The 69,853-nt window shown below is 50.7% G+C and overlaps 3 protein-coding genes and 1 pseudogene across 6 annotated transcripts; 1 reads left to right on the top strand and 3 right to left on the bottom strand.

Annotated features, from left to right (window-relative positions):
* Positions 1–19,537: 19,537 nt before the first annotated feature.
* Exd3 (exonuclease 3'-5' domain containing 3) lies at positions 19,538–29,641 on the bottom strand. The gene is made up of 5 exons (XM_041674894.1): positions 29,627–29,641; positions 27,881–27,958; positions 23,110–23,172; positions 19,995–20,040; positions 19,538–19,677 (listed from the first exon to the last, which is right to left on the bottom strand). The coding sequence occupies exons 1-5, from the start codon at positions 29,639–29,641 to the stop codon at positions 19,538–19,540; spliced, it is 342 nt and encodes a 113-aa protein (XP_041530828.1).
* A 3,459-nt stretch (positions 29,642–33,100) lies between these two features.
* LOC121462915 lies at positions 33,101–33,530 on the bottom strand (annotated as a pseudogene).
* Positions 33,531–53,705: 20,175 nt separating this feature from the next.
* Positions 53,706–62,927, top strand: Noxa1 (NADPH oxidase activator 1). Of its 4 annotated transcripts, XM_041675086.1 has the most exons (13): positions 53,706–54,087; positions 56,363–56,445; positions 56,541–56,649; positions 57,796–57,930; positions 58,147–58,254; positions 59,334–59,387; positions 59,764–59,844; positions 61,459–61,504; positions 61,644–61,732; positions 61,896–62,050; positions 62,343–62,454; positions 62,554–62,668; positions 62,786–62,927. In XM_041675086.1, exons 1-13 carry the CDS (start codon positions 53,911–53,913, stop codon positions 62,914–62,916), a joined length of 1,395 nt encoding a protein of 464 aa, XP_041531020.1. In that variant the 5' UTR covers positions 53,706–53,910; the 3' UTR covers positions 62,917–62,927. The 4 variants fall into 4 exon arrangements, with proteins under 4 accessions (XP_041531020.1, XP_041531022.1, XP_041531021.1 ...); XM_041675088.1 differs by lacking the exon at positions 58,147–58,254; XM_041675087.1 differs by lacking the exon at positions 59,764–59,844.
* An 86-nt stretch (positions 62,928–63,013) lies between these two features.
* Entpd8 (ectonucleoside triphosphate diphosphohydrolase 8) lies at positions 63,014–68,510 on the bottom strand. Its single transcript, XM_041675085.1, has 10 exons — positions 68,231–68,510; positions 66,783–66,923; positions 66,578–66,695; positions 65,697–65,847; positions 65,411–65,570; positions 65,061–65,297; positions 64,709–64,969; positions 64,433–64,543; positions 63,881–64,015; positions 63,014–63,779 (listed from the first exon to the last, which is right to left on the bottom strand). The coding sequence occupies exons 2-10, from the start codon at positions 66,906–66,908 to the stop codon at positions 63,588–63,590; spliced, it is 1,491 nt and encodes a 496-aa protein (XP_041531019.1). The 5' UTR covers positions 66,909–66,923; positions 68,231–68,510; the 3' UTR covers positions 63,014–63,587.
* Positions 68,511–69,853: the final 1,343 nt, after the last annotated feature.

The raw sequence follows: 69,853 nt of genomic DNA, 5'->3' as shown, positions 1-69,853 counted from the left end.
GACTCCTGCCCAGGTCCCCTGTTGGTAAAAGTGGGCAGGCTCTCTTCACAGGACTTGGTGTACCTTCAACAAGCGGAGGCATCGGCAGCTGAGTGACCAGAGACAGCCTTGGTTGCAGTATATAGGGGGAGTCTTCATTAAGGTTGCTGTTGCTGTGATGAAGCATCATGACCAAATTTGGGGAGGAAAGGCTTTATTTGGTTTATACTTCCATATCACTGTTCACCATGAAGGAAGTCAGTACAGGAAGTCAATCAGGACAGGAACCTGGAGGCAGGAGCTGATGCAGAGGCCATGGAGGGGCACTGTTTCCTGACTTGCTCAGCCGGCTTATAGAACCCAGGACCTCCAGCCCTGGGATGCCCCCACCCACAATGGGTAGGGCCCTCCCCCATCAATCAATTATTAAGAAAATGCCTTACAGGCTTGCCTGCCTATAGCCCGTTATTTTTTTAAAGATTTATTTATTTATTATGTATACACTATTCTGCCTACATATATATATATATATATATATATATATGCCAGTAGAGGGCACCAGATCTCATTACAGATGGTTGTGAGCCACATGTGGTTGCTGGGAATTGAACTCAGGACCTCTGGTAGAGCAGTCAGTGCTCTTAACCTCTGGAGCCACTTCTCCAGCCCCCATATAGCCCGTTTTTTTAAATTTTTTAAAAATATTTATTTATTATTATGTATACAATATTCTGTCTGTGTATGTCTGCAGGCCAGAAGAGGGTACCAGACCTCATTACAGATGGTTGTGAGCCACCATGTGGTTGCTGGGAATTGAACTCAGGACCTTTGGAAGAGCAGGCAATGCTCTTAACCACTGAGCCATCTCTCCAGCCCCTATAGCCCGGTTTTATAGAGGTGCTTTTTCAATGGGGTTTCCTCCTCTCAGAGGACTCTAGCCTGTGCCAAGTTGACATAAAATCAGCCAGCGCAGAGGACGAGGAGGTAGGGGGGAAGGGGGTCACAGCTAACCATGCTCCGCCCCTCTGTGCACCTGTATAAACAAGCTGCTCCTCATACAGTGGTCATGAATCCCACTTGGAGAACTGCTGCAGAGAGCTTTGTCCAAGGGCTTGCCCGGTACCTGATGCTCAGGCCTCGTGGCTGCCCAGTCCCATTCACAGAGCTGGCCATCATGTCTCTCTCCCTACCCTGGATCTGTCAAAGCAACTCTGTTGGGGTGAGGTGCTGGCCCTGGGGGCTGACGGCTTGGCACACTATCCTGTGCCACGTCATTCCCGGGCCAGTAAAGCCCCATCCCCATCCCCTGCACTAACAGTCAACACAGAAGGTAATACAAAGGGCACTGAGGATGGCTGTGTGGAAGCCTGTAGTGATAGGAGCAGCGGGCTGCGGCCTGGCTCCCAGCTAGCTTTATCCGAAATAATTACACGGAAACTATTCATTTAAACACTGTCTGGCCCATTATATCTAGCCTCTTCTTGGCTAACTCTCATACCTTGATTAACCCATTTCTATTAATGTGTGTAGCACCACGAGGTGGTGGCTTACCGGGAAGATTCTAACCTGTATCCATCTCGGAGAGGAGAGCTATAGCGTTTGCCTCACTTCCCTTCTTTCCAGCATTCTGTTCTGTCTACTCCACTCACCTATGTTCTGATCTATCAGGCCAAGCAGTTTTTTTATTAATTAACCAATGAAAGTAACAGATAGATAGAAGACACTCCTACATCAGAAGCACAGGACCGCAGCCACTTGCCACCTAGACCCTTCAGGGAAAATACCTGGCCTGCCAGAATGTCTGCTCAGAGCACACTGCCAAGAGAATGCCTCCCATCAGAAGGGGTTGGGATGCTGTGCCAGCAGCGATGCCTCCCTTAAATTCTGTGGACTCTGCTGTCGGGAGTAGCATCTGGGGTCCTCGTGACCCATGGCCAACTTGATGGCAGTCCAGCCAAGGAAGAAGGGCCAAACAAATTAGTCCACAGAAGCCACAGCCAACCTGGTGCAAATCTCCTCTTGAGAAATGATGATTGGGAGGCTTGGCAGGAAGGAGAGGGCCTCAGGGATACTGGATGCTCTCTCACCTGGGCACCAGCAGAAGTTCTACACTGCCCCAATGTGCAGCTCCACACCAGCCAAGGAAGGGTAGACATTGCCCAGTCTCTTCAGGTTTCCCACCATCCCATAGCCTGTTGGGTAGGGGCTGTCTTCGTGAGAAAAGCAGACTGAGATGGATTTTGTACTTCTAACTCTAGAGTCTGCCCAATGTTTCCTAAGTGCATGTAGAGGGGAAGGGGCTGGCGCAGGGGTGTGGGTAGGTGTCTTGGGGACTGTGCTTGCTCACCTGTTTGGTAATAGAGTAATCTAGAGATGTTGGGCCACCATCCTGGAGAAGGCCTGTGCCTTGTTTTCCAAGTGGCTACAAGAGTAAAGCTAGGCAGTGGTGATGCACACCTCCAATCCCAGCACTTGGGAGGCAGAGGCAGGTGGATTTCTGTGACTTTCAAGATAACCAGGGTTAGTACACATAGAAATTCTGTCTTGAAAAATGAAGGAATGAACAAATGAACCAACCAACCAACAAACACACACACAAAAGAGTGAGGGCAGATCCAACAACACATGGCTTTCTCAGAAGGGATGCATGAGGCTGGCCCAGCACAGCAAATGAAGGTCTCTATGCCACATCCACACCCATCATCCTGCAGGGCTATTTGGACAGAGAAAGACAGTCATGATGGCCTGGAGTAGATTTGATCAGCAGGGACTATGAACCAAGAGAGTCAGGGCAGCCCAAGGGATCAAGGCTCTGGAGGATGCAGCCAGAAGGGAGGAGGTGGCTTTCCTGTCTGCAGAGGCATCTCAGGCCCCAGCAGTAGAGCGAGGAGACCTTGGGCACTGTGATGACTAAGACTGTCAGCTTCTCAGGATTAGCATTATTAGGAGACAAAAGCCTGGGTCTATCTGTGGGAGTTTCTAGGCTAGGTTAACTGCTCTGGGAAAGCCTCATCCTGAGCATCATTCCATGGACTGAGGAAGAGGAGAAAGTGAAGCTGAGCACTAGCTCTCATCTCCACCTCCTGACTGTGGCTGCAGTGACCCTTTGACACCCACTCTGGCTGTCATGTCTTCCCTGACCCACTGGACTGCGTCCTCCAACTGTGAGCTAAAGTGGATCTTTGTATTGCTCTTGTCAGATATTTGGTCACAGAAGTAAAAAGACTAGTCCAGGAACCTCGGGCAGGTTGGCGTGATTTGTGCACCAGTGCTTATGAAGTCTTGGTACCTTCTCAGCCTCAGTGGGTCCTTATTCTTGTCACAGACATAGGTGACTGATATGGGATTACCCTCTGTATGCTGTGAATACCATTGGTTAATAAAGAAACTGACTTGGCCTGATAGGGTAGAGTAGAGCTAGGTAGGGAAAACTAAACTGAACGCTGGAAGAAAGGAGGTGGAGTGAGGGAGAAGCCATGTAGCCCCACCAGAGACAGACACTGGAAACTTTACCTGCTAGGCCATAGCCTCGTGGCAATACACAGATTACTAGAAATGGGTTAAATTAAGATATAAGTGTTAGCCAATACGAAGCTAGAGCTAATGGGCCAAGCAGTGTTTTAAAATAATACAGTTTCTGGGGATGGAGAGATGGCTCAGTGGTTAAGAGCACTGGCTGCTCTTCCAGAGGTCCTGAGTTCAATTCCCAGCAACCACATGGTGGCTCACAACCATCTGTAATGAGATATGGAGCCCTCCTCTGGCATGCAGTCATATATGGAGGCAGAATGTTGTATACATAATAAATAAATAAATCTTTAAAAGAATAATATAGTTTCTGTGTGATTACTTTGGGACTGAGCGGCCAGAACAACCAGTTAAGTGGCCAGGAATGAACTAGTGGCATCCTTACTACAAATGGGCACCAACGTGGTATACTAAATCCACATACAACCTGAGAGGGCTTGAAAAGAAATTCTACACACTAAAAACAAAGTTTAGCAGCATTCTCCCACCCCCAATGGGCTTTGCTTTATGGTGGCAGCATGCTGTGGCTCCCTTAAGAGAGGTTTTCCTGATTCAGCGGTAGCAGAAATAAAGCTGTGGCTGTTTTGAAATGCTAGCTCTCTGGGCTATGCTGTCAGTGTGACCATGGTTCTTTCAGGAGACCAAGCACTTGAATGGGGTTTGTGAGCAATGTGCTATGGTTTGTTCTGTGGACCAGCTGTGTGCCTAGAGATGAGGCATTGTGCATGGCTCTGGGATGCAGTGAGCAGCTTCACCATGCCTTTAATCCCAGCACTCAGGAGGCAGAGGCAGGCGGATCTCTGTGAGTTTGAGACCAGCCTGGTCTACAAGAGCTAGTTCCAGGACAGGCACCAAAGCTACAGAGAAACCTTGTCTCAAACAAACAAACAAACAAACAAACAAAAAACATAAAACAAAGTCTTTAAAGAGACAGTACAGACAGTCATAGATTAAAGGAGTAAAGATTACAAAATAAATATTAAAAAGTAATAGAGTAAGAAAAGCCACATAAAGATGGAATATGCAAAGAGAGTCTGGATTATGTATATTATTTCATTTCCTTTGAATTTTTTGACTGTGAAGGAGTTAAGTACAGACAGACATTTCATTGTATGGGCTGATAAGCTAAACCAGCATGTATATTTTAAAGGTATCTTGATTTCAAAATGTGGATCTAAGGATATGTTGCTTTGAAAAAGAGGTTCTTCTTTTGTTTCCACAGAGGATGAGAACCTGTGGATTGTTTCCAGACTAATATGGTTTGATGGACCAAAACCCCCTGAAAGGTTCCTGTGAACACTCCCCAAAAATTACTTCACCCAACTGCTGACTGAGATGAACCAAGCTCATAGGATATATCATGAAAGGCTTGATTAACAGTACCTCTAATCAGCAGGAAATAGTCTAGAGAACTATGCCCATATTTCCAAATATTGTTTATAAATGTTTATTTACATTTAAAGGGGGATATGCTATAGAGATTTGCATTGGTATGGATCTTGGTTTATTGATACAAATTTAAGGTCAATTTTGTTATACTGTGTATATATATTTCTGCTTTTGATTAAAGTTTTGTGTTTGTACAGCTCATTTAAAAATGTAATGTATAATTAAGAAATGTAAGTTAATAGATAATCATCTATAATAGTCAAGCTTGTATTCATGTTAGTTAGATTTTCTAGATATACAGAGATGTATTTCAGGTAGATAGGTATTCTTCAAACCTTTCAAAGACTATAGAATATGGCATTTAAAATGTTTTAATAACTTAGGACTTTTCATGACAATGAGACATGTCTGCTCCTGGCAGCACCAATTACTTCAAGAGGAAGATGGGCATTGAAGAGACCCCTCATGGAGTTTGGTAGCCATTTGGACAAGCAACTGCTATGGCCTGGACTGCTTGATGCAATGCTGTGTGGACTGGACATGAGGACTCACAGAGAAATGACTGCTGAACTTGCCTAAAGGTGAGATGATCCTTCGGGGTTTCTGCTTCATGAAAGAGTCTGCCAGACATTCTACAGGACACAGAAGAAAGTGACTGACAAACTGCTAATATAGGTGGAACTGTATTTGAAATTTCTTGCTTTATGGAAAAGTCTGCTGGACACTATGGGCTTATAGACTGAAGATGGAATCCCCAACAGTATAGAAGAACTTTGGATGACTGTCCAGGCAGCGAGATTTCTCTGTCAATTCTAGAGTTTTGGAAGTTGCTTACAATGCACTTCCAGTTTACTTAAGTAATATTATATCTTTCTGGAGTCTTTGATGGAGTTGAAGAATTGATAGTTATAGTTTTCCTTAGATATGACAAAAGATAAAGTAGATATAAACATTGTAACTGTAATTCTTACTTGATACCTGTTTGTTATATGTAATTTTTCTATGTTGTTAAAGCCTTCCAGCTGGGCGGTGGTGGCATATGCCTTTAATCCCAGCACTCAGGAGGCAGAGGCAGGCGGATCTCCATGAGTTCGAGACCAGCCTGGACTACAAGAGCAGATTGTGCCATTTGTTGTCCTTGCCCGAGAAGAACCTCACCCTGAGGCAAGGTGCTCCCCTTGGAGCCTGAGCTGACTGCCATGGCTGGCAGCTGCTCCTCAGGCAGTTCAGCGGTGATGGGGTCACCGAGAGAGCCACCAGCTGGAGTAGATGCCACTGCAGCCAGGGCTCTGCTTCCCCAGGTCCTGTGGGGATTATCAACAAGGACTTCCACAGGCCCCAGGGGGCTCCGCTGATCTTAGCAGATCTGGCTGAGCCTTGCAGGTTCACACTGATCTCTCCTGCTCGAAGCCCTGAGAGACCAGGTTGCCATGAACACTGCAGCCACCTTTCCCCGAGCCCCTCCACATCTTTAAGTCCCCAACTCTACACCGCTATGTGGCCAGGGATGTCCTTCAGTCCTTACGTCTGAGGCCAGAACCCTTTCTTAGAACGTGGGCTTCCCTGCTTTTCCTCCCTCTACAGGCCTTTGCCCTGTAGACAATATGCCTGACCTTCTTCTCTTCGTCCTGTGACCAGGTGAGCTCTCGAGAGATGCTCAGGCAGCTTGTGGTTAAGACACATAGCAGGCATCAGCCCCAGGGCAGCAGTGACCTGGTCCCGACAGAGCTGAGTTCTCCCAATTTGTCTACTTAATCCAATACCTCGCACCCAGTGCAGGGGCAGAGATGGCTGTGGGCTTGCAGAGCCCCTCAGTATCTGGGAAATCCAGGATGAGGCCACAGTTGAGCATCATGGGTTTTATCAGGGGACACACACTGAACAAATCTTCAAGTCCATGAAGTCCAGGATGCATTGTATGGGGATCCCCAAGAGTTGCAGTCCCTTGCCCTCATGATCTCTGGCCTCCACGGCCTCAGTGTCCCTCAAGGAGATTACGCTGGCCCCTGCAGGGCTGCTGCCCAGATGGCTTCAGTGCCCCCGGCATCCTGAGGTTTCTGTTTCCCCCTGGCCACGGGTTCCCACGTGGACGACAATATGTGGAAACTCCTCCACATTCTTCAGGATGTCCGCTGCCCTTCCGGCCAGCTCGGCCTTGGCACCCAGGGGGGACTCGCCTTCCGGGCCTCACCCGAGGGCTGTGCATTCCACTCCGGTGACTCACTGTGTCCCTCCTCCCTAATGGCTTAGTGCTGACCTGTCTGGATGCCACCCTTTGCCAGGTTGGGGAGGAAGGGCAAGCTTCACTGGCCAGCCACACTCCTGTGCATACCACACCAGGATCTCAAGAATTCCTCCGTCCTCTCAGGATGCTGCATCTGGGGACCAAGCTCAGTTTTGCACCCACCAGACAACTCTGGATCTGGCCCCAGGACCTCAAGCACACCTAAGAATGGACTAAGTTACAACATGAACACATCCACCCAGGACATTGTGCTCTTTGGAGCGTGCATGCACTCATTCCTGTTGTCCCTCCTTTGTACCCTCCACAGCGGTTTCACCCCATCCCTGTAGCTACAGGGGCTCCGCTGGCCTGTGAACAGCTAAGCTCTCTTGCCCAACATGTGCCCCTCACCTTATGCTTATGGAAGCCACATAACATACATATGCATACTAACCAACTAACATACAGCACACATGTGCTAACATACTAACCAACTAACATACAGCACACATGTGCTAACATACTAACCAACTAACATACATCACATGTGTGCTAACATACCAACAAGCTAACATACAGCACACATGCTAACAAACAGGTTACCACCTCCCCCAGGATGACTCTTGGCCTCACAGGAACTGCTTTGAGTCTCTCACATGTGTAATATGTACACGCATGACATCCTGTGTCAGCTCACCTGCATGGGGTTAGCCCAGATCTCCCGAGACATGCTTTTCTGCAGGAGCAAAGAGAAGACTATTACCAGCAACAGCCTTAAAAGCTAGCTGTCGGAGGGACCAGAACAAAGCTGTCCTCGTCACAGGCCTGCGCTGTGGTCTCCTGCATAGAACCATGTCCCTGACACACACTCAGGCCCACCTTGGTAGGCAGCTGACATGTTGACCTTAGAGGTCATCCTGCCTGGTGTGATCCCTCTAGCCCAAAGTCAAAGTGGAGGTCAGGCTCAGCCCAGCAGATGGCAGGGGTGCCGAGGTCAAGCCTGTACCCAGGCCTGCTGTGAATGGTGGCTATGGTTTAGGTAAGGGGCAGCCTCTTCTCAGACAGGCAGCTCCAGCACCTGGTGTGGTTGTGGTGAGGTACCGGCTTTCGGTGGCACTCAGTGGTGGCAGGACTCGGCTGCCCGTGGAGGTCATCACTTAGAGATTACAGATTAGCCCGGTCACTTACACATGTACTTCTGCAAACCTAGGCAATGACACTGGGACACAGCGCAGAAAGAGAGGCAGGGTTCGATTATAACTGGGGACTTAGGGACACCCAGGACAGGGCCCTATGTTCCTGGGGGCAGCAAGGCTATACATTTTCCAGCTTCTACTCTGATCTCTCCCCAAGGTTTTCGCTGTGTCCTGGGCCAATCCCACCAATTCCAGGCCCAGAGTCCTCTGCCCTGACCCCACCTCCCCCAAGCCTACCCCAGCCTTTCCTTCAGTCAGGTCGCGTGTTATGTGTGCAGCTGGGCCCTTCCTCTAGATCATAAGCGGGGGATCTGGGAGCAGCAGCCCCTCTAAGGGCTTTCATGTCTCTTCAGGGCAGGGCCTTCCTGACATTGTGGCGTGACTTCTGCTTCCTGCCTTCTCCCACTAAAACTGGGATTCCTCAAGGCAGAGATTGAGTGCTTTCACTGTGTGTAGATTAGGCCTAGGAGCAAACACCAACCCTGCTGTTTACATAGTGACACTTGCTTCAGCCAGTCTCTGTCTTCAGGGAGAGCACCTGAGGCATTGAGCCACCACTCACCCATTTTACCCCTTGGGTGCGATGGCCCCTGTCCTGTCAGCGTGGTTGGTCTTCAGAGAACCCTCTTCAAGCGTCTGCCCTTGCTCCCAGCCTTGAACAAGAGCAGTCTGTCCTCCACCCCAGACTGCAGGAGGTCACCTGAAGGTGTGGTAGGGATCTCTGCTACTCAGAGAGGAGGCCAGAGGCAAGGCTGTCAGGGAGGGCTTGTGTAATTACCAGGATGGTAGCTCCCTGCAAGGATTTGCCTAGATTTCCTCAGAGAGGCCTCAGGAGTTGCTGTCTCCTCCTCCCCCCAACTCCTCAACTGTGCCAGCTTCCCAGAGTATTCCCAGTGTCTGGGGATGCAAAGACTTTTATTCCTTTGGGTCAGGTACAAACTCCTAGTTGGTGCTCAACAAAAGCTGGTGTCAGCTTCTGGAGGGAGGAAGACAAAGGAAGAAGAAACGCTCACAGGGAGTAGACATCTCTAGCTCTGACTCAGTCTGCTCTGTGGGTGGGGAGAGGCTGGCCTGGCTCAAGAAGCTCAGCCCCCCTGGAAGTGGACAGTGAGGTCTGGGCTTGGGAACAAAGGGCATACAGGACACTCCCTGGTGCCTGGACTCTCAGGGAGTCAGGTGTGGGGGTGTCCCTCCAAACATGGAAACACTGGGGGCCATGCGATATGGTTGCTGCTGCAGGACCTACTGGATGAAGACTTGGGGGTTTAGTCTTTGCAGTTTCCTGGAGGTCATCCTGGGGTACTGCCTGCAGGGAGAGAGCCTATCCATTGCTGATACCAAGTTTCTATGCTTTAAGGTTTTTATTTTCATCGAAGTCACGCCCATGATCAGGAGTTCACAGAGCTCTAGGAAAAATCTTGTGCACCCATCCCCAAGGCCCAGTCTCCCGAAGGTCGCCTTGGAGATAGCCCCACACCTGCATACTCCTAACACAATTACTTGTTCACTTTCGGGATGTTTGGATGGCCCAAAAGTACTAGCTCGAGCATCTCAAGGTAAAGTATTCTGCATCTCCAATGCTGTGCGCACGAAAATCTGACTCACAGCCCAGCCACGCGTTCCCACGGTCCTCAGCACCAATTCTTTCTGACCTGAAGCTTTCCCAGTCCATCAAGAATGGCTCTTCCTCTTACAGGTGAGGCTCCACCTTTCAGGTTATGATAAAACAAAGCTTCTAGAAGTGTCCTAGCTATGATGCCTAAGATGTAACGGGGAGGTGTCTGTCCAAACAGATGTAAATCCTTCTCAAATCAAATTCCAGAAGTGGGGTGGCTACTGATCCAGTAGTGGGGTGGCTACTGATCCAGAAGTGGGGTGGCTGCTGATCTAGAAGTGGGGTGGCTGCTGATCCAGAAATGGGGTGGCTCCTGATCCAGAAGTGGGGTGGCTGCTGATCCAGAAGTGGGGTGGCTCCTGACCAGAAGTGGGGTGGCTGCTGATCCAGAAGTGGGGTGGCCTCTGACCAGAAGTGGGGTGGCTGCTGATCCAGAAGTGGGGTGGCTGCTGACCAGAAGTGGGGTGGCTGCTGATCCAGAAGGTGGGGTGGCTCCTGGACACCGGCTCCAGGTGTGCATCAGGGAGTGAGCCATTCTTATTCGTGACCCCTCAGGTGTGCCCTGCTCTTTTGGAAGTTTGGAAGTCCTCCACATCATGTCAAGTCGGTTTGTGATATCACACCTATACTACCTGTTTGTCAGGCTACTGATCCTCTCCTCAGGGCCTATCTGATGACCCCCCCCCCCCGCCTTCTCCCATGGCCTTTCTCTACTCATTTTCCCCAAGGCTCTCATTATTGAGATATTTGGCTTTCTTGAAAAAAATTTCATAATTAGGAAATCTTTACTTTCTTTCTTTCTGCTGACCTTCTTTTGTACTACTTTTTAGAAGGTATGGTCAAGTTGATTTTTAAGTGTTTCATTGAGTCTTTTGTTTTGTTTTACACCAACAAGAAAGACAGCATCATTCAGAGATTTCCTGTATCTCTGTTTCCTTCTGCTTCTCCAGGCTCCAGTTCAGTGGTCTGTGTTAGCATGTCCAAGGCTGACCTATGACCTCCAGGCAGAGCAGCTGGAACTCTGCACGGCAGTGCATGCAGCAGCAGCAGCAGCAGCAGCAACAGCAGCAGCAACAGCCCCTGCCAGTTTCCTGCTGGTGTGGAAGACGGGGTGGGGGTGGGTTTGTCACCAAGAGTTTCTCAGGGTCAGCCTGGAGCCTGCTATGGTTTGGATAGTGAGTTTTGGCCTCAGGTGGGGCTTGGTCCCTAGGACTGTGTTAGCTGTGACGTGAGGCTACAATGTGTATGCGGCCTCTCTACACGTGGCCCCCTTTCTGCTTCTCTGCTGTGTGGTGGTGTGGACTACAGGGACCCTCAGAGAGGTCGGCTGCTGATGGAGCGTGCACCCTCAGCCTTCACAACGAACTTAACACTTTTTTTCCTTTAAATATTTATTTATTATGTATACAATGTTCTGTCTGTGTATATGCCTGCAGGGCAGAAGAGGGCACCAGATTACAGATGGTTGTGAGCCACCATGTAGTTGCCGGGAATTGAACTCAGAACCTTTGGAAGAGCAGGCAATGCTCTTAACCTCTGAGCCATCTCTCCAGCCCCTTAACACCTTTTTTCTAAGTTCCCAGCATCATCCTGTCCTTAGCTTTGCCAGCTCGCTCTGTCCCCGAGAAGGCTCCTGGGATCTTGCTTTCAGCTTGGCTGTTCAAAAGAACCTGGCTTCTGGCTCCCGAGTCATCCTGGGCTCCATGGCTGTCCTGGCATGTTCCTGCATTTGCAGTTCTTGCTGTTCTCCCGCTTTGGAGTCTCCAGCCCTCTAAAGTCAGTCACTGTCTCCACGTTAGAACAGAGAGGCAATAAATGCTGTTTTCCAACCAGTTATCTATTTATTTATTTAAGTTTTTCAAGACAGGGTTTCTTTGTGCAACAGTTCTGATTGTCCTGGAACTTGCTTTGTAGACCAGGCTGGCCTCAGACTCAGAGATCTGCCTGCCTCTGCCTCCTCCCAAATGCTGGGATTAAAGGTGTGTGCCGTCACCACCTAGTTATTTATTTGTCTTTTTGAGACAATGTTTCTGTAATACAAATTCTAATTGGTCTTAATAATAAAAGCCCAGCATCTGCTATCAGGGGGGTGAAAGCGGAAGGATCAGAGAAGCAGAGCGGCGGCCACTAGAGCTCTTACCTCCGCCATTGCTCAGACCAAAGGGACCATCCTGTCTTCAGACTGCATCCTCAGTCTGCTTCTGAACTCCTGTCTCCTCCTGCCGTATCACTCCTGTCTCCACCTCCCTAGTGCTGAAATCACCTTTGTGTGAGCTCTGTTTCTTTTAGATTGGATCAATTTTGTGTAGCCCAGGATGGCTTGAACTAAAAGAGATCTGTCTGCCTCTGTCTCTTGAGTCCTGGGATTAAAGGCTCTTGACTCAGAAATGGTCTCTTCAGTGGTGCTCTGCCCACAGACAATAATGTTTAAAGGAAGACAAGGAATGATAAACTTTTTCAAGTCACTTACACACAGGAACAAAGTTCAAGAATGTTTCTAACTGGACATGGTAGTGTAAGCCTTTAATCCCAGCACTTAGGAGGCAGCAGATCTCTGTGTGTTCCAGGCCAGCCAGGGCTACACAGTGAGACTCTGTCTTTAAAAACAGAGGGAGGGAGGGAGGAAAGAAAGGAGGGAAATAAAGGTAGTGTCTAGGGAAATAAAATTATCAAGCTGCAGCTGAAGGACTGGGGATCAATCACCTACACAGTGGATCACAGCCTTCTGCCTTCCGAGGACACTGAACACACATGTGTGCATATGTACATCCAGGCACATACACATACTATAAAGTTTAATAAATAAACACTTAAAAAATATCAAGTGCCATAAAGGCAAAATATATGGCGTCGACCGTCCAGTAGTGAAGAAAGGGGAAACTTAGTCCTTGGGAACTGGGCTAGAAATGGTACAATCAAAGCATCATAAGACCACACAGAAATACTATTCAGTCTGTTTCCATCTGAGGATGCTATAAGTCCGTAGGAACTGTATTTTTGTCCTTTTGTTCTTCAGTGTCAGATGTGAAAAGCCTCGTGCTGGCTGGAGGGTGGGAATGATGTGGAATGTCCCACTGTGTATGTGTTGCTTTTATTGATTGATGAATAAAGCTATTTGTGCCAATGGCTTAGCAGAATAAAGCCAGTCAGGATCAGAACAGAGATAGAATAAGTAGGTAGTGTCAGAGAGATGCCATGTAGCTGCCAAAGGAGACAGACGCCAGACGGAACCTTACCCATAGGCCACAGCCTCATGGCAATACACAGATGAATAGAAGGGGGTTAATTCAAGATGTAAGAGCTAGCAAGGAATACAGCTAAGCTGCTATTGGTCAAACAGTATTATAACTGATATTACAGTTGACTATTGAAAACTCAATCAAGTAGTGAGTGATTCCAATTGCAGCTGCTGTACCAGATGTGGTATCCTTAGTTGAGCAGATTAATTCATATATGGTACATGGTATGCAGCTGCTGACCCAGAACATGCTAAATGCCTACTTTTTCTCAGTACCCATCCATAAGGACCACTAGAAGCAATTTGCTTTCGGTTAGCAAGGCCAGCAGTATACCTTTACAGTTTTACCTCAAGGAAAAATTAATTTCCCAGCTTGTGTCATAACTTAGTTAGAAGGGATCTCAATCATCTATGTCTTCCACAAAATATTAAACTGGTGCACTGTATTGATAACAATATGCTGATTGGACCAAGTGAGTAGGAGGTAGCAACCATTTTGAACTCCTTGGTAACTCATGTGCATATCAAACAATGGGAAATAAATTCAACCAAAATTCAAAGGCCTTCTACCTCAGTGAAATTCTTAGGAGTCCAGTGGTGTGGGGCATGCTTGCGCCCAGCCCCATCCCACCACCCAGAAAGAAGCAGTGTTTTGTGGGCCCATTTGGATTCTGGAGACAGCACATTCCCCGCTTGGGTGTGTTACTCCGACCCATCTACCAAGTGACTGGGAAAGCTGCTAGCTTTGTGTGGGGCCTAGAACAGGAGAAGGCCCTTCAGCAGGTCCAAGCTGCTGTGCAGGCTGCTCTTCCCCCTGAACCATATGATCATAAAGAGCTGATGGTACCTGAGGTGCCAGTGGCAGATAGGGATGCTGTTTGGAGCCTATGGGTGAATCATAGTAGAGGTTTTTGGGATTTTGGAGCAAGGCTCTACCTTCATCGACAGACAACTATTCTCCCTTTGAAAGACAGCTCTTGGCCAGAGAACTATGACAGTGAGCCCACGATCGTGGAAGTCACTGCTGTGACCATGTTCCTCCGCATCCTGAAGCTGCTGACCAGATAGGAAGATGGAATGGCCCTTTGAAGAGACAGTGACAGCACCGCCAATTCGGTGACGAGGCCTGGAGGACTGGGGTGGGGATTTGAATCAGCGCCCAGTATATGGTGTGGTTTAGGATCTGTGGGGTGGAAAAGGGAACAGTTAGATCTACTTGTTACCACCCCCAGTGACCAATAGGAAAGGTTTTGCCACTTGTTCCCAAGACCTTGAAAATCTGTTGTCCTAGAAGTTTTGGCTCTAGAGCGGTTAGTGCTCCTGTTAGGAGCCACAACAAGTGTTCCATTGAACCAGAAGCTCAGAGTGCTCCCCAGACACTTCGGGCTTCTGACATCCTTCAACCCACGTGCTGAGGAAGGAATAATAGTTTTAGGAGGGGTGATTGAGCCAGGTTACCTTGAAGTGACTGGATTGCTTCTCCACAGAGGAGGTAAGAAAGTTCATGTGGTTCTCAGCCTGAGTCATGACCCCTTTAAAGGGGGGTCGAATGGCCCTTTCACAGGGGTCGCCTAAGACCTTCAGAAAACACAGATATTTACACTATGATTCATAACAGTAGCAAAATTACAACTATGAAGTAGCAATGAAAATAATTTTATGGTTGGGGTAGTCACTACAACATGAGGAATTATATTCAAGTGTTGCAGTATTAGGAAGGTTGATGACCACTGCTTTAGGGCATCTCTTGGTGCTACTATGCTCTGTGATGACAGTCAATGGGAAACTACAATAACCCAATCTGGGCTGGGTAACAGAGGGCACAGACCCCTGAGAGATGAAGGTGTGGGTCGCTCTTCCAGGAAAAGAGCCAAGACCTGCAGAGGGTGCAGGGAAAACAGAATGGGCAGCAGAGGAAGGTGGTTCTAAGTACCATTGAAGGCCACGTGACCATCGCAGAAACAATGGTTATAGCCGACCTGAGTGTGTCTGTCGTATTTTGTTAAGAATGTGTTTGTAGGGCTGGAGAGATGGCTCAGTGGTTGGGAGCATTGCCTGCTCTTCCAAAGGTCCTGAGTTCAATTCCCAGCATCCACATGGTGGCTCACAACCATCTGTAAGGAGGTCTGGCGCCCTCTTCTGGCCTTCAGGCATACAGACAGAATATTGTATACATAATAAATAAATAAATAAATATTAAAAAAAAGAATGTGTTTGTACTGATATTTGTGCTTGCTTTCTTCAGTTTCTGGTTTGTTTGTGTTTGTTTGTGAGACAGGGTTTCTCTGTGTAGTCTTCGTTAGTATTCAGGCATCTGTACTGGCCTGCCCTTGGGGGCCTGACGGGCTCTGTCCTCAGCTATAGCCACTAAGAACACCACCTGTATGCATTCACTACTTTCCCTTTTAAAAGGGCCCTGCCCACCTCCAATCTTTCTTTCTCTGTCTGTTTCTTTCTCTCTGCTTCTCTGCCTGTGTCTCTGTCTCTGTCTCTCACTGCCTCTCTCTTCTCTTCTGCTGCTCCTGTCCCCAGAGGCCCATCTCCCCACTCCCCTCCCCTCTTTTTACGTTCCGTTTCCCCTGATAAAAACCCCTCCAATGAGAACTCTGTCTCATAGTGTTTTTCTCTCACCAGCAGCTTTTTAAAAATTACAGCTGCCCTGAAACTTGCTCTGTGGACCAGGGTGGCCTCAAACTCAGATCCACCTGTCTCTGCCTCCCAAGTGCTGGGATTAAAGGCGTGCGCCACCATTCCCAGCTTTTGATTCTTTATCATGTGATGTAGCATCAATTAAGAGAATACCAATGGTTCTCACACTTAAGTTTGAGATATTAAAAGAATGCCTTTCAAGGGATGTTTTCACATATTCTAAATTTATAATGTGTTTGCAGCTGCACAAGGGATAGTTCTATCATGTTAGATGTGATTGTGACCGGTTTATTGTCTCCATTTGGAGAGTAGCCATGACATGATTGTGTAGCAAGTTGACAAAGGATGGACTTGTGATGGCTATTTTAGTCTAGTTTGACTAATCTGGCATTAACTAGTCCTCCCATGGATGGACACACCCGTGAGGGATTTTTGCTTAGTTTTAAGAGGGAAGATCCACGGATGATCCAGATGTTTTAGGTGGGAAGACACCTTTGCTGTTGTTTGTCTGTTTGTTTTCGAGACAGGGTTTCTCTGTGTAACAGCCCTGGCTGTTCTGGAACTCGCTCTGTAGACCAGACTGGTCTCGAATTCACGGAGATCTGCCTGCCTCTGCCTCCCGAGTGCTGGGATTAAAGTTGTGTGCCACCACAGTCTGGCCTGGAAGACCCACCTCTAATCTGGGCCACACCTCCTGCGGGAAGCTATATAAGGCTGTTGAGAAGGAAGCTTCAGTCTGCCTGCTTGCTCTCACCTTGCTACCCAGTCCATCTCTTCACTGACATTTCACTGAGATACTGGCCTGTACTGAAGACCAGCTGAGACATTCAAGCTCATGGACTGGACAATGCCTGATTCTTGGACCTTCCATTCATAGTCAGCCATTGTCGGATTAACTGGGCCACAGCCAACAGGTCATTCTAACAAATCCCCTTTCTGTATGTGGAGAGACTCATTCTGTAATCTTCATTATTTTAGGGAACCCTGACTATTTTACATACACTTAATACCTATGTCCTCTGTCGTCCAGTTGTGTGTGGTCGTGTCTTGTCGTAATCTGTAGTTCTGCAATGCTTGTTTCTGTTTTTCATCTTTGGTGAGGTAACTGTTCAAGTCTTTGGTCCAACTTTAAGTCAAGTTGCTTTCTTGTGTTGTAAAAGGTCTTTGTGTATTTTGAGCAATGGTTCTGTATCAACTGTCTTTGGCAAACATTTCAATGTGAATTTGTCTTCTTGTTCTTTGGGTGATTTCTTTAACATGTTAGTTGACCTGTTTACTTATTTTTTGTTCAGTTTTTTTTTCCCCCTAGCATCACTGTGGGTGGAACCTAGGGCCTCATGAAAGCTCGGCACGAGCTATCCCACCGACCTCCAGGTACAGCTCTTTTGTTTAGTATTTTTGCATCCATGTTCATAAAATCCACTGACTTTCTCTGAGTGTTGATGGCTGAGTTTAAGCTGGCTGAATAAAGCAACTTACAATTGTGTCCTTTCAACACTCTTAACATTTACATAAAATTGGTGTGATTTCTCTTTCCAAATATTAGAAAGAATTCTTGCCATCTTAGTCTAGAGTGTTCTTTATCTGTGACAAAATTTTAAAATACACACTCCATTTTTTAACAAATAGGACTGTCCAACAACTATCCCCCCCATAAACCGTCTTTTAAGTATTTGGTCTCTTATGTCTAAACTGTCAAATACATTTTAATAAAGCTGCAAAGGATGCCCACACCACCACTTCAACTCCTGTTGTTCCTTTTCTAACCCCGTGTTGGTAATTTTGGTTTTTATTTTTTTCTTTCTTAACGATCTGTACCTGAATCAATAACTTCTTTGGGAGTCACGGAGGGCAAGAGTGTCTGGTCATCCTTTTTCATTCATCTGGGACACACCAGAAAGAACTTTCCTTTTTTTTTTTTTTGAGCACCCCCATGGCTTCGTGTATTTTTTTTATTTATTTTAATTCATTTATTTCTTTTTATTTCATGTGTGTTAGTGTTTTGCCTGCATGTCTCTGTCAGGGTGTCAGATCCCCCTAGAACTGGAGTTATAGACAATTGTGAACTGCCATGTGGGTGCTGGAAATTGGACCCAGGTCCTCTGCGAGAACAGCCAGTACTTTCAACTGCTGAACCATCTCTCCTGTCCCAGATTCAGGTATTTTAAACATTCAAAGAACCATCACTTTGATATTTCATCTATTCCACAGAGCCTCTGTTTCTTTTACTAGTGAATAGCATTTAGAAACCCAGATCTGGTTGCTAGGCATGCTCATCACCATGGGATGTCCTTACATCTAGGCTTCCAGGGAACAAAGCTAAGAAAAAATGTTAAACTATTAACTTAAACCAATATGAGCAATTAAATCTAATCCCACAGTGTCTCTGCATGCACCCACTTTTCAGAGATGCATCCCCTCTCTCCAAGGAAGCTCTGGGTCCAGCTGATCTGCAGGCTCCTTCACTGGCTTTGTGCTTTCTGTTGGCTTGTTAAATATAGTAAGTTTGCAGGAGCAGCTAATTTTCTGCCCACCTCAGACTGGCTCCAAATGCTGTTTGCTTCACGCGGACCATAACCGCTCTGTCGGTTAGGTGTAGTGCCCCATTCTTAGGATACAGAAACTCAGTAATGACAGTGGCCACACACGAGTCCTAGGGAGGAAGCTCAGGAAGGGTGGTCTAGCTTCCTGCCTTTCAAGTGGGATGCTTCATCGGTGGAGGCAGGTGTCTCACCACTGCTGCCTGATGAAGGACAGCCATGACACTTCAGATCTACATGCTACTCAACCAGGCCAGCAATCAGAGCACAGTGGGTTATTCTCCAGATGCCACAACCCTCAGGGGGCACCTCAGCTCCCTCTCCCACACACACCCTCACACAGGTACTCCCCTGAATCACACAGACACACGTGCATACCAAGCATGTGCACATGTAGAGACATATATAGGCATACACATACACAAAGGAAAGTGCACACCACAAATGGCATGTGCATGTGCTCACATATGTGCACACACTCACACCACACTGACATATGTGCATACTAAACATGTGCCCATGTAGAGACATACACAAAGGAATGTGCACACCACAAATGGCATGTGTGTACGTGCACATAAGTGCACACACTCACACCACACTGACACATGTACATATTCACACATATGAACATATTTACACAGGTCCACAAGCCACAGAGACACAAATGCACACATTTACACTAGACACTCAAATATTACCACCACTAGCACACACAGAGGCATGCATGCTCTCATAACACACAGATACATGCTCACGCTCATATATGCACACATACACAAGATATTTCACATTCTCTCCAACACACACACACACACACACACACACACACACACACACACGACTCCAGGAAATCCACACCCTGTGGGGACCCTGTCAGTTTGTTGAACAACTAGACAGAATTCAAATACTGGGATTTTAATCAGAGGAATGAAGGAAGGAAGAAGCTGCTGGGTAGTGCTAGGGTTACCAGCAGGCCAGCTTCCTCTAGCAGTGCTCTCTGTGCAGTTGGGGGACTGTGTTCTGACTCACACGCATTCCTTGAGGAAGCTGTCTACATTATCTGTGGCGGCCCTGACAGAGATGAGGAACTCAAGATGAGAGCTTCCAGGTGTCTGCTGCCCTCATCTCGAGCTCCTAAGAGACCACTCAGCATCAGCTACTAAGACTTTATGGGATTTACTTGGCAATATACAAGATGTGGAAACCAGGCTGGCACCAGGAATCTATGAGGGCAAGCAGCTTCCTCTGGAGCTCTGGAAAGACAGCTACCTGGTGCTTAATAGTGTTCAGCTTCCTCTGGAGCAGCAGACTGGGTGCTCACCTGCAAGGAACCAAAGTCAAGAGCACAGCCAGTACCACATACCTGCCTCCCACCCTGAGCATAGAAACTGAAGGAGCCTGACCATGGCCGGCACAAGCAGCCCTCAAGCAGAAGCCAAGCAGCATCTTAGACAACGTACAGAGGTCGGTAGTCAACCCTTTCCAGCCCATACTCAGAGTCTGTGATCCTGCACGCGCACATCTGTACATGTGGCCTTGTCCCCAGGCAGGTGTTTCCAAAGCCTTGTCCCTGGTGGCCCCTAGGAGACTCCTCATTCCATAGCCAAGGTTAGAGACTTTGGGTGCCACCAACCGTGCTCCCCAAGCTGGGCAGAGGCAGGAACAAGGCAGCTGTTGTTCTGGCCGCAAAGAGACGTTGTCTTAAGGTCCGGAGAGCATGAACGGCACCTATAGGCTGCTGGAGAAGCCCTGAAGGAGCCTGGGGCTATAGCCTTGGAACACACCAGCCACTGCCCAAGAATGAGCCCTCAACAGACCCCTCCATGGGCTCTGCAGAAGAGTCCTGATTGCTCCCTCCAGCCCACAGACACGTTTGCTAGGCTACTCAGTTCAGATGGGACAGAACAGAGGACCAGTGCTCAGACTGAGCCCCAGCCTTTGGCCGTAGGTCCCACAGATTGGGTACATCCTGCTGGGGGCACTAAGCCCTCCCATAGCCCCACCATAGCCCTCCCATAGCCCTGCCATAGCCCTCCCATAGCCCTGCCATAGCCCTCCCATAGCCCTCCCATAGCCCCACCATAGCCCCACCATAGCCCTGCCATAGCCCTCCCATAGCCCTCCCATAGCCCTGCCATAGCCCTCCCATAGCCCTCCCATAGCCCCACCATAGCCCTCCCATAGCCCTCCATAGTCCTCCCATAGCCCTGCCATAGCCCTGTCATAGCCCTGCCATAGCCCTCCATAGCCCTCCATAGCCCTCCATAGCCCTGCCATAGCCCTCCCATAGCCCTCCATAGCCCTCCCATAGCCCTCCCATAGCCCTTCCATAGCCCTCCCATAGCCCTGCCATAGTCCTGCCATAGCCCTCCCATAGCCCTCCCATAGCCCTCCCATAGCCCTCCCATAGCCCTCCATAGCCTTGCCATAGCCCTCCCATAGCCCTGCCATAGCCCTCCCATAGCCCCGCCATAGCCCTGCCATAGCCCTGCCATAGCCCTCCATAGCCCTCCATAGCCCTGTCATAGCCCTGTCATAGCCCTGTCATAGCCCTGCCATAGCCCTGCCATAGCCCTCCATAGCCCTGTCATAGCCCTGTCATAGCCCTGTCATAGCCCTGTCATAGCCCTGCCATAGCCCTGTCATAGCCCTCCATAGCCCTGCCATAGCCCTGTCATAGCCCTCCATAGCCCTGCCATAGCCCTGTCATAGCCCTCCATAGCCCTCCCATAGCCCTCCATAGCCCTGCCATAGCCCTCCCATAGCCCTCCATAGCCCTCCCATAGCCCTGTCATAGCCCTCCATAGCCCTCCATAGCCCTGCCATAGCCCTGTCATAGCCCTCCATAGCCTTGCCATAGCCCTCCCATAGCCCTGCCATAGCCCTCCCATAGCCCCGCCATAGCCCTGCCATAGCCCTGCCATAGCCCTCCATAGCCCTCCATAGCCCTGTCATAGCCCTGTCATAGCCCTGTCATAGCCCTGCCATAGCCCTGCCATAGCCCTCCATAGCCCTGTCATAGCCCTGTCATAGCCCTGTCATAGCCCTGTCATAGCCCTGCCATAGCCCTGTCATAGCCCTCCATAGCCCTGCCATAGCCCTGTCATAGCCCTCCATAGCCCTGCCATAGCCCTGTCATAGCCCTCCATAGCCCTCCCATAGCCCTCCATAGCCCTGCCATAGCCCTCCCATAGCCCTCCATAGCCCTCCCATAGCCCTGTCATAGCCCTCCATAGCCCTCCATAGCCCTGTCATAGCCCTGTCATAGCCCTCCATAGCCCTGCCATAGCCCTCCCATAGCCCTCCATAGCCCTGCCATAGCCCTGTCATAGCCCTCCATAGCCCTCCCATAGCCCCGCCATAGCCCTGCCATAGCCCTCCCATAGCCCCGCCATAGCCCTCCCATAGCCCTGCCATAGCCCTGCCATAGCCCTGTCATAGCCCTCCATAGCCCTCCATAGCCCCACCATAGCCCTCCCATAGCCCTGCCATAGCCCTCCCATAGCCCTGTCATAGCCCTCCCATAGCCCTGTCATAGCCCTCCATAGCCCTCCATAGCCCCACCATAGCCCTCCCATAGCCCTGCCATAGCCCTCCCATAGCCCTGTCATAGCCCTCCATAGCCCTCCATAGCCCTGCCATAGCCCTCCCATAGCCCCGCCATAGCCCTCCCATAGCCCTGTCATAGCCCTGTCATAGCCCTGTCATAGCCCTGTCATAGCCCTGCCATAGCCCTCCCATAGCCCTCCATAGCCCTGCCATAGCCCTCCCATAGCCCTCCATAGCCCTGCCATAGCCCTCCATAGCCCTGCCATATCCCTCCCATAGCCCTCCCATAGCCCTCCCATAGCCCTCCATAGCCCTGCCATAGCCCTCCCATAGCCCTCCATAGCCCTGCCATAGCCCTCCCATAGCCCTCCCATAGCCCTGCCATAGCCCTCCCATAGCCCTCCATAGCCCTCCATAGCTTTGCCATAGCCCTCCATAGCCCTCCATAGCCCTGTCATAGCCCTGTCATAGCCCTGTCATAGCCCTCCCATAGCCCTCCATAGCCCTGTCATAGCCCTCCCATAGCCCTCCATAGCCCTCCATAGCCTTGCCATAGCCCTCCATAGCCCTCCATAGCCCTCCATAGCCCCGCCGTGTCCTCAGAGCTACTGTGGATTTGTGCTGGTGTGTACAATGTGTGTACAATGACTTTGAAGACTATGTCATTTGTCCCAAGGGCAGGAGTGGCCACAGCTCTGGACTGAGCAGCCCTCCGCCCAGCCCACCTTAGAGTTTCGGCAGCAACACCCCGTTTCCCCACAAGGTTCCTCTGTGTAGCCCTGACTGTCCTGAAACTGGAGCTGTAGACCAGGCTGACCTTGAACTCAGAGATCTGCCTGCCTCTGCCTCCCGAGTGCTGGGACTAAAGGGTTGAGCCACCACTGCCTGGCTAAGGTTCAGGCTCTAGGTGATGTGGAACAAAGCACTAGCTCTGCTGTGGCTGGTTGGGCTTTCCCTACAACAGGGAGGCAGCTCAGTGGCCTCTGCACATTATGCGAAAGCCTCCTGCTCACCCAGTGAGCAGGAACTCCATGACCTCCTCTTAGGCCCTGCCCTCAAGGCGCTCCTGTGCTGGGTCTTGAAGGAAGCCAGAGTTTGGTGCTGACAGAGTCTCCCCAGCCCCCACCAAGCCCCGTTTCTGGAGACCTGGGCTTTCTCCAAGTCTAAACCTAAATGATTTGCATGAGAAAGACGTTTACCTTTTCAGCATCCAGCTCAGGCTGCGGCTTCAACTTCTTGCCTAGCACAATTGCCTGGCAACACTGAGAGAGTGATTACAAGTGTCTGGAGGGGGGCGCAGTGCCTCAGAGGGGGTCTTACCCTATGTGCTGACACTGGCCACCACAGACATAGTCAAGGGTCTTCTTATGTCCAGCAGTTGCTGCTGGGCTGAGGCACTGGGAACCTTGTGTTTCAAAGCAGGAAGCTCACGACACCAACCCAGTCCCTTGGGGTGGAACAGACAACAGGGAGACCTCACCCATCTATCTGATTCCCCAGACTTCTACTTGGGGCTTGCAAAGGTCAGGCAGTTGGGGCAAGAGCCCCACAGTGACCTATGCACAGTTGCGTCATCTCTCCCAGGAGCACCCACAGGCCCAGAAGAGCAGCATAGGCAGTCCTGGGTACATGCCACAGAGGGGCCAGGGTGTACCACATTCCTTGGAGGTTCAGGGGTGTAGGTGCACATCAGCTTCTTGGGGTCTTAGTCCCTCTTAGTCTTAGTCTAAAGAGACTCAGTGTCCCCTACACACACACACACACACACACACACACACACACACACACACACCCCAAGACCAGTCCCTGTTGGGGAGTGAGAGAGTTTGTAAAACACAAAGGCTGTGGTCAGATCTGCCCCAGGCTGTCATGGGTACCTGGGATGACCAAACCAACTGCTTTGGAGATAATGGGCTGTCACAGCCTGGGAAGCATCTGGAGGGGAGTGGGTGTAGCTGTGAGGCGATTTCCCCAAACCTGCTGTGTTGCTGAGACCTTCCCACCACTGGCCAGAGCACACGTTGGCCCTGAGTACCAGCACGTACCGTAGCCTGGGATGCTATTAATAATTTCCATATATCGAGCTCCCATTATGAGCAAAAAATAACCAGCAAGAGCAGCGGCAAAGCTATCTGGCACCCCACCCCCAAGGCTCAGAGAGCCCAAAATAGCGTCCTGGGAAAGGCTTAGCGGCATGTAGCCCAAGGGGTTCGGGCTGGGCTTTCCCTGTGCTCTGACCCAGTGCCTCCATGGCTGGCTCTTGTCCAGGGGGCTTGGCCTCACCAGGCCCCAGGGGCCACAGGGCGTGGGATGGTCTCAGGGCAGGGGGAAGGTATGCATGGTTAAAGGAAGAATTCAGGACATGAGGATGATCTTCAGGACCTGGAGAGGCTAGGGGAGGAGTTAAGGGGTCACTACACCTACAGCTTCACGTGAGGGCCTCTGTATCATCTGGACCACAGATCCTCCAGAAACTGTAGGATCCCAAGGAAATCAGAGATGCCCCATCATGTTCCCATCATGACCTCTCAGAATCCCCTAAAACCCCTTCCCCTATCTCCATGAAGGACAGGGGGAGCCAAGGATTAGGCTGTTCTCTTCCGCTTGTGGGTTCAGGCTCTCTGCCAGTGACTTGGGGAGAGGGGGTTCTGGACGTGAAAGAGAGGGACAGTGGGTGAAGGGTCTGGGGGTGCCCACAACATCTACTGCACTGTTACTGTCCTAGCAACATTCAGGATGATCTGTCTTCTCCAGGCATGGCCCTTAATGGGACCCCAAACCCCTGACTGGGAGGTTGGCCCTAGGGTGGGCTCTGCATCTTAGGTGTGTAGGCTGAAGCCTCATTTGTCACATAGACTGGGACATGTTTGGCCAGCAGCACCCAGGGGGGTTGTTTGAGGTGCCCCGTTATTCTTTCTATATGGGGTCACTGAGAGCGGGAGGACAGCCAGGCTAAGATGGTTTTACGTATGCCAGGCGATATCTCTGCATGCACCTAGGCTGCCCTCTGGTGGCCAGGTGGCCCTGGTGTGTGGCCGGCATTCCTTAGGTCTCAGGCCTCCTTGTCCATCCATAGTGTATATCTGTGGTGGTAGTGAGGCATTTGGGAGGAGGGTTTTTAAAATTAATTTTTATTTTTTTGCAGAGACTAAGACAAGGGAGGAGCCTTTCCAGTCCTATCCAGCTACTGCCAGGTGCCCTTGCTGACTGGGAGTGGGTGGAGGCAGCAGAACCCAGAGCCACCTCCTCCAGGAAGCCCCCTGGCTTCGGCCTAACTTGAGTACCAGGGTTCTTTGTGGCCTATTATTGTGGCTAGACCAGGCTAGCATGGGCCTATGGCCATTTGTGCTGAATCCTCTCTCAAGTCATGCTAGAACAAATGGCTCTTGGTCAGGTGGGTGACTGGGCAGGCCCAGGCAGGCAGGAAGATCGCCTGCCTGTCCAGTGAGAAGGTACGGTAGAAACCGTCAAGGGCTTGATGCTAGTTCCACAGGAGGAAGAGGCTGGGACTAGGCTGGGGACAGATGGAGGTAACAGGACCCTTACCTCTGCTACCCAGAGGGACACTCAGTCAAGAAAACCCAGAGGGGCCAGGATGGTAGCTTCTGGAAGTATCCTGGCTCCCCTGCCCCCGCCCCCCACTCTGAACGGCAGGAGGGCTGGGCAGGTGCCCAGGCTGGCTGAGGCCCAGACTGCATGGCCTAGGACCCCAGTGCCAGCCTAGCCTCCCACCTCTATGCCGGCCCCAAGCCAAATGCTTTTTTTTTTTTTTTTTTTTTGCAAAGCTATCTTTTTACCTTGATAAGCTGTTTTAAAAATGTAAATAAAATAACTCAGCGGACAAAAGCAGGCATTGATTCTGCCCAGAGCCAGCCGCTGCCCTCGACATGAAATATCGCAGCACATTGAGTCGTGAGTCCCCGCTAATCCGGGCAGACAGGCCTGAATGGGGCCCCTTTGGACGGGCGCGGCGGTGGGCAGTGGAGCATGCACCGCCTGCTGGGCGGCCCTGCTCCTGGACAATGGCTTTTCTTCCCCGAAGGGGCCTGTGCGGGACAAGAGCCCCCTTTGTGTGGGATGCCTGTCTTGGAGAGCCAGAGGAGCACATTCAACAGCCCCAGACAGTCTTTGAAAAGCTGGAGTGTAACAGAAGACACCCGAAACACTAGCTTGCCTTCTGCCTCCCTGCACTCTCCCCAGGCACAGCCGCCATTCAGCCTCAAGAATGGCCTCAGGGGGCTCCCAACCCCACATTGTTCCTGGGTGTGTGGCCATCTTGGTTCCTCAGCGCCCTCCACTACTTGTGAGAGGCAGGTGTGACAGGAAATGAAGCCATTGTGGGCCGTGGTGCTGCTGACACACGGACTACCTCCCAGAGCCAACCAAGGTCTCCAAGGCCCAGGTGGCTCCTGGTGCCTAACATCTAAATCACAACTGTAGGAGTGGTGACCCCAGAGCGCGGTCCCTGAAGTGTGCCCATCTTTGAGTCTCCACAGCGACAGCTTGGAAGTGATGATGCCTGCAATGGTGGCCTCCTAAAATGATGACATCACTCAGAACAGCAGGCACACCTGGGCCAGACCCCGCTGGAGGCCCCTTGAGCCACCCCTAAGCTGGGATCTGTACCAGATGCTACCAGAGCCATAGCATCAACCAGAAGCCTCTCTCTGTTTCCATGAGCCTCATGAAACCTGGTCACAGCCTGGACCTCCTGGGCCTGGGCCTCTGAATGTGGAACTTTAGGACTGGTGTCCCTCTCAGAACCTCCTGGGCTCACACCAGAGACAGCAGCACTGACAAAGGTGACCCAGAACCCACAATGCCCACAGTCCACAAGTTCTCCCCCAGAAACTGCTGCCCCAGGGATGACAGGATGGAACACACTGGGTAGTCTCGGCCCTTCAAGTGTTTCTGTCTGGGCTGCCATGCTCGCTCAGGCTCTGCCTCGCACACACAAACAGATGGATTAATCAATTGACCAAAGGGCAAAGGAGAGGAGAGTGGCATGCCAGCTCAGGCAGATAGGTTTGTCCCGTGTCACACGTGCTCCTGATGGGACTGACTGGTAAGGCTGGACCGTCAGAGCGTGTGGGGGAGTGCTAGTAGGCAGCCTCAGAAGGCTCACCCCTGGGTCAGCAATGAGCAGGGGTCGGGTGGTAATCCCGGGAGGTGAGGGATCTACACCTTGATGCCTTCTCTCGGATGAAGTAGTATAAGAGGCTGCTGGGGCCCAGTCCCTGAAACCTCCATCAATGGAGGCCCATAACTCCATTCAGCGCTATAGCGGGGCTACAAACAGCCTCCATCTGGCTTCTGCCGCCTCGTGAACACGTGCCCCAAGAGGTAGAAGATAATCCCAGCCCGTTTCTCTGAAGGCCGCGGGAGGTAGAAGGGTCACTCACGTCTGCCATTCACCTCTTTGAATTTGCCCTCATGGTGGAGATGGTGGGATATGAGAAGGCGAGAGAGCCTGTCTGTGTCCTGCAGCCATGAGATACTGGCCAACGACTCCACCAGCCCGCGGGGAGGCGCGAGGTGGGGGGGGGAGCTCTGGCTGAAGACCTTGACTGCAATTGGGTCAGCGCTGAGCTGTGCGGGGATACCCAAAACCCACGGTCTGGAGGCCATCAGGACGCGGAACTTAGCTGGGGAAAGGCTTGGAGATTGGGGCAGGCCTTGGCTGAGAGATCAGAACCTCTGGCCTGAACCAATAGGGAGAAGGTGATGGGAAGGTGAGAGGTTTGAGACCTGTCTACACAGCTCCCAGGAGGCTGAGGTCAAGCTCCCATCCGCTCTGAGCAATCATGGTGGACTACAGAGGTCTGGTGGACTACATAGGTCTTTTGGTCTGGGCAAGGAGCCCAGAACACGGGGGGGAATGGTACGGGGCACTGACTCCCTTTCTTCCCTGTGCGGCTGTGGGTGTAGCTGTGTCTGCAGCCGGCGCTGCAGCTCATGGGCCACTCAGGCCTCCAGGGAGAGCATGTCCAGCGGCCTGGCTGGAGGGTCATCCAGGGCAGCTAACTCCTGCTGGGCTTCCTCCCGGAGCTGCAGAATCACAAAACCTCATTATCACGTCGTCCACTCCCCAGAGGCCCCTTGCAGCCTTCCCCGCTTGCACAGAGGTTTTAAAAATTAATCTATTCAGAAGGTAACTGTCGCTATTCAGCCACCATCCATGCCTCCCCGTGACTTTTCATGCCGCTGAGATTCCATTCTGCTCCGCTGAGTCCCAAGGCCGTGGGCCCTGGTCATTGTCCACACTAATTATCCCATAAAGGCAGGAGCTTGTTCTAGGCCAGACAAAGGACTGCACTTGTCTAAGGGACAGGGATGGTCACAGACTCATAAATCACCATGCGCCGGCTGGCCGTACCTGGATCAGGAGAGAGCAAAGGAAACATCAGAACCGGAGTTGACGCTGCCTGTCATTGACCTAAGGGCTTCACTGCCGATTCGGGAACAGACTCAGGAGCTGAAACAAGAGTGACTAGGTATCCCCAGGATCCCTGGCTTCCATTTGCATATAAGGACTAACAAGGGCTTAAAGCGGCTGCCAGTGTGGTCCTCTGCAGCAGGGTCTATGCAGCCAGCTGGCATTGTACAGACATCTTGGCTGTACCTTATCGCTGTGGACGTCCACTGCCAAGATTATTCTAAGCCATGACAGCTTCTGGTGGATCATTTCTCAGAACTGCAAGCTATGTGGATGTAGACATATTCACAGACACAGCGCTGTTCTATGCCCCACCAGAAACTCAAGGCAGCTCCACAGGATGTAAGCGGGGGTGTTTCTACAGTGCATGAGAATTTGCTTGTCAGGCCCAGGGAGGATGTCAATGCTTCCAAGATAGGAGCAGCGGTTGTTTGTTCCTCTTGGAGCAGCAGCAGAGGGCATACTGCAGGCCAGCTCTGAGGGCAACTGCAGGGACCTGCATGCTGCAGCCCAGCTCTGAGACCAGCAATATGGACCTGCATGCTGCAGCCTAGCTCTGAGACCAGCAGTATGGACCTGCATGCTGCAGCCTAGCTCTGAGACCAGCAGTATGGACCTGCATGCTGCAGCCCATCTCTGAGACCAGCAGCAGGGACCTGCATGCTGCAGCCCATCTCTGAGACCAGCAGCAGGGACCTGCATGCTATAGCCCAGCTCTGAGACCAGCAACAGGGACCTGCATGCTGCAGCTCATCTCTGAGACCAGCAGCAGGGACCTGCATGCTGCAGCCCAGCTCTCCAGAGCAGGTATGGCTCCACTTTCCAGGATATAGGAACGAGGTGGCAAGGTGAGCAACAACGGGCACCTTTTACTCATGGATAAGGAAAAGTCCAGGAAGGTTTTGTGCTGTGCTGGCCTGTCAGATTGTTCTTGCAACTATACATGCTTAATCCTCTCTGCACATCAACAAATTGGTGCTGAGTGTCCAAAGAACAAAGTCCATGCCTAGGCACTGGGAACATATCTGGTAAAATTTTCACGCCCCAGCTACACCTAGGGGATACTTCCCAGGAGACACAAGCTTTGTGGTCTTACCTATTATAGGTGTAAACTGTTCCTTCCGCTTACTTTAGGCATTTATTTATTTATTTATTTATTTACTCTTATACCACACACTAAAGAAGGAACTGAACCTCCCAGAAGATGGCGAGATAGTTCTGGGATCTAGCAGCACTCAGGGCCCTGTACTGCTGAGCTCTCGGGGTTTTTGTATCCCTACCGCAAGCCGAGCCATGTCCCTATTACAGAGAGCTAGTGGCCCATTGGTAAGTCACTCAGCACACAAAGGAGGGAACCAGCTGGAAGAAGGCCACTCTAGTCCTGGGACAGAAACAGCTTAGCACGGTTCCTGAGACCACAGTGGAGGGGACATGCCTCCTCCCAGCTCGGATGTCCCCTTACTCTGGTCTAATGAGGTACCACAGAGTCCCTGGTGGTTTCCCCAGAGTCCCACTGGCAGTCAAACCTAGGCCACAAACTTGCCCCTGAGCCAATGGTTGCAGGACGGGGCTCCAGGTTGGATGTGAATATCAAAGAGGCATCTTGACTGCTCAGACTCCCAGGCTTCAGGGCCACTCCTTGCCTCTCTCGTTTCTGATCTCTAGTTGCCTCTTAGGACTTGGCAAGGCCTGAAACTCTTGCCTGGGAATGAATTTCTTCATCTGGATTTCTGATGTCGCCTACCTTCACCAAAGACCTTCTCTAAGCATGCTTTGCATACAAGCAGGATCTGGCTGCTCAGGGGCAAGAAGACCTGCCCTACCCACGTCAGCTAGGCTGTCCCTGGCACAGATGTCACACATTCACTACTGGGAAGGTAGTCCCCAGGGCCCACAGTGGGGACAGTGCTTTCAAAGGACACTCCAAGAGCACCCATGAGGCTTTAAGGTTACTTTAAAACTACTGCAATCTTGACTGCAAAACAGACTTCAGGGACTACCCAACAGTGCTTAGCATAGCTGCCGCATGTCAGGAAAGGAACCTGGGCAAGACAACACGAGCGTGGACGATTCTCCAAGGCTGTCTGGAGGGGCTGACTCATGGGTAGTACACACGGAGGAGCACCTAGGACCCTTCAGAGGATACCCAGGAGGGCAGAAGGGAAGCTTGTCTGTCTATCTGTACTCCGGGAATCAAAGGAAACCACACTAAGCATGGATTCCACCGTGGGACATGAAATACCATTTGCACATGGGGTCTCGGAAATCATCTCTAATGATGTATCTGAGAATATTCTCTGTTCTTCTGGTCCCCCGGAATGGTTTCTCTCCACCCACTGGGTCTCACTCACTAGTTTCTGCAGCCACTTATGAAATAACCACTCTGAGATCTAATATAAGTTACTCTTTGGCTTCTTTTGCTCAGGCTTCTTATTAACTAACTCTTACATCTTAAATGAACCCATTTCTATTATTTTATATTTTACCATGAGGCTTGTGGTTTGTTACCTCTTGCTTCTTGGGAGGCTACATGGCATCTGCCTGGCTCCATAGTCTTTCCTCCTCTATCTCTGCTTGGATTTCCCCCCTTGCTCTATCCTGCCCTGTCATAGGCTTCTTTATTAACCAATGGTAATAAAACGTATTCACAGCATACAGAGGGGAACCCCACATCAGTTTTCTATAGCACAATAATAGGTATCTCTGCTGATGCAATAAGTCAGATCAAACCAAGTTGAAAAAGCAAGAGAACAGATATATTTGAACAAAGCAACTCCTAGGTGAATCTTCCAGTCCCAGATATCAGAGCTGGAGAAGTCACGTGACCGAACTAAAGCTGGGAGCTTATATATTCTGCAGGTGAGGGGTGGTGATGTGTCCTCCACAAGCTGGGTTTGTGCCCAAGTATGGTAAAAAGCTGACCACTTTAGGCAGAGTCTTGTATGGCTGGCAACTGCAAAGGAGGAGCTGCTCTAGCCACTAAGGATGCAGAACTGGGCTGCTTGGCACCTTTGTTGGAGATTCTCTGAGAGGGTGGGGTTTGGAGGGAGGAGTGGATCCAGCATGAGTGAGCAGGAGGCTCCAGCTGAACAGTCTCTAGTGCTAATTATTTGTAGAAGCAAAGCACAAAAACGTCCTTAAACCACTGACAAGGACACCCTGGCCTATGCCACCAGTGAAAATGTCAATTGAAAAACAGACCAAGAAGTGTTCAGAGAATATGGGACTACAGGATGTCAACGGAGAATGTGCATAGGAAACAAATGCCTAAAATCACTAAAGTAAAGCTGGGCAGTGGTGGTGCATATCTTTAATCCCAGCACTCGGGAGGCAGAGGCAGGAGGAACTCCTGAGTTTGAGGCCAGCCTGGTCTACAGAGCAAGTTCCAGGACAGCCAGGGCTGTTACACAGAGAAATCCTGTCTTGAAAAACAAAAAAACAAACAAAAAAAAAAACAAACCAAACAAAAAACAAATAAACAAACCAAAAACCCATCTGTAGGCAGAGACTGCTAGTTCATTCCCTGCCACCCAGACCCGAAATAATCACACAGAAACTGCATTAATTACGACACTGTCAATAGCTTAGGCTTATTCTTGGCTAACTCTTGTATCTTAAATTAATCCGTTTTTATTAATATGTGTATCGCCACGTGGTTGTGGCTTACTGGTAAGGTTCCATCCGGCATCTGTCTCCTATGACAGTTACATGGCTTCTCCCAGACTCTGCCTTCTTTTCTCCTCTATCTCTGCTTGGAATTCCCACCTTGCCCTATTCTGTGCTGCAGTAGGCCCAAAGCAGCTTCTTTATTAACCAATGGTATTCACAGCATACAGAGGGGAATCCCACATCACCACAGAGAAACCCTGTCTTGAAAAACCAAAAGCCAAAACCAAACCAAACAAAAAATAAACAAACCAAAATCCCCTCTGTCCCTTCTAATTGTTCTCTGTGTCAACACTCTAAATTAATCTCTATAGTGGCATTTAGCTAACATTTTTTTAAAAAAGATTTATTTACTTTATATACTTTGGGGTTTTGCTTGCATGTCTATCTGTCTAAGGGTGTCAAATCCCCTGGAACTGGAGTTACAGACAGTTGTGAGCTGCCTGTGGTCCTGGGAATTGAACCCTGGTCCTTTGGAAGAACAGCCAGTACCCTTAGCCGTTTGAGCCATCTCTCCAGCCCTAGTTGACATTTCTATGAACAGTGTATGATGGATTCTTCCTCCCTCATCCTAGTTGCTGTTTGTTACTGTTCATTTTACTGATGATAATATTAGGACTGGGGTGGGGTGACTCTCTATGCAGGCCAGGTTTGTATTTTCCAATGGCTAAGGACGTTGAATATTTTTCATGTATTTATTAGCCATTTTATCTCTTCTTTTGAGAACAGTTTTCAATAAATTTGGTCATTTATTGATTTTTTTTGTTTAATTTTTCACTCCTTCCCTATCAGGTGTTTAGTTGCCAAAGATTATTTTTCTATCCTTTACTCTTTATTTTTTCTTTTAGTTATGTGTCTATGTATGCATGTGTATGTGGTTTGAGTATGTGTGTAGGACCTGTGGAGACCAGAAAAGGATATTCAATTCTCTGGATCCAGAGTTAAAGGAGATTGTGGGCCACCTGCCTTGGGTGCTAGGACCTGAACCCTGGTCCTCTGCAAGAGCAGTACGCTTTCTTAACTGTTGAGGCATCTCTCCAGCCTCTTGTTTCCTCCTCTTCTTTTTTTGGTAGTGGTGGTTGAAAAAGTCAGTGGACCCTTATTGCTTCTGGGTGTGGGACCCAGGAGCTCTTGGTCAGACGAGTCCATTTCCTCTTCACCAACACAGGCTTCCGGCTTGGTAGGACAGCACTGCCCTTGCAGACAATGCCATGCACAGATCAGGGCGGTTCTGGTTCTTGCAGATCACGTGTCTGATCTTGCTGAGAGTGGCCCGTGCATTTTTGTTGATGGTGGGCCTCATATAAGAAGAGACTGGTTTTCGCTGACCTCATGACCACCGCATGCCCTTGGCTGTGGGCTCCTCTCCCACGGTCTTCCGGTGAATCAGTCCATTGTAGTGGAAGGAGTTGTGGCCCTTCAGGTAACTGGACTGGCGGTGCTGTAAGTCTGCTTATTCCTCTGGGTCAGGAAACTGGAGCTGTTCGGAATGACGGCCCATTGCAGACATGCCGACATGGCCGAGGCCCCTCTCCCTCAGACATGGCCTAGGTCTCTCCCTATGGCGCCTGGAGATGGAAAGAGGCTTTATTCTTCTTGTTTCCTCTGCTGTGAGGAAGCTTTTTAATCTCATGCAACCTGTTTGTCTATTCTTGGTATTATTTCCCGGGTAGTTTGAGTCCTTTGCAAATGTCCTTTCTTATGATGCTGCCTTGAATGCTTTCTTTTGGTAGTTACAGCTTTTAGTTTCTTACACTAAACTAACCTTGTTTTGAATAAACCTGTGTGATGTGCCTTATCTAGTCTGCCCTCAGGCTATCTCTCCCAGTCGTTCCCCCCCACCCCCTCCAGAGCTGGGCAGCAGGCCCCTTCCCAACTCTGGCTTCCACAGACCTTCCTGGTCTTTTTCCACCAGCATGCTGGTGCTGGCCTGGACCTCACACACTAGAGCCTGCACATTCTGGAGCAGTTCCGCTTCCGTCCTTGTCCTGACTGCCCTAGTGCCTTGCTAAAAGTGCTTTTGACCTCTGGCTTAGTGACCTTGCCCAACCAGCTATTCCTGCTCTCCTTGCTCCTAGACCGCTAGTGGTCATCCATCCTCAAATGTGCTTGCTCTTCAACAGTGACACCACGGATCCTGGACACCTCTCCCCAGGAAGCTGAACAGCTGGCCAGCTTTGTGCGGCCTAAATCTTTGTTCATATGCTGCTAAGAGGACCTGGACCCTGAGGTTGGCTGATGTCAGACACCCTAGGGATCTGTTAAAAACTAAGACCCTTGCAGGAAAGTGGTGGTATACTCCTTTAATCCCATCACTTGGGAGGCAGAGGCAGTCAGATCTCTGTGAGTTTGAGGCCAGCTTAGTCTACAAAGCGAGTTCCAGGACAGCCAGGCTGTTACACAGAGAAACTCTGTCTCAAACAACAACAACAACAAAACAACCAAACACCCCCCCCCCAAAAAAAAACCCACCAAAAAAAAAAAACCCCAAAAACCCAAACCAAACCAACCAACCAACGAAACAAAACAAGTAAAACCCTTCCTTTCCTGACGCCAGCAGCCAACATTCAGGGCTCGGATGTTCTTAGGCGAGGACACCACACCAGGAATCCTATAGTTGGGTGCATGAACTCAACAGCCAACACCACCGTGAATCCCAGTTTCTACTGCTGTCCCCAACCCTGAGGAACACAACACACCTAACCAGACCCCCATGTTTCCAAGTTTCACTGCTTTTGCCCAGCTTCTCCCCAAATTCCAGTTCCTCTTCCTCTTGACTTCCATCAGAATATCCTAACATGCCCTGACACTGTTCCTAAAGATGACCCTGACCATAACCCTGAACCAATCCCCCACTCATTGCCATCAGCATTCAAAACACCCTGACCTTCACCCCAGCGCCCTCCATCTCAGAGAGGAAAGCCAAGGGGTTCTCTGAGCCCAGGCTGTTCTTCTTTCCCTACATGGCAATGTCTCTTAGGAACTCTCCAAAGTCCAGCTTTCCATCTCTCTTATATTGGGGTCCTGGAACCCCATCTGCAGCAGGCTGAGTAAGGCCTCAGCTCTTAGGGTGCTCCTTCTCAAGGGTCTGAACCCACCCAGAGGCCTGGTCACTCTATGTTCATTTCCACTTTGTAAGTGCTCAAGGCACCACACCTCGCAAAACCCAATGCTTCATCAACTGCAAGAATCGTCTGTGTAGCACAGGGCCTGTTTCACCTGACTGGCATCTGCAAGGCAGTCCTGCTTCCTGTCAGGCACCTCTGTTGTTTGGCTTCTCCACGTGCCACCTTCAGTTAGTAGCATATGTTGCTCTATGGTCACTGAAGAGCCTGCTAGCACATATCACTGCTCCGGACAGTAGGCAGCTACTGTTCTACTTACCTGCAGGAAGCTATTACGTTGCATTAAACACGAGTAGTAGTTCTGTGCCAATGACAAGGAACTAAGTCCTTCCAGCACGTGGACAACTGACCACAGAACTGTTATCCACCTCTGAAGGCACACAATCTACTCTGTTGTTCGGTCCAGGTTGATGCTCTCAGGACTTGTGACTGGCTACCAGTAGGGATAGATGTTCTACTCCAACCAACCCAGCACAGACCACTGAGCTATGGCTTGCTTCGGGGCAGGGTGCTTCTGGGGAGGGTGCTTCTGGGGAGGGTGTTTCTGGGGAGGGTGCATCAAGGCAGGGTGCTTCAGGGCAGGGTGCTGCAGGTCAGGGTGCTTCTGGGCAGGGTGCTTCAGGGCAGGGTGCTGCAGGTCAGGGTGCTTCTGGGCAGGGTGCTTCTGGGCAGGGTGCTGCGGGGCGGGGCCCACCCTCCTGTAGCACAACACTCCCGCTCCCCTCTGCTCTCTCCCGTTCTAGACCTCACACAGGCACCAGTAAAGATACAATGCATGGGATCTGTGCCAGAAAGCCAGGCCAACTCAATGATGTGAAGTCCTCAGTGACTTTAGCCCACAATGCAGTAAAGGAGCAAAACCACGGGATGCTCATCAGATGCAGAAAAGCAATTCGTAAAATCCACTTCTGGTGCAGGCAAGATGGTAAAAGGCACTAGCTGCCCAACCTGAGAATTACGTTATAATAAGAGAACCAACTCCTAAAAGTGGTTCTTCTCTCTCTCTCTCTCTCTCTCTCTCTCTCTCTCTCTCTCACACACACACACACACACACACCCCATAACTTAATAAATAAAGTGTAATATAGTTTTAAAAATCCACTTCTGCAAGTTGGGTGGTTGTGGCGCACGCCTTTAATCCCAGCACTCGGGAGGCAGAGGCAGGCGGATCTCTGTGAGTTCAAGGCCAGCCTGGTCTACAAGAGCTAGTTCCAGGACAGCTAGGGCTGTTACACAGAGAAGCCCTGTCTCAAAAACCAAACCAACCAAACAAATGAAATCCACTTTCCCATGAGTTAGGAAATAACCAGAACAGGGCCCTGACCTAAGCTGGGCTGTAGAATGCAAAAATACACCCTACACATGGATTCCATGTAATGTACCTGGCTGGATGAAGTTATGGCCCCAAGCAAGATAAGTGGCAAGAGGAAAAAACAAAAGTCTTCAAACTTGGAAAACCAAAAGATATTCGAGTTACTGACAACAGATTAATTTTATGCAGAAAGCCACGAAGAATCTAAAGGTAAATTAGAACTAATAAGTTTGACACACATGTTTTACACAAGGCCACTATTGAAAACCAATTGCTACCTCACTTAATGGTATGAGAACATAAGATTCCCTGGTGGTGACCTGGTATAAGAAGTTTATGTACAAAATCATAAAACATTATTAAAATGTTAAGTGACCTAACCCAGCAAGAGGACTCAGCAGGTGAAGGCAGTTGCCACCCGGACTGACTACCCGAGTTTGATCCCTGGCACCCACACAGTAGAAGAGACCCGACTCCCCCAAGCTGTCCTCTGTCCTCCACATGTGTGCCATGGCATGCATGTCCACATATATGCACACACAAATGAATAAATAAATATTTAAAAATTGAAAAATTAGAAAGTAAAGGCCACACCATAGTATCTAAAAAAAAGTTCCTAATTTTGGAATTGACAGAGCATACACCATTTCCATGAAAACAACAAAACATATACTTGGTCTACATATACACATTTGAATGCATGCAGGTGTGAGCATCCATGTGTGCATGCGGACACGTGTATGTTCTTGTACTTATGTATGTTGTTAAGTGTGTCTTTTCCCTTTTTGGTTTTGTTTTGAGACAGGGTTTTACTATGTGGACCAGGCTCATCTTGAACTCACAGAGATCCACCTACCTCAGCCTCCCCAGTCCTGGGATTAAAGGTGGGTGCCACCACCACCCAGCTCCTTACCTTTCTAAGGGGTCTTGCCACTTCCCTTTGTACCCTGCCAACCATGGCCAGCCCAACATCTGCCGGAGGAGGCCTTGGCAAACGCTACAGAGACAAGACAGAACTGGCTGTGCCTGTTAACTCCCTAGAGGTCCTGGCATCAAAGCTAAAGCCCCTTACATCCTCTTAACTCCTTTCTGTCACAGACCCTCTGGACTCCTCCCATACGACCTCCCAGTCCATCAGAGCAGCTTCCTTCCCGTGGTCCACTATGCGCCTGGTGAGTGTGGTCCTTTCCGATGCTGAACCCCAGAGGCACTAACAGTCTTGTCTCTCTGGAGGATGTGGTCTGGTGTACTACTAAAGCCCTCACGGTAACCTCCCTCACGATCAGTCTCCCACGTACACACTCTGGGCAGTCACATGATGGTGGAGAGAGCCCCGCCACTCCAAGTGTCTCAGGCCAGGAGGGGGGTCATGCCTATGGGCAGGAACGGGTCTTTACGAGGTCGTGCACCACCAAGACACGGCCAGGGCGAGGGGCGTGCTGACGCACATTGCAAACAATTGCTGCTTCCTGTTCTTATGACATAAAAAAAAAAAAAAAAAACCAGGATGCAGAGAGGCGCTCATCTGAATGAATGAGATAAGCGAGTTCTGTGACATTCCGCAAAGCCACAGAGGGGAGGCTCCGGGGAGCAGCAATGGCAAGCACCCCGCCGTCCCTCCGTCCGCCCCAACCCCGCGGTGGACACCACTTACACACTCCTGGACTGAGAAGCCAGGTGAGCACAGCGCTGACTTCTGGGACCTTCTATCTCTACTGCGGCCTGCTCGCCTGCTCGGAGGGCCCGTGATGGTCTCCAGCCCCACCCCTCCCCATACCAGACCTGGGACAAGGCCATGCCCAAGTTCACAGCTGTTGCTATGAGGACATCCTGAGCCTGCCGGCAGAAGGTCTCACTGGCAAGTCAGGGACAGCAAGACAGATGGCCCCTGGCCAGAGCCTGACCCCTGACCCCAGGCCCTGCTTCACAGGAACACGTGGCGGGGGAGGGGAAGCTACAACCTCGGGAAGCAGACTTACCAAAGTTCCGAACAGACAAATCACAGATTCTTCAGAAATGCCATGTCTAGTGCAGGGACCGTCTAGCACAAGCGCCCAGGGACACTCTCTACATGTTTAGGAGGGGTCCTGGGAGCCATTCAAACCACTGATGTCTCCCAGCTGTCTTCATGTTTATACTAACAAGGCCCTAAGGGCTGCAGGAGAGGCTCTGAGATGGTCCACGGGGGGACAGGGGCGAGGCATGGGGACACTGGTGGCAGTACAGTGGTTGCTACTTTATCCATCAACCGCTGAGGTGACTCAGTCACCTACACTTTGAGGACTTCACAAACCCAGGTAGGGACTCCTGCTGCCAAGTCACCACCCAAAGTCAGCTCCAGTACCATCATACAGTCAGGGTAGGTGGTAGGGACCATGGAACCTGGTGTCTGGGAGGTTGGGCAGTGATTGTTCAGGCACCATCATGGCTGAAGACAGCTGAGCTATACTGGATACCTGACCGCCTCAAAGGCTCCCGTGACACATGGTCTCTCCAGAGCCACCCAGAGCTGGGCTCAGCTCACAGCAACCAGCACAGCAGTCTGAGCCCTCTGCCTCGCAGGGGAAGCTAAGGTGGTGCTCCATCAGGGCTGCTTAATGGGCAAGCAGCAGAAGGGCCCGAGAGGGCAGTGCCATTATCCCCCTGGAGGTCCACAACATCCCCTATGATGCCTGAAACTGCCATCCCTTCCGACAGCTACACTCTGGTGTCACCTTTGTCTCTGGTCCTTAGGTGCTCTGTAGCTTTTTCTTTTTCTTTCTTTTTTTTTAAAATATTTATTTATTCATTTATTATGTATACAGTGCAGGCCAGAAGAGGGCACCAGATCTCATTACAGATGGTTGTGAGCCACCATGTGGTTGCTGGGAATTGAACTCAGGACCTCTGGAAGAGCAGTCAGTGCTCTTAACCTCTGAGCCATCTCTCCAGCCCTAGAAGGGTTTTTTAAAAGTCTTTGGTGATCTTTAGTGAATATGAGACCAACTCAAGGACGCAGAGTGGAAATTACAAAATGCTTAGAAGGGAACACAGGGGCTATCGTCATCTGGCAGCTAGGCTTGGGCAGGAGCTGGGTTAGAGTACATTTGAGAGAGAGGGAGGGCAGCTCCAACACTGGCTTAGGGGCAGTTGGCACCAAAGGAACTCAGGTGTGGGAAGGAAACAAAATTGAGCTCAGCAAGAAGCAGGAGGAGCTACTGGTGAAAGCATGGAGGGAAAGGGGCTGGCCAGGCCCTGATACGTGTCTGCCGGAGGCCATCCTAGCCAGAGGCCTCTCAGCTGAACTAGACACACGGGTAGATCAGGCAGGTTAAGTTCATGTCCTGTACAAGCACATAGCCTGAGGTCCTTGTCTACCTGAAGATGACCTCAGGATAGGTGAGCAGAGAGGTCAGGGAGGCCCTGTGCCTGACATTCTCAGGCCCTGGCTAGAGTCCACAAGAGGGATGGAAGGGTGGCAGATGGACAGGTTAGGAGTCTGGGATGGTGATGTCTTGTCCCTCCGGAGACATTGTCTCACCTCTTCGCTGCTCAAGACCCTGGGACTCCTCTACTTGTTTTGACCTAGCCTCCTGGCCAGAGCCAACTCCCAAGAGACAGTGACCTAGTTTAGAGCCTGCCGTGAAGAAAATTAGGATCAGGTGGTCGCCAGGATGAACGAGGCATTCTGGGAATCCTATAGTCACTACGGCAGATGACAGCAGATAGTAGCTCCTGGCTTGATCATCTCCATGTCCAGACCAGAAGCACAGCCCCAGCACAGGCCTCTGGCCTTCCGGGACCTAGGCCACCCACCAGGGGAGAACAGGGCACAGAACCCTGCAGGAAGAGCCTTGGTGTCAAGGCAGAGTGGGAACAAGGAGACAAACCAGTTTTAGGTTCCCATACTCAGATCTTGGCCAGGCATGTCTTGTTTTTCAGGCATGTCTCCAAGTCCCTTCTCCTCATCCCTCTTGGCAGGATGGATAAAGCCTTTATGTCACGTCAGAGCCATTACAGATAAGGGCTCACGCGGAGAGCAGTACCAGGCGCAGGGAGGGTTCCCTGGCTCCCTCATCCTCAGTTCCTCTGGTCTTGCTCAGACTTTATCTTGCGCGGTCTGCAGGTGGGAAAGTGGGGGATACAGAGGAACTGACAAAGGTCTCTGCCTGGAGGACGGGACTCTCATGAACATGAAGCCAAGGTGCAAATGCCCTTCACGTCCCAGCCGCGACTGTCCTAGCCGTGGTGGTTCTCTTTCTAGAACTGAAGTGGTGACTCTTCAGGAGGCAGCAGGAGGCCCCAGGACAGCTGGTGCTGTGGAGATCCCGCCCCTCAGCTGCTGAGAGCTCCTGGCTCCCAAGGCTTTGCCCACAAGAGTATGCTAACTGTCTTTCTGTCATTTCAGCCTCCAAACTGTGAGGTGGCTGTTGTGGAATATTCCTTTATGCTGTGTGAGGATGTGTCACTGTGACTGATTGGTTTAATAAGAAGCTAAATGGCCAGTCGCTAAGCAGGAGGTCTAGCGGGGACTTCTGGACTGAGAGAGTTCTGGGAGGAAGAAAGGCTGAGTCGGTTGAGGAAGCTGGAGGGGGAATACGGAGTAAAGGTAACTGAGCCCTGTGAGAGAACAAGATTAAAAATATGGGTTAATTTAAGCTTTGAGAACTAGTTAGGAACAAGCCTAAGCTAAGACCGAGCTTTCATAATTAATAAGAAGTCTCTGTGTTGTTTTATGAGCTGGTGGCCTTCCAAAAAAGTCCGACTGCAGGTGATAGGTATGAATCTTAGCTTAGAGGGATTGAAAAGGATGGCCCTTTATCAAATGGCAGGGAACTTGAAAGAATACCATGGTAGACCAAAGAAACCAGTGAGTTCCTTGAATCTGCTGAAGGTGGGCATTGCCCCACCCCCAAGACAGGCACCAGTGCCTCCTTGGAATGCCCCGGGCAGTAGCACAGTGAGAGCTCACATCCCATCTAGAAGAAGCTGAAACTTGTTGCCAAAATTGTCCCTGAGTAGGCCTGTCTACATACAGTGTGTCTGAGGCCCAGGATGACCCCAATTATGAGTCCTGTGCCTCCTAGGTTCACAAGAGCCTAGGCTAACACCACTAAGGAGAGGTCCTCAGGGAGGAGCCTGCATGGTCCCAGGGAGACCTCTGTGTGCAGAAACAAGTCGTTACCATACTGACCCCCACATACCTTTCCTAAGCACACTCGACTGGACTCAGACATCTTAGTAGCATGTGCCTGCAGAGAGAACACCAAGGGGATATTAGCAGCAGAGTCTCCAGCAGCAATGAGCCTCTCAGGAGTGGGCTCTCGCGCAGTGAGGTCTTCAGAAGTGGTGTCTCTAGCAGTGGGGTCTCCTGGGCTCGCCTTGGCAGGGTTGAGGTTGGAGGCACTCAGCTGGAGAAAGGAGGAACTAGGAGAAAAAAGGGCAATAGCGTCCATTTTCTCCCAAGACAGCCTGGGAGTCTGTCTGGCAGCCCTGAGAGGAGGCAGAAGGGTTCTGGAACTTTACAGCACACAAATGCGCAGGGACCTAGCCATGAGCACAGGTGACCAGGGCGGTGACAGGAGAGACCAAGGGACTGCTCCTGCCACAGTGTCTCGAGCCCAGGGAGGGTCCAGGGGCTGAGAGAAGTGGTTACTGCAGCTGACCAGCAACCATTCTGACCTGCCTCCAGCAGCTGTAGCAATGCTGCTGCTCGGGAAGGAAGCCCCTCCGTTAGATGCTAAGCCACTACTGTCACAAGCTGTCACCCTGGACTGCTGACGTGGATTCCTTCAGCTAACTCAGATGGCACCTGACTTAAAAGCTGTGATAACCGCTGATTTGTGGACTTCCCCGTTTCACATGTTTTGGTCAAGGGGACCGCCAAGACTGCAGGAAGCAGAGCTGGACGTAAAAGGGTTCTGGATTTACACTCAGGCATCTAAATTAGCCAAACGCATGGTTATTTCTTGGGTTTCTAGCTTATGTGTTATCGACTGCTTCCTGTACACGGCGAGAATTCACTTGTCATTGTATTGGCTGACTGGAAGTCACAGCCTGGAAGGGCTCTATGAAGACCTGCTGCCGCTCAGCACTCTCTGTGACACAGCACATCCTGGAGCTTGAATCTCAGCTGGGCTGCCCATGCAGCAGGGTCTCTCCATATCTCTGCTCTGGTCAGGTGGTCTCCACACCTTACTGCTGAACACGGGGCTTCGGGCCACCAGTTTCTGGAGAAGAAGCAGTGCAGGACCATGTATCCTGACAGGCTACTCTCAGGGAGGTCATAGATACTGTCCATGCGTGAGGCACCTCCCACGCTGAGTCCCTGAGCAGAAGTCAAGGAGGTGCTCTGTAGGAAGAGCCCACAGGGAGCCCTCATGGGCGTATGACAAAACTTTCAACTCTCCCAGGAGAAGCTATGCATATAGGACAGCCTAGAGTCCGGCTCAGTCAAGGCCTACTTATGAAGCTGTCCAGTCCAAAATTAAGCTTCCCCCCCACCAAATTCTCAGAAGGCTGCTACAGGGCATGGTCCCCTCCAGAATGAAGGTAATGAAGAAAAATGTCAAGTCCTGAGAAGCCATGTCAAGGTGATTTGAAAGAAAATGGCCTCTAAAGGGAGTGGCACTATTTGGAGGTGTGGCCTTGTTGGAGGAAGTGTGTCACCATGGAGGTGGGTTTGGAGGTGTCATATTGGCTCAAGCCACACCCAGTGAGACAGACCATTTCCTGTTCCCTGCCTATTAAGATGTAGTATTCTCAGCTCCAGCACCATGTCTGCCTGCACACCACCATGTTGTACCATGATGATAGAGGACTAAATGAATGTTCAATATACCCCTAGACGAGTCTTCTAGAGTAAGTCAGTGCCTTCCACAGGATGACAGTAGAATTCAGCAGTCTATAAGGTTTAATTAAAGATGATCAATTCAGCCAGGTGTGGTGGTGCACGCCTTTAACCCCAACACTTGGGAGGTAGAGACAGGAGAATCTGTGAGTTTAATGCCAGCCAGATCTACAGAGTGAGTTCCAGGCCATCCAGGATTACACGGCGAGGGGAGGAGAGGTTTGCCGCAGTCTGGCATGGTGTCAAACACTTTTGACCCCAGAGTTCGAGGCCAGCCTAGTCTACAGAGGATAGTCAGGGCTACAAAAAAAACAAAAACAAAAACAAAAACAAAGAAAAACCCTGCCTTGAAAAAGAAAACAAACAAAAAAGGATCAGCTCAAAAAAAAAAAAAACAAAAAACAAACAAACAAACAAAAAAACCGGAGATCCAGAAAGAAGAAGGAAGATTTGTCTTATCACAGGCAGAGAGATCACAGAATGAAGCTCTGACATGAATTAGCAAAGATCTAAGCACAGCTGGACACATGTTTAAAGATGAACAGAAAGCACACTCGAGAAGTCAAAGGAAAATATGGTCTCAATGAGCAAAGAAATAGAAATTATATGGGAATCCCCCTCCCCCCCCAGAAAAAAGTCTTCCCAGGGCCTGGGGCGATGCCTCGGTGAGAACAAAGCCTGCTGTACAATCACGAGGACTCTGGTTTAGGTCCCCAGAAGTCATGTGTGATGTCGTGTTCCTGTAGCCTTAGGGCTGAAGGGGCCAACACAGGCAGAACCAGAACCAGCTAGCCAACAAGTCTGGCCAATCAGAGACTCCAGGTTCAGTGAAGACCCGATCTCAAAACATAAGCTGGAGGGTCATGAGCCAGCCCCGCTTGCCAATAAAGCTCTTGCCGACAAGGCCGTCAACCTGAGCTTGGTCTGTGGGACCCCCAGGGTGGACAAAGAGGAGCCTCAGCAGGGCACTGCCTCTTACTCAGAAACTAATGACCTAAAATACAAGGTCCGGTGTTGAGTGTGGGAGAGCCAGTCTGGCATTGGTAGTCATTCCCATGGCCAGAGCAGAGACATGGAGAAGCTTCCTGCACGTTAGCAGCTCAGCCACAAACCATGCTCCAGGTACGCAGGACAGCTAATACAAGGTGTGGTAGTCTGAGTGTAATTGGCCCCCATAAACTCATAGGGAGTGACCCTGTTAGGGGGTGTTGCTTTGTTGGAGTGGGTGTGGCCTTGCTGAAGGAAGTGTGTCACTGTGGGGGGAGGCTTTGAGGTTTGCTACGCTCAGAATATTGCCCAGTGTCTCAGTTGGCTTCCTATTGCCTACAAGATGTAGGACTTTCAGTTACTTCTCCAGCACAATGTCTGCCTGCCTGCTACCATGTTCCCTGACATGATAATAAACTGACCCTCTGAAACTGTAAGCGAGCCAACCCAATTAAATGCTTTCTTTATAAGAGTTGTTGTGGGGCTGGAGAGATGGCTCAGAGGTTAAGAGCACTGGTTGGTCTTCCAGAGGACCTGAGTTCAATTCCCAGCAACCACATGGTGGCTCACAACCATCTATAATGAGATCTGGTGTTGACATCTTGTGTGCAGGCAGAACACTATGTACATAAAAATAAATAAATTTATTTGTTGTTTGTTTGTATATCTTGTTTGGTTTTTCAAGGCAGGGTTTTTCTACACAGCAGTCCTGCCTGGCTCATACCTTGTGCCTTAGTTAGTGTCTCTATTGCTGTGAAGAGACACAATGACCACAGCAACTCTTTTTTTTTTTTTTAAGACTGACTAATTTATTTAAGCTGGATGGTGGTGGCATATGCCTTCAATCCCAGCACTGGCAGTCAGGAGCAGGTGGATCTCCACAAGTTTGAGGCTAGGCTGATCTACAAATCAAGTTCCAGGACATCTAGGACTGTTACACAGAGAAACCCTGTCTCGAAGGAAAAAAAAAAAGACACAAGATGTCCATTCTCTCTCTCTCTCTCTCTCTCTCTCTCTCTCTCTCTCTCTCTCTCTCTCACACACACACACACACACACACACACACACACACAATACAATAAATATAATAAAAACATTTTAAAAATAAGGTACAGAGAGCACTAGAGGAAAGACACCCAAGGCTGAACACTGGCCTGTAAAGGCATACATGAACACACGAACACATACATCCACATGCACCCATGTGTGTGCTCATGCACACACACACACACACACACACACACACACACACACACCTCCACCAACCATCCCACAAATTAAAAAAATGCATTATCACTGGACAGTGTTGACACATGCCTTGCACTCAGGAGGCAGAGGCAGGTGGATCTCTGTGAGTTCGAGGCCATTCTGGTCCAGAAAGCCAGTTCCAGGACAGCCAGGGCTATACAGAAAAACAAAAGATTCAAAACAAACAAACAAAAAGCAATATCAGTGAAAAGTTCCATAATAGCTCAACATTCAGTTGGAGATGGCAGGAGTTAGTAGATCTGAAGGCGGAGGGACAGACCTAAGGTCTAAGGGGAGAGTGGGAGGAAGATGGATGTCAGGTCCTGTCACCTGTCATCCTTGGTACCGTGATAGCATCACATCTCTCCTGACACAGCCATGCAGTTGCATGCCTCTTACCAACTTTTCCACAGGGTCTCAGGCTCTGCCTACTGAACTCTGGACAACTACTGCCTGGGTCTGCTATGCACATTAAAAATGCATACGCACCCACATACAAAAGATGAAAAAAACCAGCAGAGAACTACAGACTTTTCTTGCAATCAGGGGTGGGACTGGGGACCAGTGTGACTATGTACAGGAGAACCTAATCCAGTGTGGTGACACTTCCCGAGCATCCCAGAGCCAAGGCCATCCTCTGAACTTCCCCTGGGGTCCTCTCAAGGGATCATGTTGGGCAGAGGGGGAGTGGGACATAGCTCCTGGCCTCTTATGGTTTGGGGGACTCTAAAGCCACCCTATAAAACTCACTGCTAATAGTACAGCCCCATATGAATAGCACAGAGTCTTTCTATGCAAAGGCCACGGACAGCCATTAGAAGCTGGTCTCTGGGCCCCTCTGCTGGCCAAGCCCAGCGTCTCCTCCCGGTCTCTCTACAGCAGCAGGATCAGTCTGCTCCTAGTCTCCTAGTTACCGCTGCCTCAGAGCTCCTTCCTGTCTGCACGCCCAGGCAACTCTCTACACCAGGCAGTTCCTGTCCTCAGCTAGCTACGGTGCTAACGTACAACGGAGCACAGAACAACCACCTAGGGCCCAGTCCATCTATCCGTTCTAGCTGCAGCAGAATCTGGCTTCATGGGGTCCATGGTGAACAGTGCCCTGTCCAGTCCCTCTGTTCCTTCTCTATTCCACCCTCAGGGCGGGGCTGGCTCTGTTGGAAGCGGTATCAGGCTAGGAGGCATCACTGGCAGACAAGGTGAGTTCCTCCTGTCCTCCTGCTGGGTCTGGTGTGGAGCATGACCTGGGTCAGAGCCTCCAGCCCTGGCTTTGAGTGGGTTCCCAGGTCCCTCTGCATTCTGACTTGCAGCAGGTATGGACTGGTGGTCTCCGAGTAGGTCTCCAGGTCCCTCAGCCCCTAACACTAGGGTTGCATGTGACTCTGGACTTGCTACATAGCCTGGGAGGCCAGGGGAAGGAAGAGTGACTCAGAGCAAACCTCTCTCTCCTCTTCAGAGAGAAGGTAAAAGCACAGTCCCCAGGGCCCCAGGCTATGCTTTTCAGAGGAATGGGGTTTTAGGCAATGACCTCACACACCTGGCTCCAAACCCAGAAGACCTCATTCCTACCTGGGCAGAGAGACCAGTTTCTTCCCAGGGGACTTCTGGAATCATTAGACTATACAGGGTGACTTCTTGGTGCTCCTCTCTCAAGGTGGGGCAACACTGGGCAACACAGGGTGTCTCCGTATTCCTTACTGCCTCAAAAATAAAAAAAAAAAAAAAGGTGTGGTGGTATATACCTTTAATTCCAGCACTCAGGAGTTAGAGACAGACAAATCTCTATGAATTAGAGGTCAGCCTCGTCTACATAGCAAGTTCTAGGCCAGCCAAGGCTACACAGTAATACCTTGTCCCAAAACCCTGAACAACAACGAAAACAAATAAAACCAACTGGCCTCCAGCTTCTGAAGTTTTTCATTCAAGGTGACAAGGCCAGAGGGCACCCTTTGGCCACATAGCGCTGGTAGGTGTGGCAGGTAGGACTACAGGGGGCAGACGGGTGGGCTCCAGGGGCCCCTGCCGATTTCTGGGTTCAGTTGGGGTAAGAGCAGGGTGATAACCAAAAAGTGGGCCCAGTGAACAGTCCCTACCCCATTTTCCTGCTTACCTAGCCTCCTCTCAACTAGACCACAGAGGTTGGTGTGGGATAGGAGGCAGGGAGGTTGGGTAACACTGGTGTAAGCACCCCCAGGAAGCCCTGTCTCAGTAAGCCCCACAAGGCTCATTACGTTGCTTTCTCTGTACGAGGACAGGATAATAGAGCACACAGATGACATTCTTATGTCGTTCGCACGTAGAAATAATTTGGGTAATTTGGAGTTAAAACAGACTATTAAAATAAATTTTGGAGCTACAAAGATGATTTCTCAGTTAACTGCTTGTCCAGAAGAACTGAGTTTGGTTCCCAGAACCTACACCGAGTAGCTCACTACTGCCTGTAACTTCAACCATGGAATCTGGTGTCCCCTTGTGGCCTCTGTGAGTAACTGCACCTGTGTGTACATACACACATGTATATAAACAATTAAAAAGAAATTAACTCACTTCTCTCTCTCTCCTTTGGTGTATGTCTTAGGGTTTCTATTGCTGTGAGGTGACATTGTGACCATGGCAACTCTTACAAAACATTTAGTTGGGGTGGCTCGCTTATAGTTCAGAGGTTCAGTTCATTATCATCATTGTGGGACATGGGGGTGCAGGCAGAGATAGTGCAACAAGGCCACACCTCCTGTTAGTCCATTCCCTTTGGGGATTATTTTTTAAATTTCTTTTCTTTTCTTTCTTTTTTTTTTCGAGACAGGGTTTCTCTGTAGCTTTGGAGCCTGTGCCTGGAACTAGCTCTTGTAGACTAGGTTGGCCTCAAACTCACAGAGATCTGCCTGCCTCTGCCGCCCGAGTGCTGGGATTAAAGGCGTGTGCCACCACCGCCTGGCTGGTCATTTTATTTCAAATCACCACAGTGTACTATTAGAAAATCCAGAATCACACATGTAGTTCAACTGTTCCTAGTAGATGTGCTAGGTTTGTCCGAGAAATATGGTGTTGAAATTGGCTGTCTCCTACTTAAAGATCTGGTGTTTTTTCTTTATGATCAAATGCATGTGGCCACCAACCCTTTCAATAATACAGAGAAAACTTACAAATTCACTGTATCTTCCAGTTCCAGGGGGACAGAGCTGATACGCAGAGCCTACTAGTAACAGAACCCACCATCCCTCAGATCCCAGAGGCACCAGGGCAGCCAGGAAAAGGTAAATATTGAGACCACCGGCTGGCATAGCTGAGCCTCTGCAGCCAGACTGGCTCAGACCTCCTCTAAGAACAGCACTACTCAAAGCTCTCCCCATTTCTGCATGCATCTCAGAAACTTCCTATAGCTTACTTGTAAACTGAGACTGCGCCTTTATTTCCCACCTGCCCAGACCTGAATAATCACACAGAAACTGTATTAATTACAACACTGCTTGGCTTATTAGCTCAGGCTTCTTATTAACTAACTCTTACATCTTAAATTAACCCATTTCTATTAATCTATATATTAGACTATGGCATGCTGGTAAGGTTCCAGCATCTGTCTCTTTCAGTAGCTACCTGATGTCTCCTTGACTCCGCCTACTCTCTCTCCATATATATCTCTTCCAGCCTGGCTATGTTCTGCCCTGCCATAGGCCAAAGCAGCTTCTTTATTAACCAATGATAATAAAACATATTCATAACATATAGAGGGTAATCCCACATTACTTATTAACATAATTCACAGTAAAGCTTACCTTCTGAAAGTACTTGCTCAGTATACAATTCAATGAAAGAACTTCTCATTGCCTGCTAGGGACCACCCCACACCCATCAATTATTGCCTGAGATTATTGTCCTGCCTGGTCCTGCAGCCATTCCGTCCCAAAGAAACACACAAAGGCCTACATTAATCATAAACTGGCTGGCCTGTTAGCTCAGGCTTCTTATTAACTCTTACATCCTACATTAACCCATAATTCTTGTCTGTGTAGCCATATGGCTTGGTACCCTTCACCAGCAGGGCATTCTCATCTTGCTTCCTCTGCGTCTGGGTGATGACTGCAGACTGAGTCTTTCCCTTTCCCAGAATTCTCCTGTTCTCGTTGACCTGCCCCTACTTTCTGCCTGGTCACCCTGCCTGTACTTCCTGCCTGGCTACTGGCCAACCAGCATTTTATTAAAACAATACAAGTAACAGGGTACAAGACCATTGTCCCACAACACTCATGTACAGAGTGTTTACTAGTTCTATGTGGATACATTTCTATTTACCTGAGGAATCATGAGATTATTTTTCATTCTGGTATTGGTATCATTTTAGGCTTCTACTTGCAGTATACTTTACCACAGCCTCACCCACACTTGTTAATGTCTTTCTGCAGCACACTGCACCCCCATCTGAGCTAAGTGCATTACAATACAGTTTGTGAGCTTCGGAGTTACTAAAAGCTGTGCCTTCCCTAGAGAATCAGAGGATGGGATTTTCACCTGTTGGCCATTGACTGCTGGGTATTTAAGCCTCCATGGTGCCATTAAAGGAGGGCTTTGTACCAGTGATTGGAGGTCCGTGTGTCTGCCTCTGTGTGTGCTTCCTCAATGTGTCTCATGTACACAGAGGAGACACTAGAGGAACCTTTCCACTGCTTGTTTCCATCTCATCTCTAGACCCTACAAGACCAGAGGAGTGGCTAAATGACCTCACCTCCTTGAGCATTCTGTCCTAAAGACAAACTGAGGCTTGGTCTCAGATATGGACTTTTAAAAATAATTTATTTATTTGCATTTCATGCACGTTGGTGTTTTGCCTACATTTATGTCTGTGTGAGGGTGTTGAATCCCCTGGAACAGGAGTTGTATTATAGACAACTATGAGCTGCCATATGGGTGCTGGGAATTGAACCTTGGTCCTCTGGAAGAGCTGCCAGTGCTCTTAACTGCTGAGCCATCTCTCCAGTCCCCAGATATGGCCTTTGGAGGCTGCTTTAGCTGGTCCCTTGGACTCTTCAGCAAAACTCAGTCCCCAGCATAGAGACAAGGGTCTACCTTCCACCTGACTTCTGCAATTCTCACTCCTTCTTCAAGATTCATGAGTGGATTTGAAATCATTCCCAGAGGACCCCTGATGCTCAAATGGCAGCCACACAAGGACTATGGACCCACACAGAGTCAAAGGCCACGTGTCTGTCCAACTGGCATGTCTCTGGACAGGACGTCATCACTACAGCTACTCCACAGGGTCCCTGCCCACTTAAACACAAGCTACCTGGCCTTCATAATCCATGTGAACTGTATGAGGAACTCATCATGCATGCTCAGGAGGAAGTCACTGTGGCTGACCTTTGGGGTTCAGGAGGAAATCCTTGTAGAACTCGGGACAACCATGCAACATAAGAGAGCGGACTGTGTTGGTTATTTTCTAGTGCTGTGCAGACATCATGACAAGGCAAATTATAGGAGAAAGGATTTACTTGGGGCTCACAGTTCTGAGGGTGAGTCCATGACCACCAGGGCAGGAGGACGGTGGCAGGTAGGCAGACATGGCACTAGAGCAGTAGCTGAGCGCTTGAACCGCAAGGGTGAGGCAGAGAGTGAGCGCACTAACTGGGAATGCTGCAGGCTTTTGAAACCTCAGCCCAACCCCCGGTGACACACCTCCTCCAATGAGGCTACACCTCCTGGTCCTTCCCAAACAGTTCCACCAACTGGAGACCAAGCCCTCAAACATTTGGACTATGGGGGTCATTCTCATTCAAACCACCACATTGGCTATGGCCACTCTAGGAAGAATTGTGACCCATGGGAAAGAATATGGGCAGGTGGGAGGGCAGGGATGGAGGTTAAGGTGACCTTCTGAGAAGGGGCACTGAGTAACAAAAGGGAATGGAACCCACATGGGAGTGTGGCAGCCTGCTTAGGGACAATGCAGGACCTGGGGATTGGGCAGAATGGCTGTACCAGAACCTAAAGAAGGCGGGTCAGACCAGGTGGTGTGGTACACACCTTCAATTCCAGCACTCAAGAGGCAGAAACAGACCGATCTCTGTTAATCTGAGGCCAGCCTGATCTACAGAGTGAGTTCCAGGACAGTCAGGGCTACACAGAAACCCTGTCTTGAAAAACAAAACAAAAAAAAAACAAACAAAAAGAAGGAAGAGGAGGAGGAGGAGAAGGGGGAGAAGGAGGAGAGGGAGGAGGAGGAGGGGGAGGAGGCAAGTTATTCCAGACTGCAAGTTTAGGGACGCTCACCCATAGAGGAAGGCCAAGGTACACAAAACCCCAGGAGCTCAGGTTTACAAACTCTGCTAAGAGCCAAGAGTTGGCTGAGACCATCCGCGTGATCTCATTCTGTTCTCATAAAGGCCTTGCCAGGACAGAATTGATCGCTGCTATTGCTACACATAAGGATGAAGGGTATGAAAAGCTCAGTATCTGTCGGGGTCACACAGGAAGAAGAACCAGCTGTATAACTCCGAGCACAGGAGACCAAGAACTAGGCCAGGAAGGTGAATGGGCCCAAGTACAGTGGATCCTAGCTGCTTGGGCTGGGTGCTGTGGTGCTTACTCGTGAGCCAACCTGGGTAAGTCATGGCACCTCAACACCTGGTCACGGAGAAAATCTCAGCAGCTTTGGGTAAGGTGTAGTACCCATGCTGTGGGTGGGCCTCATCCAAGCAGAATGTTTGAAGGTAGACATCAACCTCCATGTGTCCTGCACAGTCCATATTGGGCCGCCCCACCTGTCTATACAAGGGCACAAGCCCTGTCCAACTAGTAGTTTTTTGGATAGCTTTGATCACACAGGGTAAAAGGCACGTGGAAGAAGACCCAGTTCCGGTGGCCATATTCGCAAGGGGGAGGAGCAGCCAGGTCAGCTCCCACTACCTGAGAAAGGTATGCAGGCTGCACTACCAATAGGCCTATGCCAGACTCAGAGGCCCCAACCAGGGGAGTCACATTGCAGCTAGTCCCGCACAGCTTGTAGCTCCTGGAGCCGTCAAGCCCATCTGGTCACTTCTGAAGAACACGTACTGGGCGAGGCCAACGGCGGAGCTCTGTCAAATCCTTGGGCTGCTTATCCTTCAAGCCGCCCACCTGGCCTGAAGTTGTTGATAGGCAGCTCTGCCATGCACCGTCCACACTTGTCCCAAGAGTCTTGGCCCGATCGCTGCAGCGCTTCCGGACGACTTTCTCCTAAACACTCTGCTGACCGGCGTAAAAGATGTAGAGTGCCCAGGGCCCATTGAAGTTCTTTTTTTTTTTTAAATTTATTTATTTATTAAGGATTTCTGCCTCCTCCCCGCAACCGCTTCCCATTTCCCTCCCCCTTCCCCAATCAAGTCCCCCTCCCTCGTCAGCCCAAAGAGCAATCAGGGTTCCCTGACCTGTGGGAAGCCCAAGGACCGCCCACCTCCTTCCAGGTCTAGTTAGGTGAGCATCCAAACTGCCTAGGCTCCCCCAAAGCCAGTACGTGCAGTAGGATCAAAAATCCACTGCGATTGTTCTTGAGTTCTCAGTATTCCTCATTGTCCGCTATGTTCAGCTAGTCCGGATCCATAAATAAAGGACATTGAGCTTATAATTCATGTTCCTAGAGAAGCTAAATAAGAAGGTGAATCCAAAGACAAACACATAGGCATCCTCATGAATATTAACCTTCATCAGGCGATGAAAGGAGACAGAGACAGAGACCCACATGGGAGCACCAGACAGAAATCTCAAGGTCCAAATCAGGAGCAGAAGGAGACGGAGCACGAGCAAGGAACTCAGGACCACGAGGGGTGCACCCACACACTGAGACAATGGGGATGTTCTATCGGGAACTCACCAAGGCCAGCTGGCCTAGGTCTGAAAAAGCATGGGATAAACCCATTGAAGTTCTGAGCTTGGAGTAAGAAAGATGCGGTGCGCCAGGCTTGAGTAATGGGCGCGGTCACATCAGGCGGGAGGCAAGAACTGGGAGGCGGGGTATGTGAGGGGGAGTGTCCATATGGAAATGGGCGTGGTCTTTTGGCGCTGAGTTGGGCCAGGGCGTGGACAGAAAGGCTTGGAGGATGAAGGGGCGTGGCTATGTGGTCGGAGGGAGACCCGGTCCTCAGTGCGATGGATTGAGGTTAGGTGGTTCAAGGCGGGGCCTCGGGGAGGGGCCTGGGGCGGGGGCGGGGCTTCGGGCAGTCGGTCTCAACCACCTCGTGTCTCAACTCCAGGTGTCTTTGTGTGCACTTTATTCGGGTCTCATCAGGTGCTTTTCTCTGCTGTCCTGGCCCCGAGCCCTTGTCCCTGGCCCACGGCCCCCCAACTCCTGTGGGACACCCTCCTCCTGCCCCGCACTCTCCAACTAGAATCACTGACTTCTTTCGCGGCAGAGCAGGTGTCCCCAGCTCCATGAGCTCTCTAGGGGATCAGGTACGGGACTGGCATCAGGGCGTGCTGGCCGTGGCAAGCAAAGACTGGGATCGCGCCCTGTGCCTCTTCTCAGATGTCCAGGAGCCGCGGGCCAAGATGTACTTCAACATGGGCTGCGTGCGACTGATGGCGGGGGATCCCGAGGCTGCGTTGCGGGTAAGTAAGCTTCCTGGGACTGGTGATAGAAACCTATGGGGCATATCCCTGGTGGAGGCCTTTAGGGGAATGCAAATGAAGACATAACTGCGGGCATGAATCCTTATCTCGGAATGGATGCCCTGGAAAAGGACGCCCTTCTCCACCTCACAGACTCCTGGAAGTGGGAGAATTCCTGCCCCTTCACCTTGTCCTTTACCTAGAGATCGTTCCACTAATGCTTCCTCTTAGTGACTGCCTGAAGCAGGCAGGAGGTTTGTGGTTGGGAGAGCCCTCTCTTAGTTGAGGCCAGAATGGAGCACAGGGCACATAGCCACATGTGCCAAATGCATCAGTCCTGTACCAGGCCAGGTCTTCAGGACTGAGTTGGGGGGCGGGGGTGCACCCTAAAGGCAGGCTGGAAGCTGGGCCAGAGTCAGCAGGCTGGGCTCTGTCTGTCCTGTGAAGGCACACGTGTGGGGAAAGTGATTTAGCCGTTGCCTGTGGGGATGGAGGCACACACAGTTGTCTTCCCAGTCCTGAGCACTCCCATGTCTCCCCAAATGCTTCTCAAAGCAAAACTCAGGAATGTACACTGTAAGAGGAGGCAGTCAGGGCATCCGTGTGCTCCTCAAAGTGACAGCTATTCGTGGGTGTGTGATGTAAACCCTCAGCATCCTGCCACTAACCTAGACGTTGTCATTCATACGGCAGTGATTGACCTGGACACCACACAGATGAGAAGCAAAGACACCCAGGCCCCAAGAGTGAGGGTTGGAAGCTTGGGCTGTGCAGAGATGGTCTTTCCTCTTGTTTCTTTCTTGAAATGATTATTGTTTATTTATTTACAAATGTGTGTAAGTTAGGAGTCCACTTGTGAGAGTCAGTTCTCTCCTTCCACCCCGTGGGACCCAGGGATCAAACTCAGGTCTTTAGGCATGGTGGCAAGTGTCTTTACCCGCTGAGCCATCTCGCTAGCCCTCTTCTGTTACTTCTTATATATGCATCTGCCCCTCCGATTACTTCAGAATTGCTTCTTCATTAAAAAGTTATTGCTCAAGCCAGTCATGGTGGCGCCTGCCTCTAATCCCAGCACTCGGGAGGCAGGGGCAGGCAGATCCCTTGAGTTTGAGGCCAGCCTGGTCTATAAAGCAAGATTCAGGACAGGCTCCAAAGCTACACAGGGAAACCCAGGCTCAAGAAACAAAAACAACGGTAACAACAGCAACAAAAACGAACAGCAACAACAAAAATAGAACAAAGAAAAGGTGATTGTTCAGGAGAGGGAATGTAACGATCTGCTACCAGGTGTTCAACAGTGAGTCATGTGTTAGCCTTCCAGTGCTCACCTCCTCACACTGTAGCTAAGGAGGGCTTTGGAATGCTCTGCCCTAGAAGAATGGGCACTGCCTTAAGTCAACAGAACTAATGTGTATAAGCCTAGGCATATCGGTTAGACCCGGAAACTCTAAGAAGCAGGTGGTGCAGCAGCAATAAGGAAAACTAAGGGTGCAGCTCTGATGTGACTGCACTTCACCCTGTCAGTGTGTGACACTTGCAATGGTGGATGCAGCTCCAAGCAGCCACCCCGTTTCCAGGTTGATTGTGGCGCGGGAAAACTTCAAGTCAGATGGAATTCAACAGTCAGTCCACCTGACCAGTTTTGGTATCAGGTAGCTACACCACGTTTAGCTGATGGCTGCTTTCCCTGCTGGGGACAGACATTTACGTGTCTGGTTTAAGGATCTGTGCTGCCTGTATACAGAAGACTTTGCGATTCTGATTCTAATCTATATCTAGTGTAACATTTTGTGTGAACTACCAAAAGAGATGTTCAAAGATTTATTTATTTTATGGATGTGAGTGCTCTGTCTGCATGCACCGGAAGAGGGCATCGGCTTACAGATGATTGTGAGCCACCATGTGATTGCTGGGAATTGAACTCAAGACCTCTGGAAGAGCAGCCCTCTCCAGCCCCTGAAAAGAGATTTTAAAATGCCAAAAGTCTTACACAGTTCTGTCTCCCAGAGACAACTGTTACTGACATTTTGGAGCGTGTTCTTTTAGCTCTGCGCTCACTGTAGACAGAATGGGTTTCTGTACCATAGAGATACATGATCTTCTGAGGTGCTTGGTGAAGCCGAGAAGTCTATGCAACGACACATTTGTGCGGGCTCCAGCTTGGCAGGCACCTACTGCAAGCAGCTCTTGTCCGTTAATACATTTCCACGTGCATTTGTGGGAATGGGTTCTTGGGTCACTGAACGTGCTGTTCCACAAGCATTTTTGTCCCCAGGCATTTGACCAAGCAGTGACCAAGGACCCCTGCATGGCTGTTGGTTTCTTCCAGCGGGGAGTGGCCAATTTCCAGCTGGAGAGGTGAGTGCATGCAGCAGGGTCCCCTGTTCCTCATTGGCTGATTCACAGGCTCAGCTCCTCCCTTGTAGTTACTGAGAGGCCCCTGCTGCTCACAGGTTCCAGGAGGCTGTGTCTGACTTCCAGATGGCCCTGGCACAGCTGAGAGGCAATGCTGCCATTGACTACACTCAACTGGGTCTGTACTTCAAACTGCATGCCTGGGAGGTGAGTGGGCATTCCATGTGTGCAGGGTTGGACACCAAGTAGTGTTGCCGGGCCTTGGAGGTGCTCTGTGGCCCTGGGGTTCTGTGGGGGGGGGGAGTCTAGGGTTCATGGGAGTTCTAAGGTTCTGCCATGGTCCTGGGTTGCACTAGGCATCCTATCTTGTAGTCTGAAGTCCTGGCTGGAGTCCTAGGGTAAAATCTAGAGCATTGCCAGGGGCTGTCACCTTTATGTTGGTGCTACTGTCATCGTCAGCCATGTGGAATGAGGTGCCCTGTCCAGCCAAAGACTTTTGGAGCCCTAAAATCCCCCAGCTCCTTGATTGCCCACGGAGGCCGGAGTGGTCTACTCACGCACTTGGGAGCCAGCCAGAATGGGCTCATGTGGGGAAAAGTGGGACAGAATTGAAGATCATGACAAGGTGACAGACCAGTTTGGGGGAAGGAGAACAGCTCAGCAGCACCTGCAGCTGCACCAGAGGGAAGAGTAGGAACAGAGGACCTAGGGAGAGTGGGTGGGTTTCTCTCCTCATAGCAAAGCTGGTGAAGGGAGGATGGGCTCTCAGCATCGTGAGTCCACGTGTCACTGGGTCTGCAGAATAGCCTTAACTCAGTTTATCCTGCCCATGAGAGTGTTCTGAATGTGGGATTCTGAATGTCCCTGGACAGTCAATGGGAACCCTTAGACACACTCTAGGTTTCGGGGCACAGAGAGCAGTTAATGGGGGGTGGCAGAGTATAGAATTAGAAGGGTGTTAGCCAAGGGAATACTTTGTGAGCCACCATGTGAGAGCTGGGAGTCTAACCTAACTCCTCTGGAAGAGCAGTGAGTACCCTCACCCCTGAGCAATCTCTCCAGCTACCACCCCTCCCCAGCACAGGGGGACACTTTAAAAGAGAGAGCTACTTCTGCTGTTTCAAGCAGAAAAGCTCAAAGCAAAACATGGCCCTCCGAGGACTCAACAGATACCGGGAATGAGCACTTGCATCTTACAACCGAGTCAGCCAGGCAGCAGGTGGCCTGGTCCCTACCCATAGCGCCTATGGCAGCTGAACTCACAGAAGAACCTTCAGCTCCTATGACTGGGGAGTTCAGATGAAGACCATCTGGGGAGCCTGGCCCCTGCTATCACGGCTGCCCTGTTCCTAGGTCCTGTACAACACGGCATCAACACAGTGCCAGGCAGGGCTCTGGACCAAGGCTGCCGATACTCTAGAGGAGGCAATCTCCAAATGGCCAGAGGGCGCCCAAGATATCCTGGACACTGCCCTGGACCAAGTACGGGTAAGAAGGGCAGGTGACAGTCACACTGGTTTGGAGCCAGGTTCTATAGCTTATGCCCTAAAGACAGACTATAGGAGACAGACTATATGGAGAGAGGGAGCTGGGATGCCCCATACTTCTTGTAGTGAGTCACATGATGATAGCCCAAGCATCCCCTCTGCTTTGAGGCTCAGTTATTGCAGCCGTGGCCACCCAGGTTTGCATGCTCCATCCCAGAAACAGGTACCCCTGCAGCTTCGGCAAGTCCCCAAGGGTGAGGTCTTCCAGCCTCCCAGGCAATACCTACAGCATCTGGAGCCCATGGATTTCCTCGGCAAGGCTAAGGTAAAGCACTAGGGTGATTTCCAGCTTGGTACCCAGCTGCCAAAATGGCAGTTGTAGCCCATGTCAAACTCACAGTGTGGTGGTTCCCACAATGTGTTTATGGGGTGTAGGTCAGGCCCCTTGAAAGTCAAACAGGTAAGAGAGTGGGCACACGGCTCCTAGGTTGGGGTTGGGTGTTCATACATAAGGCTGTAGCCCGGGAGGCAGAACTTACCAGAAGTAAGTCAGTTTAAAGGAGAGGGTTCAGGCCTTTTGATGGAAATCCCTATTGGTGCCCCTCCCCACCCCGTACTCTTCTCCCAGATGCTCCCAGCGTCTGTCTGTGCATCTTCATGTATTTCTGTTTCTGCATCTCTGGTACACATATCTGCAAGGGATGTGGTGGCCCGTCTGGACCATATCAGGCCCCCTAAACCACAGACTATGGGGGAATATCCCACCTTCAAATATAAGAGAGGAACTCAAAAGACTAGTCACTTGGATGTCACAAAGAGAGGCCAACTTGGTATTGCATGGATGACCCCTGAGCTGGCCTATGGTTATTTGCAGCAGCCCTTGTGCTGGGCCAACACGGTGTGACCATGTGCAGCTGCCTGAGGTGTACACTGCCTGTGCCTGTCGCCTGAGGTGGACTGAGTACAGGTGGAAAGGACACTACCTGTGCATCCACCAGAGTTCACTTAGATGACTGTTACAAGAAACAAGAATATTTAAAAAGTTGTACTAAAATTAAGTTGCTATTATTAGTACAGGTTTCTCTTGGTCATCTTTTTTTTTTTTTTTTGGTTTTGTTTTGTTTTGTTTTTCAAGACAGGGTTTCTCTGTAGCTTTAGAGCCTGTCCTGGAACTGGCTGTTGTAGACCAGGCTGGCCTCGAACTCCTGAGTGTTGGGGTTAAAGGCGTGCGCCATCACCACTGCCAGGCTTTTTTTTTTTTAAGCTGTAGTGGTCCAGCAGTCTTGAGCTAGGTGTAGGCATCCCACACCCTGCAGATTACAGCTACAGAGGGACCAGGAATTGGGGATCTGGAGGAGCAGCCTCAATGGGGCCCTAACCCAGTTGTATTCCTGCCCCCACCAGGTGGTGACTTCTGTTATTCCTGACAACCGCACCTCAGACGGCTGGCCTCAGAAGGTAGGTGGGTAGGCGTTGAGCAGATCTCTGCCTGGTTTGTAGAACTGTGGGCTGATAAGGAACAAAGCTTAGGCAGGCTGGGTCCAGGGCATGAGTCACTGCTGGGAAAGCCTTGAGAATGAGGGCCCCCTCCTTCTATGGCCTTCAAAGAGCTGGCATCCACCACATTCCCACTCTTCCTGCTCTGACCTGGCAGGGATGGCTGGTCACTTCGGTTCATTCTTCTGTCATGAGCCAGAGCAAGCATAAGCTTCTGGGAGGGCAGGCAGCTCCTTGACAGCCAGGCTAGGGATATGCTCAGTCAGCCATCGTGGCCTGACACCAGGGGATGAGCTAGCAGGGCCAATTCATTGGTACATACTCAAACCCACCACAGGGACCTGACGGGGATTGTCAACAGAAGGATGGAGCCTCTGTTGGACATACAGTGATCACAAGACAGCCTGGGGCAAGACAGGTCAGAAGGCCCAAACAATGCCAACCTCCTTCCTGGCCATTGTAAGTCGTCAGAGCCCCTTGTGCCTGGGTAAGGAGTGGTTAGGCAGAAACCCCTGCTGCCCTAGTGCAGCCCTAAGAGCCTGGTGAGTGGTTTAGTCACCTCCACCTCTTTTCTCTCCAGTATTCAGTTCATCCCAGTCCAGCAGTTCAATGTCCTTTACAGCTGTGCTCAAAATCCTCAGGTCCTTAAACCTGCATCTCCGAGCTCCTGCCCTGGGCTGTAAACCTCACAAGGGCCAAACGTTACTTTTCCATAGTCTCCTTTTAAACCTAGTTCACAGGCCACGTCAATGAGTGCCCAACAGAGGCTAGAGGTTTCCACCTCTGCGCCAACTCGGGATACCCGAGGCTGGGCACCTCCTTAGAGTCTGTCCTGGGTTTCTCAAGGTCCATGGAGAAGCCACCAAACTGGAGTCGGGAATCAGTAGAAGGCCTGGGGAGCAGGCTGAGTCCCCCCCCCCCATTGGCAACCTGTTTGTGGACTCTAGACCTATGGAGACCCAACCCTGTCCCCAGATGTGCCTAGAGTTTGGGACCACCATGCATTTACTTCTAAACTTCCTGCCAACTGCTGGCCAAGCTCCCAGACCACATCTTTAACCGCTGGCGGTGCCAGGATAAAGCCCAAGGAGTTTCTCCCTTGAGTCTAGACCCATCACCTCAAGAACCTCTGTACTTTAGGTCCCAAACCCAGGACCACACTCTTCTGGGGGGGGGGGGGTGCGAGTGTTTATAGTATCCAACAGAGGTAAAGCCACGTCAGGGGAAGTCTAGGAAAAGCCACCACAAAGTGGCTCTTATGGGTGCAGAGCTGATAACTAGAAAGTAGCCAGGTTACCAGCATCAGCGAGAACTGAACACTTCAAAGGGAAGGGGGGAAAGAGGCTGTGGATATATTTATTCTCCTTGACTCATGGCAGAATTAGATCTATGTAAATAAAAAACAAGAACCCATGCTTGGAGCAAAACCCTCCTGAGGACTGATGTGTGAATTGTAGAACTTTGAGGAAAAGGTGACCTCTCTACTGAAACTTGGCAAAATGTTTGGCCTGGACTATACTTTACGCTTAGCCTTAAGATGCTTGTGTGACTTCTTGACATACAAAGTAGGCTCTCAACATCCAGTTAAACACGCTTTTAAGTGGAAGGTGGTAGCCCCACACCCCAACCCGGGCACATCTGTAGACAGGCTCCTCATGTTGATTAAATTCCCTCCCACCTGAAGGAAAGTTGGCAAGCTAAACAATAAAAAACACTGGCAGGCATTCAGATGGTGCAAAAATAAATTTTAGACAATTTATACAAAAACAGTTCTGTATAATGTGAGATGTAACAAAACCAACTAAACAAACTGTGTCAAGACAGCTGCAGGTGGGGTGTGTGAGGGCCAGTTCAGAACAGAACAGAACAGCAGCAACAAAAAGCCCTTTCTCAGCTCAGGACAATGCTCACTTCCTTGTGGCTCAGATCCACCCTTTTCTCCTGCAGCCTAGGGTCCCCTTCCTTACAGCTTTCTGACTCACCTGAGCTGCCCCCTCTGTTGAGGTCCTGCTACCCCTGTCTTCCTTTGCAGGGGTCACAGATGGAGCAAGTTGCCCATCAGTCTTCTGCATCTATGGGTAAGAGGATCCTGAGCAATAGGGGAGGGGGCGCCACCTCAGGAGAGCTGGGACATGGGCACTTGTCCCTTAAAGTTTGGGGCAGAGGACAGCTGCCTGCCAGTCATTCATCACTTCAAAGTATCTTCTTTGTGGAAAGGTGGTCACATGAGCCGTGCTCAAGGCTATAGCTTGATGGCATCCAGAGGGCCTGACCCAGGCCCCCCTGAAGACTCCTCAGAAGCTGGGGTAAGAGCTATCCTCTCCAGTCCCTCCTCACCAGCCACTTGAGGCAAGGGCAGCCCTCGCTCAGATTCTATTTTCCTCCTTGTAGCCCAGTCCCTACTCTGACCCCTTGGGTACAAGGACCACCCTGCCTTCAAAGGCTATGCAACCCTGTTTCTGTCCTCAGGGAGCAGCTACTGAGGACCCTGAATCCCTGGTGACTGTCACTGTACAGTGCCACCTTACTGTGCCCCTGAAGGCCCCAAGAGGTACTGACCTGTCCAGCCTTCGAACACTGCTGGCTCAAGCCCTCCTTCACCAGGCCCAGAGGGGGCAGCTCAGGTGAGTCAGAAAACTGAGGGGAAGGAGACCCTAGGCTGCAGGAGAAAAGGGTGGATCCCAGCTACAAGGAAGTGAGCTGTCCAGAGCTGACAAAGGGGGTTTTTGCTGCTCTTGTTCTGTTCTGAACTGGTCAGTTTTCTGGCCCAGGAAGGGACCAAAGCTAAGGCCTTCTTAGCTCTATGCCTAAGATCCTAGGCAGTCACTGGAAGTAACCCCGAGGTTAACTTCCTTTCCGGGGACACACAGGAACTCCCCTACATACTGTAGCGCACACTCAGGACCCCCTTCGTAGTTACCAGGCCCCACGAGAGAAGTTCTGGACCCCAATCTCCACGGAGGACTCACTGCAGAGTGCATGGAGGAATGTGGCCGTGGGCTCACGAGGGTTGCATCTCCAGTGCCGGGTGAGGCAGGGGGAGAGGCCGTGATGCCCACCAGCCCCAGCAGGTGGAGGGGAAAGCCCCTCTCTTGTGCCACCCCTGCAACCCACCCTTCTGCCACAGGGGGCCTGGGGCCGACCAGTCCTCTACCAGGTAGTGGCTCGGCACAGTTACACAGCCCGAAGGCCTGAGGATTTGGACTTCCGCCAGGGGGACACAGTGGATGTTCTGTGTGAAGGTAGAACAAGACCGGCCTTCCCCAAAGCTGCTGGCTTGTCCAGGCCTGGTGGGGGCTCTGTTCTATAGGGTTGGGTTTTGGCTGTAAGCAGACACAGCATCGGGCATGTCTCCACAGTGGACGAAGCATGGTTGGAGGGACACCGAGACGGCTGTATCGGCATTTTCCCCAAGTGCTTTGTGGTCCCAGCTGGTGCCTGTGTGGAAGCCCGAGCTGTTCCAGGACCCAAGCCAGGAGACCTGCACTAGCAACATTGTGACAAGATCAGTTTTAATTTAAACAAACAAAAAACTTTCCCCCTCATCCCTGTGTGGTCTGCCTTCCAGGGTTGATGATAAAGAGGATCAAACTTTCCCCCTCATCCCTGTGTGGTCTGCCTTCCGGGGTTGATGATAAAGAGGATCCAACCAAAAGTTCTTGGCAGAGGGAAGCTGGGCTGGTCCACAGACCTGGATTCTGACTGTCTGGTCTACTTTGATTATAGCGAGGAAGCAGGGGCTTCTGCTGGGCTGACCACGCTTTCAGAGGTAGCCCTAGTCCTGCTGGGCTAGCCACAGCCTTCGGAGGTATCCCTGTCCCACAGCTGCCCCTTCCCAGAGCCTCCTGTTTCCATCCCTTGGAAGACTACAGACCCCATAGCCAGTGCCACCCTGAGGGCAGAGGGGAGTCAATACTATCAGGAATTGGCCCACTTGGTCTGCTTGAAGGACTAGAGCCCTTAAAGGTCAGGGGTTCATGAGGGCAGGCATCCAGGATGTGCGCCGTGGGTCCTGTGTGCTAAAGGCTTTCTTTCCTGAGGACGGTGGATGGTGGCTCACAAGGCAGACAACACAGACTTTTATGCCGTTGCTGCTGAATCTGAACGCTGTTCCTGCTTTAGATGCGGAACAGCCTGTGATCTATTTCCGCTTGGTTTCCCCTAGTCCTGGGTCCAGAAGAGCTGGACTGCAGCTGCTCCTAGAATGGCCACGAGGGTCAGTACTGCAAACACCACTCCTGCCGTCCAGATGCTGTAGCTCTGCGCCCGCCACTGGGTGGGTGCCTCTGCTGGAATCATGCCCGTGAGGTTCAGCATGTAGCCCAGTGTCCAGCCAATGTCCATGCCACCTGCCTGCGAGACACACGGCTGCTCAGGGCTGCTGGGTGTCTGCCCTAGGCCCCATCCCCTTCTCACCCCGAACCAGACATGCTGAGGTTCTGGGTGCCAGTCACCTGCTTCTGGAACTGGATGTTGGGCCAGGTCTCCTCACTGAATTTGTAGCCCTCCAGCAGCAATACGAGGATGTACAGGCCTGAGGCACAGTAGTCCCGTAGCCAGCGCTCCTGCCCAGGGTAGCTGGCTTCCACCTTGAGTTCCAAAAGCGGATGTAAAAGTGAGTTTCCAATACTTCCTAGGATTTTCCCCTCCCCAGCGATAGTGGGACCACCATACATCCAAACAGTCTCCAGACAGCAGGAAAGTGTTAAATGTTTTTTTAAAAAAGTCCTCTAAGTCCCCATGGAGACCATCCTCCAGCTAGGACTGGGTGGGGTGGCCAACCTCATGACAACCAGAAGCTGATCTCATCAGGGCTCTGGACTTGTTTCTACCCAAAACAAGCCACTCACCCTACCACGGCATTTTCCTCCCCAATCCTGGTACCTAAACATGGCTTTGCCATGAATCTCTGTCCAGGAAAAACCAGTAAGACCCCAGAGGCCCTGCTTGACCATGGTGCGGTATGGAGAGGGTGCTAGGGCCGCATCCAGGGTCAGGTCACCTACCAGTTTCCAGGGTGTTTGACAGAACTTCCAGACTGTGTCATTGACAATGTTCAGCGGCTGCCTGGAGGTGAGGTTCAGGAAGTGGAAAGTATAGTAGAAGTTGGAAAAGGCCTGGGGGGGTGTAGAGAAGGCCGTGTCAGCCTGAGGGAGGCCCAGGACACTTCAGCCAAGTATTTCCCCAGTTTCGGAATCCCTAAGAGCCAGCCGGGGCACCTCAGAAGGATACCTGGGGCCCCAGAAGGAAGCCAGGGCTGGGAGGGAGGGGAACATGCTTACATAGAACTGGCCATATACAGGAGGCTGGTAGACTCCACTGAAAGCACAATCTTGGTCCTTACAGCTGGAGGAATTGAAGAGATTTCGGAGGGCTGCCACACAGTCCCTGGGGTTGCCTGTCCCTTCAACTGTGAGGTTCTGAGTGAAGTTCAGGGAATCTGTAGTATGGACACAGGGCGACTCATACACCGGGGCCAGTGACAATGTGGCCTGGTAGCCGCTATGGTAGCATGGGTGTTGGACCCGGGGTTCTGAGCTGTTCTGCCGAGAGAGGAAACGCCATGAACTCTAGGCTCTGGTACACTCCCCGACTCTACCCCCATGCCATCCCACTTCTCCACCCTTTAAATACCCGTCTAACTTGTGCCAGATCAGCCAGGAGCCTTATCAGGACCTGGTCCCGCCCAAAACAGAGGTAGCTGTGAGTATAGACGCTGTAGTTGGCCCCGTACAGACGGAAGGTAACCTGGCTGCTCTGGTTCAGGATGGGGCCCTGAGGCACGAAGCTGATCTGTGTGGAGGCTCCACCCAGGTCCAGAGCACCAACCAGCATCCTGTCTTCAGGCAGAATCCACTGTCCAGAGGAATACTGACCACAGAAGAGACGCTTAGCTGTGGGCAGCCGCTGGTGCCAGCTGCCGGCAGCCAGCTGCAGGCACTGGTCTCTCAGACCCACCCCTCCCCCTTGGGCTGCCCCTGCACCTTGAGGAGCATCCCCAGGACATAGTTGATAGTGATCCAACCAAAGGCACCTTCATCCTGCCCAGCCAAGATCTCGGCACCCCAAAAATCCACAGGAGACTTGCTTAGTGTCAGGGAGACAGCTGCTAGAATGTCTCTTGCCTGAGAGCTGTTCTTCTGGCTGGGTAGAGGGGATCATGCTGGAGGAAAGCCTCACCCCAACCTCCCTCCACTGCACCTCACCCCAGGGTATTCAAGCCTGGCTTTCAGGAGTGACCCTAACAGATGTAACCTGGTACTACCTCACCTGAGCAGCCTCATTCCTGCTGTGGCCCCCAAGAATGTGGGCGTCTCTTGATGCTGGGTCTGTGGGATCAGTGCCAGCGCCTCCTCCAGGCAGCTCTTCAGGCTTTCCCCAGCCTGTGTTGGGTCAGAGGCGTAGGAAGAGATCCCAGGTCCTGAAACACAGTACCCTAGGAAAAGGCTCCAGATCTGAAGGTTGGGACTCAGGGGTGGCCCCCAAGGACGTCATCACAACCTAGTGCTTGGGACCCGTTAATGTGACCTTTTATGGAAGAAGGAAGGGTTCTCAGGCTTAGTTAAGGATTTTTGAATGGGGCTGGATGGTGCTTGTCTATCATCGTAAGACTCAGGAGGCTGAGGCAGGGGGATAGAGGGTTCAAAGTCAGTCTGGGCTACACAGCAAGATTCTGTCTCAAATAACAACAAAGGAAACCTACAGATAAGGCTAGTGTGTTTGTACAAGTCTCATGACTACTGTCCCTACAGGGAAAGGTAGGAAACCCTGAGTTTCTCCCACTTCGGGGCTTCTAGAGTATGGCTCTGCCACCCCCAGGCCTCAGTCGTTTGACTCTAGAACTGAGAGGAAGCCCAGGAAATGAACTCAGGACCCAGCACTTGGTGGCTTCTGTCATCAATGTGGGCGTGGAACCTAAAAGGGATGCCCCAGGACACCAGAGCCGCAGGACCTGGGGGAGGTGCAGTATCTGAGAGATCCGTGTGTGTATTTCCATCGGACACAGCCCAACCGAGTGACCCTGCTTCTCACTTCACCGCTCCGTTGAGGTGCCTTCCTGAGGACTAGAAACGTAGCTTCCACCGTCAAGAGATCCTCCTGTCATTGCCCGGGAGTCCAAGCAATGACCTACTATGGGACAACCCACTGACCTTCTATCTGGCAAGCCAGGGTCTGACTGACCACTCCAGTGTCCTTCTCCTTGTTTGCTGGCCACTGGTACACAAACAGGGATGTGTGGGAGGAGCCGGCGTCAAACACAATTCCAAACTAAGAACAACACTGGGATCAGACAGGTGTGGAGGCCAACATCCTGGTCACTCAGCCCAACCCTCTCAGCAGGTCCCTGAGCCAAACCTTGGTGTCTGCAGGCAGGAAGACGTTGGTGGCCTTCACCAGGATGAGCAGGAGCATGGTGAGGCCCGAGGCTGCTGCGATCCCCAAGAGGGCTACGAAGACCCGTTCCTTCTGGGAGAGTCCCATGGCAGGAGGGGCAAGCTGCAAGGGTCAGGTGGGTAGCAGTGGACACTCAGACTCTACCTGCTGTCCCAGCCCCAGCCTTCTAGAGGCAGGGTCTTAACACGTCCCAACTTTCCTTAGATCAGCCTCCCTTGGCCAGATTAGTAGCCAGGACAGTCACAGTTAAAAAAAAGGCCAAGAGCAGTGTCCAGAGTCCAGCTGGGCAGGCCCAATATTGTCACAGAGCCTGGGGGCTAGTACACAGCCTGGTGGAGCCGGGACAGTCATTTCTTCTTCTTTTTTTTTTTAAATTTATTTTATCTACATTGGTGTGAGGGTATCAGATTCCCTGGAACTGGAGTTATGTGAACTGCCATGTGGGTGCTGGGAATTGAACCTGGGTTCTTTGGAAGAACAGTCAGTGCTCTTAACCGCTGACCCATCTCTCCAGCCCCCCGGGACAGTCATTTCTGATGCCACTATCAAGAGCTAATGGAGGGCCAGGTGAACCCCCTAAATAAGCCTTGCCTTCCCTCTCCTTCTGGGCCCCTGCTCTCTTGACTCCCCATGAGAAGCCCCAGTTCTGAACTGAACTCAGGCCTTCATGCCAGGGTCTTCTCTCTAGGAGCCTCAAGGCCAGACCCATGCCACTTGGAGTCCAAGGACTAGATGTGGCCCCTTCACAAGGCCAGCTAGCAGTCTGTGCTCTTAACAAAGACATCTGTTTCTTCTGGAAATCCTAAACTTGGGTTTCTCTGATGGGGATCTGAGAGAGTTTAGCTGACCCCAGATGAACCTGGGCAGCTGACCAAGGAATGTTATTATCCTTGGTACCCCAGAGAGCTACACCCTCATCTCCGCTGGAGCCCTTACCCACTCCAACCCACCAATGTGAAGAAAGGTCAACCCCGTTTCATGGCAAGCCTCACAAGGGATGCTGTTGCTCACTGGACTGGTCAAAGCCAGAGTGTTCCCTGAGCCTCCAGCAGTTTGAAAGTCCATGACTTCGTATCCCGTGGCGTATCTCCCAAGAATGAAGACATTCCGGGTGTTTTGTGAGTGACAGACAGAGGACCCCTGGGAACAGGCTAAGTGAAGCACAGGCCCATCTGAAAGAAGGGAGATTGTGGAAAGAACGGACAAAAGACCCAAACAGCACCCAAGTCCAGAGATAAATGGGGCACAGGGAGGAACCAAGAAGACACAGACCCCACCTCAGGGAATGTAGCCCCTGAGGCTAGGTAGTCATAAAAGGAGGATGAGATAGGCTCCCCTCACCCAGGACGGGCAGTCCCCTCTCCTACCAAGCCAGCCCACAGACCAGGACAACCCCTTGGGTCCCTCACCTGAGATGGAAGCCAACCTTCAAGGGTAGTTCTGGAGGAAGTTGTGTTCCTGGGTGCAACTGATCTGCACACCTGTTGCCCTCCACACCCTGTCTCCGCCCACTTGAGCCTGGGGCTGTGGTGGGAGGGGCTGGCCTGCTTTCTGTCTGCTGCTCAGGGTCTGCCGGCTACAGTTTTCTAGTCTGTATCATTAATTCCAAGCTTTCATTTTGCTCCTGGAGAGGAGGAAGGGCAGTGCTCCTAGTGCTCGGAGTGAACTTTGGAACTGTCCCGGGAATGACGGAGAAGGTAGGACTGGGGACCCCCCCTCCCGCCCCATTACCGTGGACCTTGCCCTCTGCCTGCTCACTTGGGCCAGGCCAGAGCAGAGTCAGGGAACAGGTGACGGAGCATCCTGGACTGGAGGCTGCGTGCTACAAACCTGCAAAGGTAAGAGGGCCAGATGAAGCCCTTCTTCTTTAGATCTGTTGAGTTTTTAAAAACATAAGGTACAGGGCCTGGATATAGCTCAGTAGATCCAATTATTTACCTAGCAGACACAAAGCCCTGTGTTTGAGCCCCAGAACACATGAAGCCACATGTGTGCCTGGTGACAATCCTAGTCCTCAGGAGGCAGGAGGATCAGAAGTTTACGGTCATCCTCTGAGTTCAAAGCCAGCTTGGGCAACATGAGCCTTTGTCTGAAAAATAATGAGAACCAATTGGAGCTGGGGAGATGACTCAGTCGGTAAAGGGCTTGCTGTAGAAGCGTGCGGACCTGCGTTCAGAGGCACAGCACACAGATAAAAGTCAGGTGTGGTGGCACATATCCGTGGACGGGGTCGGGGCAGAAGCAGAGGAATCTCCAGTTTAGAGAATTAAATTGGAGTAGGGGCTAACCAGTTGAGCTGAATTAATGAGCTAGCTTCAGGTTCAGTGAGAGACCTAGTCTTAGATAAATGGAGGGGGTGGGGGGTAGGTAGAAAGATAGATGATAGATGGATAGACAGGTAGACAGACAGACAGACAGATAGATAGATGGTGTCCTAGTTAGGACTTCTATTGCTGTGATAAAATGCTGTGACCAAAAGCAGCTTGGGGAGGAAAGGGTTTATTTTGCTTACACTTCCAGGGAAGAGTAGCTCAGCACTGGGGGAGTCAGGGGAGGACTCAAGCAGAACAGGAACCTGATGCAGAGGCCATGGAGAAACGCTGCTTACTGGCTTGCTCTTCCAGGCTTGCTCAGCCTGCCTTCTTATACAACCCAGGATCACCAGCCCAGGGGCAACACTGCCCTCAGTGAGCTGGGCCCTCCCATATCAATCATTAATCAAGAAAATGCTCTAGGAGCTTTCCCACAGGCCAATCTGTTAGGGACACTTTCTGAGTTGAGGTTCTCTCTCCCAAAATGACTCTAACTTGTGTCAAATCGACATAAAAACTAGCCAGGACAATTGGCCTTGCAATCTTGAGAGACACATAACTGTTAAATACCATCCTTTCTTATTCATCCCAATATTTCAGATTAATAATAACACAGTATAAAACACTGCAACTTTTAAAAGTCCCACCGTCTTTAAAAATTCAGTCTTGTGGTCAGATTTTCTTTGGTCCACCAGTTCACAAATGACAACACGGAGATTT

This window comes from Microtus oregoni, unplaced genomic scaffold, assembly GCF_018167655.1.
Source record: "Microtus oregoni isolate MIOR12 unplaced genomic scaffold, Mior012 000025F_ref0000491, whole genome shotgun sequence".
Lineage (NCBI taxonomy): Eukaryota > Metazoa > Chordata > Mammalia > Rodentia > Cricetidae > Microtus > Microtus oregoni.
This window is presented reverse-complemented; position numbering and strand designations above follow the sequence as displayed.

Excerpts from the sequence above, each read along its gene's own strand:
- Exd3 (XM_041674894.1), bottom strand. Across the intron at positions 23,173-27,880 it reads TGGACATGCTCTCCCTGGAG|TGTTGCCAGGCAATTGTGCT; the intron begins GCCTGAGTGGCC and ends TCACTCTCTCAG. Across the intron at positions 20,041-23,109 it reads CTGAGCTGGATGCTGAAAAG|AACAACAGCTGCCTTGTTCC; the intron begins GTAAACGTCTTT and ends CTTTGCGGCCAG.
- Noxa1 (XM_041675086.1), top strand. The coding sequence starts at position 53,911 with ATGAGCTCTCTAGGGGATCAGGTACGGGACTGGCATCAGGGCGTGCTG. Across the intron at positions 54,088-56,362 it reads ATCCCGAGGCTGCGTTGCGG|GCATTTGACCAAGCAGTGAC; the intron begins GTAAGTAAGCTT and ends TTTTGTCCCCAG. Across the intron at positions 59,845-61,458 it reads GACAGCCTGGGGCAAGACAG|GGGTCACAGATGGAGCAAGT; the intron begins GTCAGAAGGCCC and ends CTTCCTTTGCAG.
- Entpd8 (XM_041675085.1), bottom strand. The coding sequence starts at position 66,908 with ATGGGACTCTCCCAGAAGGAACGGGTCTTCGTAGCCCTCTTGGGGATC. Across the intron at positions 64,544-64,708 it reads CTGTATATGGCCAGTTCTAT|GCCTTTTCCAACTTCTACTA; the intron begins GTAAGCATGTTC and ends ACACCCCCCCAG. Across the intron at positions 63,780-63,880 it reads ACATCCAGTTCCAGAAGCAG|GCAGGTGGCATGGACATTGG; the intron begins GTGACTGGCACC and ends TGTGTCTCGCAG.